At 31.9% G+C, this 72,089-nt stretch overlaps 3 protein-coding genes across 4 annotated transcripts; 2 read left to right on the top strand and 1 right to left on the bottom strand.

Annotated features, from left to right (window-relative positions):
• Positions 1-578: 578 nt before the first annotated feature.
• On the bottom strand, positions 579-3,993 carry LOC108454097 (receptor-like protein kinase 7). Its single transcript, XM_017752420.2, has 2 exons — positions 1,307-3,993; positions 579-1,230 (listed from the first exon to the last, which is right to left on the bottom strand). The coding sequence occupies exons 1-2, from the start codon at positions 3,888-3,890 to the stop codon at positions 857-859; spliced, it is 2,958 nt and encodes a 985-aa protein (XP_017607909.1). The 5' UTR covers positions 3,891-3,993; the 3' UTR covers positions 579-856.
• Positions 3,994-40,840: 36,847 nt separating this feature from the next.
• On the top strand, positions 40,841-47,249 carry LOC108454187 (sucrose transport protein SUC4-like). 2 transcript variants are annotated; one of them, XM_017752561.2, is made up of 6 exons: positions 40,841-41,856; positions 42,458-43,200; positions 43,722-43,785; positions 43,861-43,904; positions 45,851-46,013; positions 46,720-47,249. In XM_017752561.2, exons 1-5 carry the CDS (start codon positions 41,346-41,348, stop codon positions 46,010-46,012), a joined length of 1,524 nt encoding a protein of 507 aa, XP_017608050.1. In that variant the 5' UTR covers positions 40,841-41,345; the 3' UTR covers position 46,013; positions 46,720-47,249. The 2 variants fall into 2 exon arrangements, with proteins under 2 accessions (XP_017608050.1, XP_017608051.1); XM_017752562.2 differs by lacking the exon at positions 46,720-47,249 and having other exon boundaries at positions 40,848-41,856; positions 45,851-46,165.
• A 3,486-nt stretch (positions 47,250-50,735) lies between these two features.
• Positions 50,736-52,743, top strand: LOC108455888 (protein DETOXIFICATION 48-like). The gene is made up of 2 exons (XM_017754460.2): positions 50,736-50,968; positions 51,064-52,743. Exons 1-2 carry the CDS (start codon positions 50,876-50,878, stop codon positions 52,579-52,581), a joined length of 1,611 nt encoding a protein of 536 aa, XP_017609949.1. The 5' UTR covers positions 50,736-50,875; the 3' UTR covers positions 52,582-52,743.
• The last annotated feature ends 19,346 nt before the right edge of the window (positions 52,744-72,089 follow it).

The following is a 72,089-nucleotide window of genomic DNA, read 5'->3' as shown; positions in this document are numbered from 1 at the left end:
ATAACCCTTTTTTCGATGCATAAATGGGAGAATAATGTGCTTTAGTTGACTCGAACCCACATCCTCCAAAGATTGACAACAATACTTAATATCAATCGAGTTAAAACTCAATCAATTAGAATTTCGATTGTTTATAATTATATAAATTTTAACAAGATTTTAAAACTTTATCATAGTAAGATTCCTAGTTATGAACCTTAAACATAGATCATAAAATAGAGACATCATAAAATAGAGACAGAAAAATTACTTAAAATAGATTAAATTCTATATATGGTTATATATATATATATATATGTCTTTTGTTTTTTACTTTTTCTAATTAAAAATAATAAAGGAGCCGCCGGTAAGACAATGCTTTTAAGTAAACGTTTTAGCCGTTTTTGTCTATAAGTTCATGCACCTATTCTATTACTAATGTGACATTAATCAATTCACACCAATAATTTCACAATATTACAAAAATAGTACTCTTTTATTTTCACAATTTCCAATCATTATTATGAATAATTAGATAGACCCGTTATTCTAATTTTATCATAAGCTTAAAAATTAGATTAGATCAATCAAAACTTAAATTTGTCTTAGGTCTCAACTTGATTTGATCATGAAAATTAATAATTTAAATTTATCTAATCTAAAGTTAAATCTGAAATATTAAAACATGTAATGACTAGACACAAAAACTTGAACTACCTTAACTCAAAATTAACTGAATCGAAAAAAGAAAAACCCGAAACTTTTTGAACCGCCCATCTAAAACTAGGCCAATATACCACACAACCAATGACATGCTGATGAAATTACCTAATATGTTACAAAAAAAAGTTACTCCATATGTTACTATATGAATCCATCAATTGTTTTCCTTTTCCTTCAGGTTACTGTCCTTACCGATAACAATCCCGACCAATCGGTAGGGTCCAGCTTCTTTGAGCATTTGAACCACTCTTCTCATGGTGGGTCTTAGGGCAGGCAGTGTAGTGGTGCACAAAATGGCAATCTTCAACACCTTCATTGCATCCTCTTTGAATGCATGTGGTATATTTGGGTCCACTATGCTTAAAACACTCTCTTTGCCCTTTAAATTGCTGCCAACCCAACTCACAATGTCCTTATTTTCTCCATATTCCTGCTCTATTGGCTTTTTTCCGGTCACTAACTCCAGTAATACCACACCGAAACTATATACATCGCTCTTCTCGTCGACTTTGCAGGTGTAGCCGTATTCTATGAAAAAAATAGTGTTGCTTTAGTAATTTAGTTAATATTGAACTTTGAAAGTGAAGCATTGAAATTGACTTACCGGGCGCTATGTAACCATGGGTTCCTGCAATGACATGGGTGGAGTCATTACCAATGCTACTTTTGGCTTGAACAATCTTGGCAAGTCCGAAATCCGAAATCTTTGGCTTCAAATATTCATCTAACAGTATGTTACTTGATTTTACATCTCGGTGAAGCACCGGCTTTTCGCATCCATGATGAAGGTATTCAAGTCCTTTAGCTGCTCCGATTGCAATCTCGTACCTTGTATCCCAATCAAGCTCCATTTTCTTACTCGTATGTAACCGATCCCATAAGCTGCCGTTTGGCAAGTATTCATACACCAACAAGCTTGAATCCTCACTAGTAATGCTGCAATAAAGCTTAACCACATTGACATGTCTTATTGAGCTCAATGTCCGGACCTCGGCTTCAAATTCTTTTGCCTTACCGTCATGTTTGGTTAACATCGGGGCACTACTCCGGGTCTTTCTCCGGCTGTTAGACTTCGTGTTCCATATGTGTTTCACAGCGAGTTCCGCTCTGTTAGATAGCATTACCTTGTATACATTCCCGGACCCGCCTTTTCCAATCAAATTCTCTTGCTTGATCGAATCAAGGATTTCATCTTCAGTGAAAGTTAAAACATGGAAAGACTTAACATCCCATGATTCTTCCTTCAATGAATGACCATCACCATTTTTATCTTTTTCAGTCCTCTTCAAATACAAGAAGCATCCTATCGAAACAAGCAAGACCGTCACGCCGATCACGAAACAAACTATAATCGTATGAACATCTTTTGACATGCCGGAACCCAATTGACATCGCTTGAAAGATCGGTTGGTCGAACTACAAAGGCCCGGGTTTCCAACCAAGCTACCATTATAAGCTTCAATGGATAAAGACTCTGGTATAGGACCAGCTAAACGATTATAAGACAGATCAAAAAGGTTCAACTTTAGTGACGATAAACTTTCTGGAATTTTTCCGGAAAGTTCATTTAGTGACAAATTCAAAGAATTCAACGTCGCTAAAGATCCTAAACATGATGGGATTTTACCGGAAAGTGAATTGACAGCCATGTTTATGTCACTAAGTGAAACACAAGAACACAATGACTCAGGTATGGAACCAGACAACATGTTGTTGTGGAATTTAAGGATGTTTAATCTTTTCAATTCCCCAATTCCATGTGGAATTTTCCCGGAAAATTTATTATCATTAACCTCAATTTTAACCAAGGATATGGCTTTCGAAATCTCTTGCGGTAACTCACCTGATAATCTGTTAAATCCTACTGAAAGTATACTCATCACCTTTGCATTCTTTATATCAGATGTAATCGGCCCATCAAATCGATTATAAGCAATGTCGATTATATCCACCATCGGCAACCCCCATATTCCCGTCGGAACTACGCCGGAAAGTGAGTTGTTGTTGACTCTAAACCGCTTCAAAGTTTTACAATTCCCGTAACTCGCCGGAATTTCGCCGGTGAACCTGTTCTGAACCAAAAGGAGGCCTCTCATGGTACCTTGTTTACACATGTAAGGAGGGATTGGACCAGTCAAGGAATTTTCCGACACATCGATGTAATCGAAATTAGCCCAAGAACCAAGATTTTCCGGCAAAGGGCCGGTTAACATGTTTTCATACAGAGACAAATTAACCAGTTTTCTGAATTGACCAAACTCCGGTGGGATTTCGCCGGTGAATTTGTTCTGATAAAGATGAAGGCTTACCAAGTTGTTCAAATACCCCATTTCTGATATGTTTCCTTCAAGCTTGTTGGCCGAAGCATCGAAAAATTCAAGCTTTGTAAGGTTTCTTAATCCGACAGGGAGTTTTCCGGTGAGATTATTGTAGTAAAGCTCAAGCTGCCATAAATTATGAAGCTTTGAAATCTCTATTGGGATTTCACCAGATAAAAAATTGTATTCAAGCTCTAAGTTTATAAGCTCAATAAGGTCACCAATGGCGGATGGAATCTTCCCTTCAATACTACAATTCGCCATATAAAGCCAATTCAATTTCTTTAACTTGAAAATCTGATCTGGGAATTGAAAACGATCAAAAGGGTTATCACCAATGCTTAAAACAGCAAGATCGGTAAAATTTTCCAGCGATTTCCATGGAAATTTTCCGGAAAATCCACTCTTGTTCAAATGAAGGAACTTTAATTGAATAAGAGAAGATATATCCGGGAAGAAACCAGTGAAAAAATTGTTCCCAAGGTCTAAATATTGAAGCTTTACACAATTATTTAACTCTCCGGTGATCGGACCGTGTAATGAATTGTAACCAAAAGAGAGTTTTTCTAAAGATGGAAGCTTGCATAGCGACTCAAATGGAAGAATACCGGTTAGGTTCTGAGTTGAAAGGTCGAGTTCTGTAATGAAACCTTCATGGTTACAAGTGATTCCATTGAAGGTACAAATGGAATTTGGGGTTTGCCATGAATTGAAAGCAGTGGTTGTGGATTTGTTGAGAGCGGATTTTAGATTCAATAAGATTTGGAGTTCATTGGATTTGACTGAAAATGGTGAGAAAAAACAGAAGACGAGAGTGAGATACCAATAGAGACAGGTTTTTTGGTGGTGGTAAGAACATGTGTTTGACATAGCTTGATGGATTGGAAAAAAAAAAAAAACCAGACAAAAATGTGGTGGACTTGAAGAAGAAGAAGAAGAAAAGTGTACTTAAAGTGGTGATTGAATCAAATTTGAGGTTAAGAACGTGTCATTGTTTTGTAGTAAAATCCAAAAAGTCATTGCTATTCGGAACCGTCTAATTTCAGTTTTAGTCCTTCAAATTTGAGATTTAATTTTTATTTTAATTTTGATATAAGTTGATTTTTCTTTTTACTTTTTGGAATGTTATTTAGAGGAAGAAAAATAAAATTAAAATTAAAATTGATCTAAATCTATGTGTTTAAAAGATTTATTAAATACAAGTTAAAAAATAGTAATTATCTAAATCGAATCCTATTTTTATTCAGTTTATAATTAATTTTAATTTTATATAATGAAAAATAAATAATTTATATTTAAAACCGTGAAAATAACTTAAATTTTCTATATAAAATATGAAATTTTACTAATTAATATCTATAAGCCATAAAATCGTACTCATTTTATCAAAATAAATTCAAAATCTAGAACAAAAAGTTAATATGAAAAATCTAATATTTGAATCGAAACTAAAATTTAATAGATGGTTTGAAAATTTTCAAATATTTAACTGAACCAAACCGATCTCACCCATAATATTATAAGTGGTTTTAACATGCATTTCATAAATTGCTATTCTAGTCAATTTTAATTTTTTAGTTTTTCTTACTTAACCCTAATTATTAATAGCTCCAATAAAATATTGTTGATTGTTATATAGTAAGTGAAGATGTGATTTAATTATATAAAAGCGAACTTAAACATCCGAATAACATTTGGTATATTGTTGGTAGAGTTTTTAGACTATAAAAATAGGGTTAAGGGTTGACAAGTATTTTATAGGAATATAGTAAAATATTAAAAAAACACATGATAATTTTCTAAACTTGCTTGCGGCGGCAAAACTAGGAGGGTTGGTGGGAGCCCGACTCCTTAAAATGGAAAATTTTTCATATGGTCACTTTAAAAAATTTAAAATTTAAAATTAGTAAAAGTAAAATTACAATTTAGCCCCTTAAAAATATAAAATTTTGCTTTAATAATTTAAAAATATAAAAATATAGTCTATTAAAATGGTGGAATTTTATTTTTTTCTATTGTAAAAATTATAATTTAATTTAGCCCCGATTGCTTGTGAAATAAAAAAAAAGTACACTCCATGTACCAAATATTAACCCTTTGACATTTTGTTGACTCATATATTTATTATTTGGACATGATTAATTATTTTCACTTCTCAATTTGGATTTATTAGTAATACTATAAAAATAGAAGGTGAATTTATGTCAAATTAAAATAAAAAGTAAATTTAATGCATGATAGAGGGACTAACAGCATAATTAGACTGTTTGGAAGAGAAAAAGAGAAGTTCAAATGTGGACATCATTTTTAACGTCATCTTATCTCAAAAGCTGTGGACAAAATTGGAATTTGGTACGCTCTACGTGTCAATGTATGTCCCTAAGAACTAAAGTAGCCGCCATAGGGTTGTAGCCTTGTAGGAGCAGAAATAATTTATTATTGTCGCAATTTAATTTAAAATATATTTACAGTTTTATAATAAAATCTATTCACCAGCACTAAAATAAAATTAAGGTTAAATTATATTTCTAAAAGATTACCTCAATCATTACATAATTATTAAAAATTGTTTAAATTTAAAAATATTTATTATATTATTATTTAAATTCTTGACTGAATTAATATCACGTTCAGCAGTTCATCAATTTGAATATAAAAATTACAGACATGCCCTTTTAATTAAAATAAGTTATAATTTATTTATTTTTAAAAACCAATAAAATGTGTATATAGTTATAACTGAACTTAAATTATCGATTACATTAGTAAAACTTTTAATCTATCACTCGCTTAAAATTTTACCTTAATAGTTTTATACATTTTAATTTTATTATATACATTTTATTACTTCCATCATTTGTATATTTATACTGTTATTTAAACCTCTAATCGAATTGGTGTCACAAGTCAACTAAGCACTAACTTGACTAAGGAATTTATAGAGATGTCATTCCGTAATTAAAATAAGTTATATTATTTTGAGAGTATTATTTGGTGGGATTTAAACTCGCACCAATTGAATTAGTGAAATTTTAAAGATACAACTCAACCAAATCTTCATTTTGATATATTTTGTACGATTTTATTTTAATATGTACAATATATTAGCTCCGTTACTTGTATATATTAATAATGTTGTTAAATAAATTGGTGTCACAAATCAATTCTAAGACTAACTCACAAATGATGGCAACACATTTATAAACATTTATAATCCTTTTAATATTATTAATATAATGTGTTTTTATGTTTAAATTTTGTTTTACTCACTTTTAATCTATTTTTATTTTATTATCATATATATTTCATATGTTATTATAATTAATTAATTTTAAATATATATTTTATTATTTAATATATGTTATTTTAAAATATATTTATATTTTAAATTTAATATTTTACATGCATATATGTAAGATAAGAATTCTGGGTCGTATATCACCCAAGCCGCACCCCTATTATAAATACACTTTTTATGTTAATTTATTATTATTAAATTTAAAATTTTATTTCAAAATTTTTTATAAGCGGGTAAAGTTGACGACGTTGACTTCTCTTCTTTCTTTAAAGATGATTAATAATTTAAAAATAACGGTGTAGAAAAAAAGCACGTGGGTGAATTCAAGTTAGGGGCAGTGTGTTAGTGCGCGTGAGGCGCACGTCGCCTTCAATAATTTGTGGACGAAAGTGTAACGAAATGAAGAGTGTCCATATTTGGAGAAAAGAAAGATCTCAAAATACATTGAATCTATTTAGTCTTTTGGATGATTCATTGACTCATGTTCTAGAATCACTTTTTAGTTCCCACTTGCCATTTTTATATATCCATAACTATTTAATACCCTGACCCACATAATACTTAAAATATGAGTTAAATTTTGATATTAGTCCTTATATTTTACATAAATTGTGATTTTAGGTTATATACTGTTTGAATTAATAAGTTGATATAATATTATACATATATAATAAGATTTTTTTTTTGAAGAATCTCATTATAGATTCTGATCATATCTACTCATTTTGACACAATGCTTAGAACTACCCATAACCCCTCCCTAACCTATAAATAGGAGGATAATGTGCTTCAGTGCATTCAAACTCATGTCCTCCTACATTGACAATAATGCTCAAGCCAATCGAGCTAAGACTCAATTAGCATATGTAATAAGGTTTTAAAAATTAAGGTTTTAAGGAGTTTGATGATGTGGGCTTAAGTCTCATCGCTTGAGCTCCCATGTCAGAATCTTCACTTTGTGCTTTTTCTTTATCCTTTTTAAAATTCATAATATTTCTTCTTGTAGGTAGTTGTCGAAAAGATTTTTATAATATTTCTTCTTGTAGGTAATTGTCGATAAGATTAAAAGTTTATTAATACTATCTTCAAAAAGACTATTGCAGAATGATGACTTAAATCAATAAATAGTAACTCGTGACGTGCAAAACCTATTTGAGGCTATTAAGCTCACTGAAGACAGTAATGATAACTCACACCATAGGAGGAGCATCTTTAGCTAGGCGAATTGTGTCTCGAGTACTTCTCTTAGTTTTTCTTCACCTTAATACTCAACTATTTTTTGTGTACTAAAAAAGAAAAACAGATTCAAAACTTCAAAATTTACTTAAAACAACATCAAATTTCTTATAATTCAATCTAATAAATGTTTATATTTGATTTACACCTAAATATATTTTAGAGTAAGTTTATACTAAATGTCATTAAACTATTAGTAAGTTTATATTTTGATTACTTCACTTCAAAAGTTACAAAATGATTACTAAACTATTTGAAATATTTTATTTAAGTTTTTTTTTAAAAAAAAAAGTCATGCTAACAAGCTCCAAGCAATTATTTGATGATCAATACAGTAAACTAGTACACATCTACAAGTAGAAGAATATACTTTAGATCTAAGTTGATTTAATGGCTAGTGTCGGAGATTAGAGAAGAAAGATTTTTGAATTTTGGTTTACAAATTTGTGACATTTAAAATCATTTCATAAAAAAAAACTGAAATATAAAAGAGAAGGAAAATAAGAGTTTTAGATTGGTGCAAGCGGTGTGAACAAAAAAAGCCATACAACAACGACTTTTATAAAATATTTTGAATAATTCAGTGACAATTTTTGTAACTTTCTAAAATTGAATAATCAAAATGTAAACTTATTAATAATTGAATGAGATTAGGTATAATTTACTCATAAATTTTAATTTGTCAGTAATACAAACAAATCCATAAATCAAAATGACACCATCATTGTTGTCAAGATCATGGGCGGCTTGGCCTTCGGCTTTACCATGAATTAACAAAATTTAGATATCAACTAATTTAATAATATAAAGATATAATGACTTTTTTTATTTTTTAACTTTATAAAAAAATTATTTTAATTTTCATCTATTTTAACATTTGAATTTGAATTTTTGTCAAGTCATACCAAAATAAATGAAAAAGTAAACGAATATTAATTTTATTGATGTGCCATACATGTAGATTGTCACGTAGATGACACGTCATCATTTAATTAATTTTTAAATTTTAAAACATTAAAATTATTTTTATATAAATTTTTAATAATTTTAATAATTTTATTTTTATTTTGAATTTTTAAATTTTAATATAATATTTTAATATTTTATATTTTTTAAGATGATTTTAATTTCTTATAATTATTGTTAAGATTTAAAAAAATAAAAAAATATTTTAACTATAGTTCAAGGATCAAATTAGTAATTAATCATTTCAATTTACGTTACACTTCATTATTTAATATAGACAATTTAGCGGATGAGTTAATTTGCACATTTCAAAATGTATAAAGATTAATTTGCTCATATTTTCAATAAAGAGGCCGATATCCAATCCACTCCCGATTACAAGGTCTTCCTTGGTACTTACTTGATTTTTTATACTAATAAATAGATCTCAATGAGATTTATTAGATTTTCTTCAAACGTGAAAGGTGTAAGTGGGAATGCTTTAAATAATAGGGAGTTATCATCCATATCCGTTTTGTAATTCATGAATATTAATAATTTTGGTGTTCATAGCTTCCCTTCCAATGATATATTATATGAGGAGGGATTGGCTTATATTTTTAAATTAAAATTGATTTTATTTAATATATAAATATTATATGGAGAATGATCCACTTAAATCGGAGTTAGTTTTACATCTTTTCATTAGTTTTTCTATAATCGACATTTTAATAATTTAATTGTCATATTTATTAGTATAATTGTATATCTCATGCATGTAAAATTTTAAATCAATCCAATATATTTATCATATCAATATAATTATATTGGTCATGTCATGAAAATATTCATAACTTTCAAGTAAAAGTACTATCGAGGCCTTTCTATTAGGATTCGGATTACATTTTACCCCCTCTGTTAAAAAAAAGGGTAATTAGTCATTGTACATTAGATTAAAGAGTATATTGGTCATTCTATTAAAAATTTTATCCATTTTTATTGTTTAAAATTAGACCTCAGAAATCATTATGACATACACATGGTGTTGCTTGATTGTTCAATCGGGCACACTAATTTTTACCTTTAAAAATAGAGGAAACTTTTAACAAAAAGAACCATTCGACTTTTTAATTTAATATATAAAGGATGAATTATCCATTTCTTCTAGTAGAAAAGATTAAATATAATATCACACTTAATACAAAAAGCTCAAATAGTAATTTTACCGAACTTTCAAAATTTGTAAGCGTAACTTTCGAAAATGTTAAAGAGTGATAGTAAAATGTAGGGAGTTGTCTCAAGCAATATTTTCCACGTGATGGGGGTCCAGGATCATTGATAGTTACCCTACTTTGATTTGGATAGGAGTCAATTATTCTTCAATTTATTTCCTTCAATTTCTTTGACCATATTGATCATCACTTGAAAATTCCTATTTATTTTTTTAACTAATGTACATTAGTAGTGACTTAACTATAATTTTTTTCTTGTTTGATCACCGAACTATGAAAAGTTATAAAATGATAATTTCACTATTTAATTTTGTCTTTTTTAGTGAACCAACTATGAAAAGTTATCAAATGTTGAGTCAACCATTCAATTCTATCTTTTTTTTTTCACGAATTTTTGGGTGTTTCAAGACAAAATTGAATAGTTGGTGCTCATTCTAATGTTGGAGTTGTTATGGTACTCGAGTTTCATAACATGCTATATTCAAGGTTGACAATCTTTTGAATTAAGGTTCCGTTTGTTTCACTAAAAATAGCTTTCGGAAAATAATTTCTGAAAAAATTAATATTTTTTGGTGTTTGGATGAATCTGTTTAAAATATTTTCTTGTGTTTGGCAGGTTCCTTAAAAATATTTTATAAAAGTCGTTTTCAATTAAACAAACATACATTTGATTTTTTTTTTATCTTTTCATTGTTTAATTGAGTTTATTTTATATCTATAATTTTATATTTTACATTGTTTTGATATGTATTAAAAATATTTCGTTAAATTTAGGTTCATTGCAATGTTACTTTTTAGTTATATGACTATCAAGTGAGTATTTTTTATTTAAAGATGTGACATTAACAAAATTGACAAAGAAAAAATAATGTCAACAATTGGACTTGATTTTCAAATTTGAAAAGTAGAGGGACTAAATTCTGGAAAATAAAAGTATACAGGTTAAATTGCAAATTTGTGAAAAGTACATAGACTTATGACATATTTTAACCTTTATACTACAAAATATTTATTATTAATATATTTATAATTGTAATAAATATTTATTATTTGTAACACCCTTACCCGTATTCGTCGCCGGAATAGGGTAGGAGGCATTACCGGAGTTTACCGAATTAATTTTCCATTAATACGAGTTAAATACTATTCATTTACTAAAACATGTCATGGCGTCCTTTAAATGGGCCTCCAAAGCCCAAAACATACTTCGAGACCAAACCAGAATTAAATCGAAACCATAGGGAATTTTTCACAAAATCCCAAAGTTTTTTTTTTTTGCTCAATATAACCCTTTATAAATATCTAACCTTCCCTGCAAATTTTAAAACCGAGACCAATCCAACCAACCAATTCATTTCAATCAATTTGATACCAAATTATACTACTATTATAATTATACTATTTAACATATTCATCATTCTTTACTTTAATGTATATTTCTTAAACAAGTCTTAGTATTTATATAATCATCAAACCTTATACATGCCATATAAATCAAAAAGAAATTTAAAAAAGCTACAGGAGATAATTTGGATAGTGTGATCCTCTGTGTTGATCCGATCCTCCGTATACTTCCACGTCAATCTACAAGAGACATTGATTACACTCATGTAAGCTTAATAAGTTCATAGGGATAAAACATAAATCTTACCAAATATTTATACATTTATACAATATACACAATTATTAAGTTCACCTGTCAACCACAGCCATTGGTGAGTTCCCTTGTATAAACTTACTACTACTTATCAATTTCCTTTAATTCTTTTGGGCCCATTTGTCACATATCATTCTTTAACCAAATTAGGGAATGGTTACGAAAAATTGAGTACTTCACTTTCACTTTGCCATAGTATAACTATGGTCTTGCGTATGATCACTTATCACCTTTTGAAGTCATAGTCCTGCCACGGTCTTGCACTGATCACATTTATCACTTGTTACTGATCAGATAAGTGTAGCTAAAACTACCACTTATCACTTATCACTTGTCATTGATCAGATAAGTGTAGCTAAAGCACTTATCACTTGTCGCTTGTCGCTTATCGCTGATCAGATAAGTGTAGCTGAGGCTACCACTTATCACTTGTCACTGATCAGAAGTACTCAAATCCGACATTCCGCTCAATTTAATCATTTATTCGATTTTCGTGTTGTTATTTTATTCTCTATTTATCAATAAATATATTTCATCATACATATTACATTATATAATTCATAAAATTAGCATATAATCATTAAACTTCAACCATATGAACTTACCTGGGTCGATTTGTAAAATTTGTGAAAGTTCTGGGACTAATCAGCTACTTTTTCTTTTCCTTGACTTGCTTCGGGTTCTCGATCTATCATTGTAAAATCATTCACTTATCAGTATTGACTTCATCTTCAACCCGCTTATAAGTAATATTATCTATAATTTCATTATTTACTTATGTATATTCCAATGCTGCCCATCAGTGCCATAGTCACTAAATTATTTTTATCTTTAGCTACAGAACTCCACATTAGGATCCGCTAATTTTCCCTGAAACTAGACTCATATATCTTCTTATCATAAGATTTTTAGAATTTTTGGTTTAGCCAATAAGTACAGTTTATTCTTTAAATTCACCCTTGTTCTGCTGTCTGACAATTCCAACCCTTCTTCACTAAAAATTAATTATATCTTCATACAGAATTCGGATGATGTCCATGTTTGTTTCTATTGAAAATAGACTAATTAAAGATTTTAAAAATATAAATTTAAGCCCCTAATTATTTTTCTCAAATTTTTGATGATTTTCCAAAGTCAGAACAGGGGAACCCGAAATCATTCTGACATTTTCTCACAAAATCTATTATATCTCATGATCTAGAATTTCCTTGCTTACATCATTTCTTCTATGAGAAACTAGACTCAATAAGCTTTAATTTCATGTTTTGTTCATCTTCTAATTCGATTTCTACAATTTATGGTGATTTTTCAAAGTTAGACTACTGCTGCTATCCAAAACTGTTTTAGTGCAAATGTTGATTTCGATTTTTGCCCCAAATTTCGCAGTTCATACAATTCAGTCCTTGCTCAATTAATCCCTCAATGAAGCTAATTTTTCCCAATTAATGCTTTACCTAGACATTATAAGTTATTTCACAATTATTTAAATTCATAATTTCCACATAAAACCCTAACTTCAAACTCTTTCAACATTAGGTCCCAAACATTCACTTTCTATTCAATTCTTTCAATAAAATCAGCATATAAACAATTTAAAACTCTAATTCCATGCTAAATCATCATATACTTCCAACACATATTCATAACAACTTCCAATTTCTTTCATAGAATCAAAAACTAATGAATTCAACAAGTGGACCTAGTTGTAAAAGTCATAAAAACACAAAAATTTCAAGAAATAATCAAGAATTGAACTTACTTGCAGTAAAAATATAAAAAAACAGCTTAAGAAAACCCTTCTATGGTGTTTTTGCTGAAGAGAATGCAGAAAAATAATGAGAATTGTAGATAATTCCACTTTAGTCCTAGTTTATTAAGTAAATTTTGCAATATTCCAATTTTGCCCTTAATTCATCAATTTTCCTGCTGATTTCATGCACCTTGCCGTCCAGCCCAAATAGACCTTGGGTCTATTTTCCTTTTAAACCCTCTTTCTTTTATCATTTAAGCTATTTAATCATTTCCCATAATTTTACATTAGTTACAATTTAATCCTTTTTATTCAATTAACTATCGAAACTTTAAAATTTTTTAACGGAACTTTAATACTAACTTATTAACACTCCATAAAAAATATTTATGGCTCGTTTTTAAATTTTTAAACTCTCGATATCTCATTTCCGATTCTAATTTTTAAAATTTTTATTTCTAGTACACTATTCGCTATTTCAAAAATTTTCCTAACTTCACACTTAACTTATATTCACTAAATTATTAATATTTTCTACTCATTTGTTGGATTTAGTGATCTCGAATCACTGTTCCGACACCACTGAAAATTTAGGCTATTACAATTCTCCCCCTCTTAAGAAATTTCATCCTCAAAATTTGTTACCTGAAAATAGGTTCGGATATTGTGATCTCATTTGATTCCTCTGTTTCCCAGGTTGCCTCCTCCACACCATGTCGATGCCACAACACTTTTACTAACGGTACCCGTTTGTTCCTTAACTCTTTAATTTCCTAAGCTAGAATTTTCACCGGTTCTTCTGAATAAGTAATGTCGGGTTGGAGCTCTATTTCTGTATGAGGGATTACATGTGATGGATCTGATCTGTACCGTCTCAACATAGACACATGAAACACGTTATGAATCTTTTCAAGCTCCGGGGGCAAAGCCAATCTATAAGCTACCGGACCGATTCTTTCAATGATTTCATACGGCTCGATAAATCGTGGGCTGAGTTTTCCCTTTCTACCGAACCGCAAAACTTTCTTCCACGGTGACACTTTCAAGAATACACGATCACCCACATTAAACTCTATTCTTCTCTTTAAATTTGCATATGATTTTTGCCGATCGGAGGTAGCTTTTAAACAATCTCGAATAATACGAACTTTTTCTTCGGTTTCCCGAATCAAGTCCACTCCCATTAGTTTCCGTTCACTTAATTCAGACCAATATAATGGAGTTCTACACTTTCTTCGATATAGAGCTTCAAATGGTGCCATTTTAATACTAGTTTGATAATTATTATTATAAGCAAATTCGACTAAAGGTAAATACCTTTCCCAGCTGCCGCCAAACTCAAGTACACAACACCTTAACATATCTTCTAAAATTTGAATCACTCGCTCTGACTGCCCGTCTGTCTGAGGATGAAAAACTCTGCTGAAATTTAATTTAGTGCCCAAAGCCTCCTGTAATTTATTCCCAAATCTCGAAGTAAATCTCGGATTTCGATCCGAAATAATAGATATTGGAACTCTATGTAATCTCACAATCTCAGAAATATACAATTCCGCTAACTTCTCCAATGAAAAATTTGATCTGATTGGAATAAAATGTGCCGACTTCGTCAATCTATCAACGATAACCCAGATTGAATCTTTCTTTTTCGAAGTCACAGGCAATCCTGATACAAAATCCATCGTAATGTGTTCCTACTTCCATTCAGGAATCATAATAGGTTGTAATAAACCCGTTAGTACTTGATGCTCTGCTTTCACCTACTGACAGATTAAACATTTTGCAACAAATTCACAAATCTCTCGCTTCATACCAGGCCACCAGTACATTCTTTTTAAATCGTAATACATTTTTGTACTACCCGGATGAATAGAATACTTACTATTATGAGCTTCAGCAAGAATATCATTTTTCAATTCTGGATTATTCGGAACACAAATTCTATTATGATAACGCAACATACCACCATCATCAACGCTATGTTCTGAACTCAAATTATCCTGAACCGTTTGTCGTTTCAGCACTAGTTTCAGATCATCACTCTGTAATTCACGGATCCGTTGAAGGAATGTAGATTTTGCTTTTAATTCTGCTAATACTGAGCCATCTTTATTAACAGACAAATGAACATTCATTGCTCGAAGTGCAAACAATGATGATTTTCGACTAAGTACATCAGCGACTACATTAGCTTTCCCCGGGTGATAATCAATAACAAGATCATAATCTTTTAATAGTTCGAGCCACCGTCTCTGTCTCAAGTTCAGCTCTTTCTGTGTCATCAAATATTTCAGACTTTTGTGATCGGTATACACATAACATTTTTCCCCATATAAATAATGTTTCCAGATTTTTAAAGCAAACATAATTGCGGCCAACTCCAGATCATGGGTAGGGTAATTTTTCTCGTGCGGTTTTAATTGTCGAGAAGTATATGCCACTACTTTCCCTGATTGCATTAAAACACAACCCAAACCATTTAAAGTTGCATCATTATACACAACATATGGTATACCTGATTCTGGCTGAGTTAACACTGGAGCTTCTGTCAACATCTTCTTCAACTTGTCAAAACTTTATTGGCACTCTTCAGACCATACAAATTCAACATTCTTCTGAAGTAGTCGAGTCATCGGCAAGGCAATCATTGAAAAATTTTTAACAAATCGGCGGTAGTATCTCGCTAATCCCAGGAAACTTCGCACTTCTGTTACGTTCTTTGGAGTTTTCCAATTTACCACTGCTGACACTTTACTTGGATCTACTCGAATTCCTTCAGCTGAAACAATATGACCTAGAAATCCAACCTCATGTAGCGAAAATTCACACTTGCTGAACTTTGCATACAACTGCTTCTCTCTCAAAGTCTGTAACACACTTCTCAAGTGTTGTGCATGATCAGGCTCGGTCTTCGAATAGATCAGTATATCATCAATAAATACAACCACAAATCTATCCAAATAAGGTTGAAAAATCCAATTCATCAAGTCCATAAATGTAGCAGGGGCATTAGTTAAACCAAATGGCATTACCAGAAACTTATAATGACCATACCGAGTTCTGAAGGCAGTTTTTGGTACGTCACATCTTTAACTTTCAGCTGATAATACCCAGATCGAAGATCTATTTTTGAAAACACAGCAGCACCTTTCAATTGATCGAACAAATCATCAATGCGGGGCAAAGGATCTTGGCTCTTCATTTTAACCTTATTTAATTGTCTGTAATCTATAAACAATCTCAACGAACCATCTTTCTTTTTCACAAACAAAACAGGTGCACCCCAAGGAGATGTACTTGGTCTAATAAACCTCTTATCTAACAATTCTTGCAACTGAGTCTTTAAATCTTTTAATTCAGTCGGTGCCATTCTATATGGTGTTACATATATTGGAGCTATTCCTGGGATCATCACAAACTCAACTTCGCGATCTGGTGGTAAACCCGGCAATTCCTCAGGAAACACATCAGCAAATTCATTAACAACTGGCAACTGTTTCAATTTTGATTCAGAATTTCGAGTATCAAGAATATAAGCTAAATATGCTTCATTACCCTTCCGCATTAGCTTCTGAGCTAAAAAGGCTGAAATAATTCGGACATTATCTTTCATATTTCCAAACTCAGCCGAAATCATTTCTCCTGTCTGATTTTTCAAATCAATCGCCTCTCTCGACAGATTCACTACGTCATGTTTTGTTAACCAATCCATCCCGAATAATATCAAATTCCGAAAGGGTAATGACATCAAATCAGCGAGGAATTCACGACCTTTCACTTTCAGTGGACAATTACGACATATTAAATTAACCATCACACTTTGACCTAATGGATTAGTGACTTGTATATCATAATTAGTGGACTCAACAGATAATTTCTTTTCAGATGCTAGCATATTGAAAATATATGAATGAGTAGACCCAGGGTCTATTAATGCATAAACAGTAACATCATAAAGATAAAAAATACTAGCAATTAAATCAGGAGCCGTAGCCTCTTCCCTTGCTCGAATGGCATAGGTACGTGCTGATGCTCTATTCTCTGATTGACTAACTGGTTCTCTCATACCCGAACGGGTAGCCCCTGTAGCACTGCTCTGGCCCGAACGTCTACTTATTTGGGGAGTGGTTCTCTGTATCTTTTTCTGATCCACTTCATCTTTTTGCAGCTGGGGACAATCTCGAATAAGATGATCAGTAGCCCCACATTTATAACAAGCCCCCACCTTAGTCCTGCATTCACCGAAATGATGTCTTCCATAATATTGACACTTAGGCCGGGGAGTATTTTGAACACTGCTTACACTTGCTGCAGGTCTATCAAATACCCTGAAATCAGATTGTCTTGATCTACCTCTACCCAATCTTCCCGGCACGGATGTAGTTTGACTAATTTCTTCTCTAGATTTCTTCACCGGTAAATCTGAAAATGACTTAGAAGCACCTCTTTTAAATGACTCTTTATTTTTCCGATCTCGTTGCATTTTTCTGTTATATACTTCTTCGAGCTTTTGAGCACGGTCTGACAGAACAACGAACTCCCGTATTTCATTACCCCCAATCATCATTCTAATCTCATCATTTAACCCTTCTTCAAATCTGATACATATTTCTTCTTCAGTAGGTACAATGTCTCGAGCATATTTGCTGAGGTAGACAAATTATCTTTCGTATTCAGCCACTGACTTATTTCCCTACCGTAGATCAAGAAATTCTCTCTTTTTCTTGTCTAGATATCTTTTCTCCACATATTTATTTTTAAACTCGTTCTGGAAAAATTCCCAAGTAAGTTTCTCTGCAGGTACTACAGCTTTCACAGTTTCCCATCAGTTATATGCTTCTTCCTTTAACAATGAGACAGCACATCGTAGATAATCCTCCGGAGAACAAGCTAACTGTTTAAAAATTCTTACCAAATTCTATAGCCAATACTCAGCTTTTACAGGGTCATCATCTGATCTCCCTCGAAATTCCTCAGCTCCAAACTTCCTAAGCTTTTCAATCGGAGAACGTTTACTAGTTTCAATTATTGAAGGAGGTGGAGGAGCAACCGGAGGTACCACAGGTGGTGCAGTAGGGGGAAGAAGTGGTTGAGCCTAACTTCTTTCTTGTATCATTTCCTTATACCACTGATTCATAACTCCATAAATCATATTTTTAAGTTCTCGCTCTCGCATCATAGAAATTGAAATATCACTACTTGCTCCTTATTCAGAAGTCTGCACTCTATTGTTAACTTCCTCCTATTCAGTACGTTCAGGTCTATCTGACATCTTTATAATTGAAGAATATCTATAAAAATGACAAAGATTAGATCGAATCATACACATCACACAATCACAGATTTATATAGCATGTATTTCTAAACACTTTACACGTAACACATGTTTCGAGAACCGGATAAATCTGGCTCTGATACCACTAAATGTAACACCCCTTACCCGTATTCGTCGTCGAAATAGGGCAGGAGGCATTACCGGAGCTTACCGAATTAATTTTCCATTAATACGAGTTAAATACTATTCATTTACTAAAACATGTCATGGCGTCCTTTAGATGGGCCTCCAAAGCCCAAAACATAATTCGAGACCAAACCAGAATTAAATCGAAACCATAAGGAATTTTTCGCAAAATCCCAAAGTTCTTTTTTTTTGTTCAATATAACCCCTTTATAAATATCTAACATTTCCTGCAAATTTTAAAACCGAGACCAATCCAACCAACCAATTCATTTCAATCAATTTGATACCAAATTATACTACTATTATAATTATACTATTTAACATATTCATCATTCTTTACTTTAATGTATATATCTTAAACAAGTCTTAGTATTTATATAATCATCAAACCTTATACATGCCATATAAATCAAAAAGAAATTTGCAAAAGCTACCGGAGATAATCTGGATAGTGTGATCCTCTGTGTTGATCTGATCCTCCGTATACTTCGACGTCAATCTACAAGAGACATTAATTACACTCATGTAAGCTTATAGAAGCTTAATAAGTTCATAGGCATAAAACATAAATCTTACCAAATATTTATACACTTATACAATATACACAATTATTAAGTTCACCTGTCAACTACAGCCATTGGTGAGTTCCCTTGTATAAACTTACTACTACTTATCCATTTCCTTTAATTCTTTTGGGCCCATTTGTCACATATCATTCTTTAACCAAATTAGGGAATGGTTACGGAAAATTGAGTACTTCACTTTCACTTTGCCATAGTATAACTATGGTCTTGCATATGATCACTTATCACCTTTTGAAGTCATAGTCCTGCCACGGTCTTGCACTGATCACATTTATCACTTGTCACTGATCAGATAAGTGTAGCTAAAACTACCACTTATCACTTATCACTTGTCATTGATCAGATAAGTGCAGCTAAAGCTACCACTTATCACTTGTCGCTTGTCGCTTGTCGCTTGTCGCTTATCACTGATCAGATAAGTGTAGCTGAGGCTACCACTTATCACTTGTCACTGATCAGAAGTACTCAAATCCGACATTCCGCTCAATTTAATCATTTATTTGATTTTTGTGTTGTTATTTTATTCTCTATTTATCAATAAATATATTTCATCATACATATTACATTATATAATTCATAAAATTAACATATAATCATTAAACTTCAACCATATGAACTTACAGGTCAATTTGCAAAATTTGTGAAAGTTCGGGGACTAATCACTACTTTTTCTTTTCCTCGACTTGCTTGGGTTCTCGATCTATCATTGTAAAATCATTCACTTATCAGTATTGACTTCATCTTTAACCCGCTTATAAGTAATATTATCTATAATTTCATTATTTACTTATGTATATTCCAATGCTGCCCATCAGTGCCATAGTCACTAAATTATTTTTATCTTTAGCTACAGAACTCAAAATTAGGATCCGCTAATTTTCCCTGAGACTCATATATCTTCTTATCATAAAATTTTTAGAATTTTTGGTTTAGCCAATAAGTACAGTTTATTCTTTAAAGTCACCCCTGTTCTGTTGTCTGACAATTCCGACCCTTATTCACTAAAAATTAATTATCTCTTTGTACAGAATTCGGATGATGTCCATGTTTGTTTCTATTGAAAATAGACTCATTAAGGATTTTAAAAATATAAATTTAAGCCCATAATTATTTTTATCAAATTTTTTATGATTTTCCAAAATCAGAACAGGGGAACCCGAAATCATTCTGACATTGTCTCACAAAATCTATTATATCTTATGATCTACAATTCCGTTGCTTACACCATTTCTTCTATGAGAAACCAGACTCAATAAGATTTAATTTCATGTTTTTTTCATCTTCTAATTCGATTTCTACAATTTATGGTGATTTTTCAAAGTTAGACTACTGCTGCTATCCAAAACTGTTTTAGTGCAAATGTTGATTTCGATTTTTGCCCCAAATTTCACAGTTCATACAATTCAGTCCTTGCTCAATTAATCCCTCAATGAAGCTAATTTTTCCCAATTAATGCTTTACCTAGACATTATAAGTTATTTCACAATTATTTAAATTCATAATTTCCACATAAAACCATAACTTCAAACTCTTTCAACATTAGGTCCCAAACATTCACTTTCTATTCAATTCTTTCAATAAAATCAGCATATAAACAATTTAAAACTCTAATTCCATGCTAAATCATCATATACTTCCAACACATATTCATAACAACTTCCAATTTCTTTTATAGAATCAAAAACTAATGAATTCAACAACTTGACCTAGTTGTAAAAGTCATAAAAACACAAAAATTTCAAGAAATAATCAAGAATTGAACTTACTTGCAATAAAAATATAAAAAAAACAGCTTAAGAAAACCCTTCTATGGTGTTTTTATTGATGAGAATGCAGAAAAATAATGAGAATTGTAGATAATTCCACTTTAGTCCTAGTTTATTAAGTAAATTTTGCAATATTTTAATTTTGCCCCTAATTCATCAATTTTCCTGCTGATTTCATGCACCTTGCCGTCCAGCCCAAATAGACCTTGGGTCTATTTGCCTTTTAAACCATCTTTCTTTTATCATTTAAGCTATTTAATCATTTCCCATAATTTTACATTTGTTACAATTTAATCTTTTTTATTCAATTAACTATCGAAACTTTAAAATTTTATTAACGAAACTTTAATACTAACTTATTAACACTCCATAAATATTTATAAAAATATTTATGGCTCATTTTTAAATTTTCAAACTCTCGATATCTCATTTCCGATTCTAATTTTTAAAATTTTTATTTCTAGTACACTATTCGCTATTTCAAAAATTTTCCTAACTTCACACTTAACTTATATTCACTAAATTATTAATATTTTCTACTCATTTGTCGGATTTAGTGATCTCGAATCACTATTCCGATATCATTGAAAATTTAGGCTATTACATTATTAACATATTAATATTGATATTTTCAATAATATGTGAATAATATTATTAAAAATATTATTTTTAAAATTTATTATTAAAATAAAATTGAAATATTAAATTATTTATTATATTAACTATATTAATAATTTATTATATGACTAAATATAAATAATTAAATATGTATGTTTAATAATATTAAAAATATAATATTTGTTATATTAATATTTTAATAATTTTAAATATTTTTAAAAATAAAAATAAAAATTATTATCAATATAATAATATTAAACTTGATTTAAGTTAATTTTTATATAAAAATTAAATTATCTATGGAGAAGCTCTTTTTCGAAAAATGGCTTACGCTTTTCAAGAGGGTAAATCATTTTATAAATAAAAAAGGATTTATTTTACATGTACGTCATTTTCCGTTGACCAAACTGTTTTCTGTGAAATAAACACAGAAAAATACAAAAAAATATTTTTCATAAAACCTTTTACATATAAACAAACGGACTTTAAAATAGTTGAGTCGTAACTTAGTTGATTTTATGGATGCGTGTTAATCCATATACGAAGATTAGTCTAAAAAAAAAAATCATTGAAGATTGAATTGATGTAAATCATGCAAATCGTATCCCTGATTGACTTGTTCTGTGGAGATTGACACGAATACCTTGAATAATATTTTGAATATCTCTTATTCATCCTAGACTTCAATATGATATTTGCAGTCCTATTTTAAAGGCTACGTTGGTGGACTAGTGGGAGCCCAATGGGTTTATCAATGAATTGCTTCATCCTACCTTCAATAGAAAAAAGAAGTGTTAGGGTTTTGGATTTTGGAGCATTGGGCCCTAAAAATTTGTTATTTACAAAAGTTAAGAGATCTAATTATAGTTTTAAAGTCTCTTTAGGATGATGAAGTTTGGGGCTTAAATTTTATATTTTAATTTGATATAATCTAGTATTTTATTTTTTAATGTTATTAATAGATTAAAATTGACAACATTAATCACGTATAAATCCAACCAAACATGTTAAATCAATAATAAATTTTCATTTTAATCGAATGCTTAAAATTAAAAAAACATAACAACATTATAAAAAGTAAAAACACCATAAGCAAATTAAAGTAAAAGGATCAAATCTCAAATTTCAACATAATAGAGAAAATAAAATCATAATTATACCCAAGAGTTAAATGATGAAAATTTAGGTTTTTTTTTTCTCTTTTCATGTAAATATATAAACATTTGAGCCGATTGAATCTTGACTTGATTGACATTGAAATTATTATCAATGTAGGAGGACGTGAATTTAAATGCACTGAAATGTTTTTTATGTCATCAAAATCCATAATAAGATTATTATTATATATATATATATATATATATATAGTTGAAGGAAAGTAGGAGTATAAATAAACGTAAGCGTTAATCAAGGTTTTAATTAACGAAAAAGGGTGTTTTCATAAAGTTGTAGTTGATGTTTAATGTCATGTCTTTCAATTGGTATTAAAAGGATAATTTTCCTTTTTTTTTTCTTTGTATCCATTAATGATAATGATTATTATTTGTCTATTGTTGAAAACCCCACTAAGGAATCTATTTGCGGCTTAAGCAAGCAAATAGTTGTCATCTTTTATTGCTTTAATTTGATGGAAAAATATATATTATATATACTCTATTATTAAATCCAATTTAACACCCAAACTGACATTCTCTCACTCAAATTCTAATTTATCAATCTTTAATACAAATTTATAAGTTAGGGTTTAATTTTTAATTTTAAAAAATAATCGAGTCCTCAAGTATTAATATTGATATTGTATTAATCATGTCATTCTATCAAATTTGCTTCTAATTTGAACTTACTTGAAGCATGCATAAACATATGGATTAAATTGTAAAACACACACTACTTTTTTTAATAACATAATAGATCTAAACCGTCCATTAATAGATATGTAAGTGTATATATAATTTTAAATATTCTCGATTATATTAATGATTAAGTTAATTGAAGAACTTAAGTGATACAATACTAATATTTTAAGGAGTGAATTAAATTATTATTAAAATTAAAATGTGAAATTAACCCATATGATTAAAAAAATTAATTTACATGCAACGAGTTAATTAAATTAGAATTATCTTGAGGGGTTCAAAAGTGAAAAAGAAAGACAATAACCCAAGGTAGGGTCCTTCTAATGGGCGGCAGGTAAGATTATACTAAAAGGAAAAAGGGCGCAAAAGTAGAGGCGGGCGAAAATCATGTCGCCAACCGATCAAGCCCCCACTTAATTTCTTGTCATATAAAACGTGTTGCGAAACAATGATCCGATCGAGTCAGGTCGGATCGGATCCAACTATGGTTGTTCATTTTATTTTTAATTATATTTTATTTATTAAATTAAATCTTCTTAGTATTTATGTTTTCGAAAATCACCCGTCAATTAAAAATATTAAAATCTATTTTTCATAAGAAATGAATTATATTAGTATAAGGGTATTATTATCTTTTTAACCTTTTTAAAGTTTACCGTTTATGAAATTGAATTGGTATGGATTAATTGAATTAAAAATTTTATTGAATTGGATTATTTTATGTTTTTCAATAAATTGTTAAATAATTGATTTAATTAAATTATACGAATCGATTAAATTGAGAATTGATTATCTACTCAATTCGACCATTATAAAAACATGAATTATAATAATGTAATTGCTATAATCTAATATTTTTATTTAAATAGATATTTAATATTTTAATTCCTAAGTGTAAAGTTTAAAACTTTACTCTTATTACATCAAATAATTATTTTCAAAATTTTATTATAATAATATTTTATCCGATCAATATAACAAACGACAAACCAAAATGACAAACAAAGTTGAAGAATTCCTTTCCTTTAACAAACTTTCTATACCCAATTACTACAGTTTTGCATTTTTGAAGGGACACTTTCGTCATTTAGTGAAAAAATATTATAAAATTAAAAATAATTCTAAAATGAATTGTGCCTTTTAACCTTTTTAAGCTCTTTTTTATTTGAATGTGGAAAAAAGTTAATTGTTATCCCTTAGACTTGATTATGGGTTAGGTTGTCCAAAATATGAGAGGGTTTAAATAAAAATATAAGTTTGAAAAATGGGTTTGGATAAAAAAATAAGGTCTATTTAGAAAATGGATCGTGATTCAGGTAAGCTTTTTTTGACCCGATCCAACTCGAATTTGCAAAAAAAAAAACTACTACTGTTTTGCTGTCATTTCACTACTGTGTTACTACTATTTTGTTGTTATTATTAGGATATTGTATAACTCTTATTTTATTATTAATTGTAACACCCCTAACCCGTATCTGTCACCAAAACGGGGTTATAGAGCATTACCGAAGTTTACAGATAAATTACAATTAATTCATATATTTTACTATTCATATTCGAAGCATTTCATGATTCAATCATGTTGTCCCTTATATGGACTCTTGAGATCCAATTTATATATTAGAAACAAGTCGGGACTAAATCAAAAACTCAGAAAATTTTTCGCAAAATTTGAAAAAATTTCCTAGATGTAGGGCACACACAACCAAGTGACACGCCCGTGTTTCAGGCCATGTGGGCATTCAATGTGAGGCACGCTGCTATGTCCCAGCCCGTGTCCATACCTGTGTAATTCTCTGACTTGAGTCACACGGCCAGCCACACGCACGTGTGTTAGGCCGTGTGGACAATTTAATTTTCAAAAATTAGGTGCAGGATTTACACGGTCAAGACACACGTCCGTGTGCTAGACCTTGTGTCACACACGACAGAGACACACGCCCGTATCTCTGCCTATATAATCTTTGAGCATTCTGTTTCTTAATTTTTAAGATGCAGGGGACACCCGTGTGTCACACATGGCCAAACCACACGCTCGTGTGCATGACCGTGTGTCACACATGGTTGAGACACACGCCCATGTGGACAAAAATAGGTCATTTTCAATGCCATTTTTCTCACCCAAATTGTCATCCACCTACATGAACATATAAGCATATATACCAACCAATTCAAGACATTAAAACCAAGCCAACATTAACATTATACATGATATGTCATCACCTATATTCAAACTTACCTTTTTAAAAGACATATAGGTTTACCATCATTCAATCTAACCATGCCAAACACACATATATTAATTCACTAAATATATCGTCACTAGCCATTCCAATGGCTAGATTACAAACAACCATTTACATGCAAACATTGGCTAAGTTAGTCTATACATGCCATTATACCAAAATAAGTTTGCTATTTATACCAAAACGAGCTGAAGGATAGGGTGATGATGTTCTGATTGATTCCAACCTTTACGAGCTTCTGAACACTATAAAACATATAAAAGAAAATCGAGTAAGCATTTCAAATGCTTAGTAAATTCGTATAACAGGAATTTAACTTACCATATATTTTTATTTAAGATAACCAAACAAAAATGCATCCAAGCAATTTGGTTAATAGCGTAAAACACACAACTTCACCAATCATGTTAGTCAAGTAATTCACATAATACCAAGAACATAGATGAGCTCATCATTTAATGATTTTCATATACATATGCTTTACATATCATTTTTCCATATTACATGTGCATTTTCATGACAAATCATTTCAAGTTCAATTTAGCCATGTCAGAACTTTACTCGTTAAATTTATTTAAAATATCGATGGATACGCTCATGTAGTACACTTAAAGTGTACAAAACTGAAATCCATCAATTCATATCCAAGGATACCTAATTAGGGCTTATAATCAGAAAACACTCTCTCGAGCCATATAACAAGATGCTCATGTGAGCCATGTAACAAGAAGCATATCCGGGCTATAACAGGAAACTCATAAGAGTTTTAAAACAGGAAGCTCATTGAGCTTAACAGGTAACTCCGAAGAGTTATTATCAGGGAGCTCTGGATAGCTATATAATAGGATGTTCAAGCAAGCCATGTTAGGAAGCTCAGAAAGAGCCTATATTAGGATTCTCATAAAGAGCTGCATTTGTGTCCACAATAGATGCAGGATCACAATTGATCATATAACAGGACGCTCATAAAGAGCTGCGATAATCCGCAACACATGCAAGATCACTATCGATCAAGATGTTCGCAGGAACCATATAACAGGAAGCTCGAGAGGGCTTATAACAGGATGCTCGTAAGAGCTATGGTGTGTCTGCAACATATGCTAGATTACAACCAATCGGGAAACTTGTATCCAACGAACTTCATTTATTCCAACGGGACTTATCATTTATCGGGCATTATCAGATATGTATTCAATTTTCATATGCATGACAACTACATAATTATCATACACCACATTCAATTCAAACATATAAATGTACAAAATTAGTTACACAAACTTACCTCTTCACTTGTTCGTATATGGAAATTTACTAATTCGACACTCTTTTCTTTTCTTCGATCTAACTTTGTATTTGAGTTATCCGGATCTATATAAATAAATTTAACGTCAATTTAATACATTTCATATTCAATTTAATTCAATTCGCATCCTAGGAAAAATTACCATCTTGCCCTTATACTTTTTGTAAATGACAATTTTGTCCCTAGGCTCGAAAAATGGAATTTATGCAATTTAATTCTTATTCCAAGCCTAACCAATTTTTACATATAACATTTACAGCACATATATTTCATAAAAATAAAAAATTTTCCATGAATTTTACATCTTTACAATTTAGTCCCTAAGTCACAATTTCATGAAAAATCACTTTACAAAAGTTGTTTATCTATCAATAACCTTTCATTTTATACCATAAATTTCAAATTTTTAGCATATTCATCAATGGAAAAATTTCAATAATTTAATATCTTTTCAAATTGATCCCCAAAATAGATAGATTAGGTTATTCCAATCTCAAAATATAAAAATTACTAAAAATGGGACAAGATTACTTACCCAATTAAGCTTGCTTGATTTTGTTTCTCTTTCCTAGGGTCTCCATACAATTAGGAGAAGAAGATGATATAAAATGATGATATTAGTTATTTATTTAATTTATCATCTTTTATTTATTTCAATTTCTAATTTAGTCATTTTCTTTTTCTAATTTTCCATGGATGAATCATTAAAAATATCTACTAACTTTCCTTAATGGTCTGATTACCATATAAGGACCTCAAATTTTGAATTTCATAGCTATTTAATCCTTCTAGCTACTAGAATTCAACTTTTGCACTATATGCAAGTTGGTCCTTTCTTTCTAATTAAACACAAAATCAGTAAAATTTTCTTATTGAAATTTTCATACGTCTTTCCTATCATGATGCAGATGATGCAATAAAAATAAAATAATTTTTTTGACTCGAATTTGTGGTCCCGAAACCACTGTTCCGATTTCACTGAAAACGAGCTATTACATTAATTTTGCTACTATTTTAAAGGCATTTGTTTGTGAAGTTGCATCTATCTTAGTGTTATTTAAGTATAAATACTTTTTTTAATTTAATTTCAATTTGTTGGGAAATATTTATTTTAATATTTTTAGTGTATTTGATATATTGTATTTTTTAAAAAATTTATATAAAAAATAATAATATTTTTTAATACAAGTGGGTCGGGCTTGGGAAAAATTTCGATTAACTTTAACATGTTTTCACTAAGTTGAGGTTCAATCGTAAGATACCTTTATTTATGCAATTGATTTCCAAGATGATCAAAATCTAGAATATTTAAAAAATGTGGGGAAATTGTTGGAACATTTTCAATATATATAATGTTTCAATAGTTGCGAATGAAAAGCTATAAGCAACTAAAAATTATGTCGATTGATTATTAACAAATAGTTATAATTATTCAAGTTGTGTTTATTGCTAAAGATAGGGCTATCATTTAGATAGTTATGTCTCTATGAACAGATATGAGACATCTTATAAATAGGAGTGAATTTCATTTGTATGATACACCCAAAAACATAGAAACAAAGTTTTTTTTTTTTTTATTTCTCCTACTATCTTTTATATTCCTAGATTGTTCTATAAAGAATTATTGTAAAAATTCTTTATAGAAATTGATATCCTTGCTATGCTCTGCTCAATGTTCAGTGGACTGTTTCCGTCAGTGCAAAACATAGATAGTCATTGGACTTTATTGTATCATTGAGGTTCAATTGCTAGTAACTCTTTTTCACATCACAATATAGATGAGGCAAATAGAATCTTAAAGAAAGTGACGTTGATATACAACTTGAAGCATTTATTAATTTCTCATAACTTTATTTTATCCACATACACCAACACCACTTTGATGGAAAATCTTTCTGAGAGACATCACAAGACCTTGCACATTGGTTTAGCATTCGAGTACTCCTTATCAAAAGAAAAGGCTTGGTTATATATATCACATAGTTTATTCTATTAAATTAGAAATTATTTTTTCATTTGACATTCTCATATTTTTAAACATCGATGTTACTATTTGAAGTTTCAATTATTTCATAAAAACAGTGCCATAATGTGATGTTTTGGGATTGGTTCAAGCCTCATGAGAAAAAAACCTCACTCTTGGAGATGCACTTAAGTACCCGAAGATCTTTATATGTTCGTCTTTAGTAGTTCTTGCATAAAAAACAAAATGAATAAACAAATATATACTCCTTGATAACCTAATATTTAACTAATATCAAGTTGTATTATAGGCACAAATAAATTTTCGAGCCACTTTCTCAATTTCATCATAGTTTCCTTTTAGAATAGACTACTTATAAGAATATTGCTTTTGCCAAAGTAACACCTCTTGCAAATGAAACCTTCTTAGCTTCTAACTATTCAAGCTTTTCCTGACCTTTTCAAGGATAAATTTGACAATATATCTAAACGCTAAAAACTTTACTCAAATACATAGTTTTATTAATGGTAAAATCCAATTAAAATATATTTCGATTTAAAGATTCAATTGAAATATTTTAATATTTAAAATAAATTTTAAATTTAACTAATAAATTAATATGTGTAATCTGTAAAAAATATTTCTGATCAAATCATACATAGCAATATACTAGATCCTTTAATTCTTCTAGAAGTTTATCTAAAAGATTGACGATATAACTAGGAAGACATTTTATATACCATACATAAGCTATTAGACATGTTAGCTTTATGTATCCTATTTAATATCTATGTATTCAAGAATCAAAAATTCAACATTACATTGTTCACAAAATTTAGGGCCTCCTTTTCATTTCCATTTACTCTATAATTTCTATAAGTGCAAATTTATAACAGTCTGTTTTTTGGTCAAATCGAAACATGGTTTTGGGACCATAAATCTAAATTCAAAATAATTATTTTATTATTATTTTAATGTCTACAGCATGATAGTATGTTTGTGTTAAATTTTCGTTACGAAATTTTATCATTTGAATGGTTAATTTGGTAAAAAGGACTAAATCGCGTAAAGTGTAAAATTTGAGTTCTATTAGCTAAAGGTGCCTAATAGGTATGAAATTTTAAATTAGAGGTCCTTATGTGGTAATTAACCCATTATTTTTATGAGTGGACAAGTATGGCCATTAATTAGGTGATTTAATAGTTTATTATTAAGGTTAATTTGGTAATTAGATAATTAAGTGATAAATTAATAAAACAAAAGGCATTTGATGCATTCATCTTCTCCTAGCAGAATATTAGGGTGGAAAAAGCCATTAAAATAGCTTGAAGCTTTCGGTCATTTGCTAGCTCAATTGTAAGTTCGTTTTTGTCCCGTTTTTAATGATTTCTATGTTTTTTGAGATCGTTGCAGCTTAATCTAGCTAGCCCAGGGACTAATTTGCAAAATTTTTAAAGGTTTAGGGTTTTTCCATTGATGAATATAGATATATTTTGATGTTTGATGATAAAAAATGTATGTTTGTTGTTAGATAAACAACATTTGTTAAGTGATTTTTGGTAAAATATTCAATTAGGGATTAAATTGTGAAATGTTGATATTTTGTGGTTAAATTGTGAAATAAATGAAAAATATGGATTGTTAGGGATCTAGTTGAAATTTGGATAGCATAGGTTTTGGTTGAATTGCATGAATTTATGATTTTATGAAATAAGGACTAAATTGTAAAAATGTTGAACTGTTAGGGGCAAAAATATAAAAGGTCTAAATGTGTGTTTTTTGATTAAATTGAATAGAGATATTATTAAATAATTTAATTTTGATTATATTTAGATCAAGAAAGGTGAAATACGAATTTAGATCGGGGAAAGAATAAGGTTTTAGATTAATCGACTTAATTCACCGTTTTTACATTCGAGGTAAATTCGTATGTGTTAAAAATTATTATACTTGTGTTTTAATGCTTTGATATTATATAAATTGTAAATACGACACTGCGAACATATTCAATGATGATTCGACAAGTGAGAAAGTCTCGATTGAATCTTAAGAATAGATTAGGATACGAATGACATGCCATTAGGGGTTATGTGATTTGGGTGCTGGTCTGTACGTTCTACTAGTGGCTGAGTTATTCAACATGTTTTGCGGATACTCGTCAGCTTGTGTGAGCAGCACCGTGTAGTTTTGTCATGACCGTCAACTTGTGTGAGCAGACCTGTTGATAGCTCTAGTGTGAGCATTATATTTGATACGAGATTGAGATAGCTTCAACTATGTATGTGGCACTTAAGGTGCGAGATTCCCATGTATCTGATAGTATTCTGAATGGTTCAACGGGCATGTCAAAGTTGTAGATATGTATGAGTTTGATACGGGATGTTATAGGTATGTACATAAACCGAGCAATACATTGAAATAAGGAAAATTATGAAAGTTACATTTAACTTTGTGAATACAAATGTGGTAGGTTGGTCATTTATTGTAAGCTATGTTATGCTATGTTTAATGTGTTTAATTTAAGCATATATGATGAGTTGATTTAAATGCTATATGAACTTACTAAGTTTTATAGCTTACTTTGTTTATTTTTCGTGTTTTATAGTGAAATCAAAGCTAACTCGGATTCGGGATTGTCGGAGACTTCATCACACTATACTACTATCACTTTGGTACTTTTGAACTTAAGTATTTTGAGTATATGGCATGTATAGGAGTTATGGCCATTTTGATATATAGTTTGAAAATGAATTTGGTCATTTGAAATGGCTTGTAAATGTTAATGTTTTGGTTTTGTTTATATAGCCATGAGAGTTGGCTTAATTTGGTTGGATTGGTTGTGTTTTCATATGTACATATTGTTTTGGTTATGTGTTAATGATGGGTATGTAATGCTTGATGATATTTGGTAATTAGGGGTACCAAATGGTTGTGAATTGAATTTGGTATGTTTGTGAGATTAGGATAAATGATGCATGGTGGAAAGTGATTGTATTGTTTATTTGAGATTATGAGATTTGGTATAAATTGAATAGCATACTGTGGTATTGATATGTTTGATATTGGTTGATATTGAAATAGTATAATTGATGCTTAAATGAGGTTGGTTGAATGCCTTTTTATGCCATGTTTTGATGTCTAATGGATTGTTTTAGGTATGTGTAAAGTTAGGTGGAAAATTGGCTTGGTAAATAGCCTATTTTTGTCCACAGGGGTAGAGACACGGGTGTGTGTCTCAACCGTGTGTGACACACGGTCAGATTGCATGGTCGTGTGTCCCCTGGTGTTGAAATTGAGATCAAGTTAGTATGTTCCACACGACCCAGATACGGGCATGTGTCTTGGCTGTGTGGCATAAGTTAGTATACCCTATAGGTTTGGCACGGCCTAGCAAACGACCTGGCACATAGACGTGTGTGGCCATTTTTAGGGCACACGGGCTAGCCACACAGGCGTGTGTGTTGACCGTATGACCCAAGTCAGAGAGTTACACAGGGTCAGACACGAGTTGGGACACAGCCATGTGCTCTCAATTCTAATGTCCACAAGGCCTGTGACACGGGCGTGTCTCACACGGTCGGGCCACACGGGCATGTGTCCCCTGTATTTTGGAAAAAAATTTCTAAGTCTCGTAAAAATTTCTTGAGCTATCGGTTTAGTCCCGAACCACTTATAAAGCATGTTTAGGGTCTCCTAGGCTCGTATTAAGGACAATGTGATTGAGTTTGAATGATGACTACATGAATTTTGAAAATGTATGTGAAATGTGTTGAAACCATTTTTTATTTTTGGAAAAAAAATGGGGATCGACTTTTAAAACCAAATGTGGAGTCGCCACCAATCTTTTTGTTTAGGTGTGATTGGATCACCTAATAAAATATTTTGTTTCACTTAAAACAATTTTGGTCTATGTAAATTTAAAAATGGGTTTGGGAGCCGGTTACGTATGAGAAAGGTTTAGCACCTTCACTACGCCCAAAAACTGGTACCAGATTGATTAATTGCTGTCCTTATGTCTAGGGTTTTTAAAAAAATTTGAAATGTGGTTCCTTTTTGCAACGTTTGGGTAGTCTAAGCCGGTCGTCAAAGCTTTCTCATTTCAAAGGTATAAAACATCACATCCAACACGATAGGACATGATCCTTTATACTTTTAAGAACATGTTTGAGTTTTGGCTTCCAAAAGCTCTTAGGTCAAAAATTACAAAAGGATGTCCAAATATTTAGTTCAACGAAAAAAATCGAAACCCAACACAGTAGGGCATGATTTCTCGAATCACTAAATACTGAACATTGCCTTATTTTAAGATTTTTAAAAAGATATGTAAACTAGCTCAAAACATATTAATTTTACTTGAAATAGAATGAAATAATTGATTTTTAAGAGTTGGAAATTACCAAGCAACGTTTGTAAACAAAAAGTGAAATAATAAGTATGGGATAACATGCACAAATAAAGTACAACACTTGCGAATGAAGATAATATAATCTTATTTAACCTACTAACAAAACAAACAATTAAATATAATTAATCCAAGAAAAATGATATTAAATTTTCAAGCATGGATGGAGAACAATTAAAATTACAATGAAAAAATAAATACAACAATAATGTATATGGCATAATATAAAATAATCAATGCAAAATGTATAAAATAGAAATTAGATGCCAATGTGATATAAGACAATTTTAAAATAATGATGAATTGATGAGCGATAATATACATAATATATGGATTGTTGAATTAATGAATTTGAAATAACTTGTAAATAAAAACTAGGGATATATAATTATTAAAAAATATTATAGAGTGAAAATATTTGAATCAAATAATATGCAAAATGTTAAAAATATTTATTTAAAATTGACAACGTACATACAAATAAGGAAAACTTTATTAATACATAAAAATTTGAAATGATAATAAAAAAAATATATATATATATACTAAAATGTAATCTTATGAAATAAATTATATGCATAATAGGTTTTAAAAACATATATATATATATATATATATGCATAAATATATTTAGAAGAAGCTATATGTAAAAATAACATGAATTTAATAATATATATAGAGTAAAATTAATTTTAATATAAATATTATATGTATATTAATATACGAGTAATTTAAATCAAATATTATACAAAATTTTAAAACAATATGATATATAAAAGGTGACTTTAAAATAATAATTTAAAAATAAAACAAAGCAAACTATTAAAGTAATTTAAAATGTATTAAAAAATAAGAGTTGAATACTAAATGAATATGAAAAAAATAATGAATTATACAAATTGAAATGAACAAAAAACTTAATTGAAATAAAATTAAACTAACAGGGATAATTAATAAATAAAATAAATCATTGAAACAGAACCAAGGACCAAAGCTCAATGCGCACAAATACGCGAGGATTGAAAAGGTAAATATTCCAAATATCAAAATGTAACGTTTAAGCGCGGATCCAGTTGAATTGTCGCACAAATTCTGGGGAAAATTAAAAAAAAAAAGGAAATCTGAAGTAAGTCTGATCGCATGCTAATGCGAAAGGAAAGGACCAATCATGCAAATTGACCATTTACAACAAAAGGGCGCGGATCCGACCTGCTGATCGGATATATGCGCGGATCCCTTTCTCTATGAAACAACGCTGTTTCGCTTGCCATTAAAAACTAAAAAAACGATTGAATGGCACTTTGCCATTTTTTGCTGAAACTAATCCTTAACCCCCCTTTTCTCCTATTTTTCACATTGGCCGACCTTAACCTTTCCCCTGAACGCCGATCCATCTCCATAACGACGACAAGCCTTTCGATTGCTTAGCCTTAGGTTCCCTCTACGCCTTGACTTCGGCAAAGCAAAAGGAAACCATGGCATCTGGTAAGGAACCTCTTTAATTTTTTTTACTTTCTAAGGCTTTAAAACTATAATGAAAAAAAATAAAGGAAATAGAATCCAAAAGGAAGCATAAAATCCAGAAAAGTTGAATCTAAAATCACCTTTTAAGAACTGATTTTGGATTACTCTTTATTTTTCTACAATATACGTATGTATTTCTTTTTTTAAAAGAGATCCCTTTTACATTCGATTTCACTGGCTTTTATAGCTGAAAAAAATAATAATTAAAAATACAAAAATGTTCCCTTAGATCTATTTGTTGTCAATCTGCTGTGAGTTGTTTTCTATTATTTTCTTCTCGCAGGTTCGATTGTACGGAGGAGAACGCTCGTGGGGATGACGTGGAGGAGGCTCGGAGGCTCTGCGGAACCGCTCGTGGGAGCCCGACTCCTGGCTGCTCGCATGTTCCGAAGCTTAGGTCTTGGCGTAAACTTGTTGGCTTAGGGTTTCTTGAGTGTTTTTCCATTTTGGGCTGGGATTTGGGTTAGGGGTTTATTTTATTTTGGGCTAAATAATTGGGCTTGTAACAGAGACATTGGTCCTAATTATTTTAGTTTTATTATTTTAGTTTTATTTTGGTTTTGGTTCTGGTGCAAGCCCGGGCAGATTTGGGCCTATATAAAATGAATGTTTAATTGTTTTATAAATTTGGTAATGCTTTGTAACCCTAGTCTGGCGTTGAATATGGGTGAGGGGTGTCACAAAATTCCACTTTTTATAAGTCTGAAAATTCTTTCACAAAATAATGCATCCTTTTCCGATTTATTGGTTTTGTAATGTAAAGTATAGAGTTTTGTCAACTCTCCATCATTTTTTCCATTAGGCAAGATTTTCTTACCTAAACACTTATTTGTTGGGAAGCAGACCTGTAACAACCCGTATTCAGTGAAATCAGAACAGTGGTTTCGGAACCACAAATCCAAGTCAGGAAGAAAAAATATTTTAATATTATTGCATAGTCTGCATAATGATAGAAATATCGTATGGAAATTTCGTTAAGAAAATTTTATCGATTTCATGTTTAATTTGATGAAAAGGACCAAATTTCATAAAGTGCAAAAGTTGGATTGATAAACATGTCAAATTGCATATTTTTTATGCTTAATTTGGTTTATTGATGAACTGAATCCTGCTAATTAAGTGTTTTTATGATTTAATTCTTGTTAGGGATGCAATTGATCAAAAACAAGCTGAAAAGGGGCCAAATTAGAAGAAAATTATTGGAATGGGCCAAAACGAAAAGGTGGAGCAAGCCAAGGACTAGTCATAAATTTGACTTTGTAAAAAGCCAAAAATAGGAAATTCTATTTTAAGTTTATTTTATTTTTTTAATTATTATTATTTTAGATTTTATATTAATTTTCTTAAGCTATTTTTAGTAAACCCTATCTATATAAATAGGGGGTTTTAGTTCTTAGGAAATCATCCATTAATCAATTGTCTTTACATTCCTATTTCATTTTGGAATTCCATTATCCACTTTGTTTTCTTTTTCTTAATTCAATTGAGCATTAGATTATTTTGTCTTCTTTTTACAAAATTTGTCTAATTCTCTTTGCAAATACCTTTCCTTTCCAATTTCCATCACCTTTTACATAAATCCATCATCATCACTTTCAAGCATGATTAAATTCATGCCACACTAAAACCCATTTTAGCTTTAAGCCGGTGTTAACCCCGTCAAAAACCCGTGAGTTACGAACCCGAGCCGTTTAACTCCCAATTTTTGATATTTATTATTTCTCCGGATCAAGAGTATGACTCCGTCAACTCACAAAGTCGAGACAACACTAAGTCAAAAAAGACGTCGTTTGAGTTAGTGTGCCTAGACGTACAGTTGGAATTCCGAAAGGATCGATTGTCTAATTGGTTTTCCGTTAACACATTGGCGTGCCAAGTGGGGATTGCTGTTTGGTTCCGTCAAGGGAAGTAGTAACCGGATTTAAATGTCCCAACGTTTAAGGGCATTGGTTCGAGCTAGGCTCTTCTAGAACGCAAAGCTGTCGGAGTTCTAAATCACGAATGTTTCGTAGGTTGTTCGATCGGTAAGGGTTAGTTATAGGACGTTCCATAACTAATTTACACAAGGAAGAGTTGGTGTCCAAGGCGTCCTTGGTAGCTATAACTAGCTTATCGGAAAAGAGCAGTTCACCTAATTTCGAGGAACGGGTCAAAGACGGGAAAACCCGTGCTTAAGGCTGAGCTAAGTTTTATTGATTTTCCTTTAAATTATTTTGTGATTTATTTTTATTTCATCTTTTTATTTTCATTTTATCTTTTACTTTTTACTTTTTACGTTTTCTTGTATTTATTTCAGGTTTCATACTTTATTTCCCCCCTAAACGTCGCAGGCACGACAACTGCCCAGACACTAATCTGGTCAAGAAACAAACAATTTTAAGTAATTCCAGTCTCTGTGGGATCGACCCTACTCCCTATACTGCTTTAATTTGCAAACTAGGTGTAGGTTTATATTGGTGGAATCGACAGCCATCATGGATTCTAATAGCTAAAGGGATCAAATAGCTATGAAATTCAAAACTAGAGGTCCTTATATGAAAAATAAACCATTTAGAAGAGTTAGTAGATAAGTATGTTTAGTCATTTATAGAAAATAAATAAAATGACTAGATTGGAAAGAGAAAAGATATAAGATGATAAATAATAAAAGAATTGAAAATATCATCATTCTATCATCTTTCCTAAAATTAAAGACATGAAAACCCTAGTTATGGGTGAAGAGTTCCAGCAAACTATTTTGGCTTGATTAGATATGAATTCTTGTCCCGTTTTTAGTAATTTTCATATTTATAGATTGTAATATCTTAATTTTGTTATCTCAGGGATTAATTTGTAAAGTTATCAAAGTACTAGAGTTTTTCCATGGATGATTATGCATGAACTATGAAGTTTTGTGGTAGAAATTGAAAGGTTGTTGATAGATAAACAACTTTTGTAAAAGGGAATTTTGATGAAATTGTGATTTAGGGATTAAATTGAAAAGATGTAAAATTTATGGAAAAAATTCTAAATTTTGTGAGATACATGAATTTCATGGAATAAATATTAAATTGCATAAATTTCATTTTTCGAGCCTAGGGACGAAATTAGAATTAATTAAAAGTATAGGGGCAAAATGATAATTTTGCCTAAGATGTGAATTGGATTAAATTGAATATGAATTGTACTAAATTGATGTTAAATTTATTCTTATAGATCAGGATAGACCAAATACAGAGTTAGAACGAGGAAAAGAAAAAGCATAAGATTAGTAGATTACAAATCCATGAAACACTTGTCGAGGTAAGTTCGTGTAACTAAATTGTATGTTTATATTTTTGAATTGAATGTTGTGTATGTGAATTGTGTAAATTTCCTTGTATGAAAATTAATCACATATCAAACAATGTTCGACAAGTATAAAGTCTCGAGTGTACAAATAAAAATTCAATGGATACAGGATTCCCTAATTGGTTGTGGTCCTGCATGTGTTGCAGACACACCATAACTCGAAAGAGCGTCCCGTTATTAGCTCTTATGAGCATTTCGATATTTGGCTTTTACGAGCTTCCCGTTACATGGTTCAGTGAGCTTCCCATTAATAGCTCTTCGGAGCATCCCGATTAGTTGTGATCTTGCATATGTTGTGGACACACCGCAGCTCTTATGAGCGTCCCGATATATTGCTCTTTGGAGCTTTCCGTTTAAAGGCTTTTCATGAGCATCTCGATTAATGACTTTCCGGAGCTTCCCGATATTGCTCGCTTGAACTTCCCGTTACATGGCTCACATGAGTTTCCTATAATATGGCTCGAAAGAGCTTTCTGTTTACATGTTTGCATGAGCATTCATGTACATGAATTGATGGATTACAGTTTTGTACACATTGTGTGTACTACCCGTGTATCCATCGATATTTTCAATAATTCAACGGACAAAATCTTGACATGAGAAAATATGAGTTCAAAATGAATTATTACCCGTATATATACCTAAAATACATGAAAGTGATGATATTTGACAAATTGAAATATGGGATGAAAGATACATGTGTATGAAATTTGCTCGATGACTATTTACATTTATGAATATGAATTGTTACATGAATTTCATGACTAACATGCTTGATAAGGATATGTGCTAGGGTTTTTGGTCAATTTGCTTAAGTATGCCTCGTATGTTTACTTTAATTGTAATTAAATGGTAAGTTAATTTCCCGTTATACGAACTTACTAAGCATTAAATGCTTACTTTGTTTTATTTTCTCTATCTTATAGTACTCTGAAGCTCGTAAAGGTTGAAAGCTGGTCAGAGCTACATCACACTATCTATCGGCCCATTTCAATATATATATATATATATATATATAGATAATTAATTTTGGTTATAATGGCATGTATAGATTAATTAACCAAATGTTGGCATGTAATGTTTTGGTTGTAACTAGCCATTGGAATGGCTTGTGATAGGCATGGTTTTGATGTGTATATAAGAGGTTATATCATGTTTGATGTTAGTGTTTGGTATAGTTGATTGATAGCATTTTTATAGATAAGTTGGTTGCTTGGATTTATGAAGTGATATTACATGCATAAGACATGGTTTTAGCTTGATTTGAATGTTTTGTATTGGCTGGTGAATGTGTAAAAATGTTGATGTATGTTGAAAGAAAAAATGGGTGAGAAATGGGGCTTGGAAAATGACCTATTTTCGTCCACACGGACAGAGACACGGGCATGTGTCTCAGCTGTCTGTGACACACAGGCTAGCACATAGGCGTGTGATCTGGCTGTATGTTCCTTGCATCTTAAAATTAAGAAACAAAATGCTCAAAATTATCCACATGGGCGTGTGGTTTGGCCTTGTGACTCCTGTACCTTATTAATGCAAGTCAGTATGCTCACACGGCCTAGCGCACGGGCATGTGGCTTGGCCGTGTGACCCAAGTCAGAGAGTTACATGGGTATGAACATTGGTTGGGACATGACCGTGTGTCCATATTTCGAATACCCACACGGCCTGAGACACAGGTGTGTCTCTTGACCATGTGTGACACACGACCTAGCCACACAAGCGTGTGTGCCCTGCACCTAGAAAAATTTTGCGAAAAATTCTCTGAGTACCCAGATTAGTCCCGACTTATTTCTATTGCGTATTTTGGGCCCTGAAGGCTATATAAGGGACAATATGATTGATTATGATTGATTATGATTGATTTCTGATATGAATGAAAAATGATATAAAATGTTTGTACTTGATCTGTAAACTTCGGTAATGCTCCGTAACCCTGTTTTGGCGACAAATATGGGTTAAGGGTGTTACAAGGCCTGATCATGGGTCAGGTCAAGTCGATGTAAAATTTTAGTCTCGAACCCAGCCCCAAAAATAGGCCTAAAATTTTGTCAAAGCTTGGTCCAGATTAAAAATGCTAAACTCGAGCCCTATTCGTATTAACTTTTTTATATTATTTTTATATAAAAATAAATTTAAAAATATAATACATCAAATACACTAAAACATTAAAATAAATGTTTTCCAACAAATTGAAAATACATTACAAAAAAAGTCTTTATACTTAAATAATACGAAGATAGTTATTGTAACTTAGCAAGCAAATACCTCTAAAATAGTAGCAAAATTAACAATAAAACAAAAGTTATATAATATCCAAACAATAACAACAAAATAGTAACAACATAATAGCAAAATGATGGTAAAATAATAGTAGAAAAAAAATTTAAGCTGATTCGGGCCAGACCCAAGCAAAAAATTCTACCCGAGACTAGACCTGTTTAGAAAATGAGTCTTATTTTTTATCCAAATCTATTTTTCAAACTTATATTTTTTCTCAAACCCTCTCACTTTTGATACCTGAATAGGTCGTCTGGTCTATGATTAGGTTTATTAGAGAGAAACTAATTCAATTCAAAGTTTTCTTAATATTATATAGTTAGAGGGTTAATACTTACACATACAATAAAAATGTAACCACACTATATCCAGTTGGATGCATTTTCTCTCTCTCCAAAATTAACCAATTTAGCTAATTTATGCCTAATTTAGCTATATCCAACAACAACAAAAATGATCCAAATAAAAACTTTTCACTTGCACTCGGGGAGTTGGTATTATTACATTATTAATGTACGACATTACGAATGCGATGCTGTCAGAAAGCTGGAAAAGAAAAATCTGATACGAAAATAGCCCTTTAAATACACACAAAAATTTCCAATTTGGTCAATCTTCTAATTTCTAGCTCTTCATTATCCTAATGGCTTTGTTTGTAATTTCCTTCAATTTTAAGGCTCCTTTTATTTATGTATTGATTCTCACGTCAGTCGTCACCCTCTAACCTGTCTACCACCTTTTTCCACTATCTCTCAACGGCAACTCAAAATTTTCAACGACCGGAAACAAACCCGGAAAATCCGGTTCAGTTAAGAAACCGAATCGGTTTTCTCGTGAGAGAGAAGAAACTTTTTTGAAATTCAAAGGAAAACGGATGCCGATCCCGGATTCAGACCGCCAAAGAGCGGCTAGAGGGAAAAATCCGATGTCTTCTTCTGTTCGACCGGCGGGTCGAGCTAGAGTTCCACTCCGGCAGCTATTTCGAGTCGCTTCCGTGGCTTGTGGGATACAATTCGGTTGGGCTTTACAGCTTTCTCTCTTGACACCTTACGTTCAAGAGTTAGGTATACCTCACCAGTGGGCTAGTATCATATGGCTTTGTGGACCGCTTTCTGGTCTACTGGTGCAGCCTTTGGTAGGTCATATGAGTGATCGATGCACCAGTAAGTTCGGTCGTCGTCGGCCGTTTATTGTTGCTGGTGCAATTTTGATTGTCGTCGCCGTTTTGATCATCGGTCACTCTGCCGATATCGGATGGTTGTTCGGCGATAATAAAAGTTCTCGTCCGGGAGCTGTCCTGGCTTTTGTTTTCGGGTTTTGGATTCTTGATGTTGCAAATAACACCACTCAAGGTCCTTGTAGAGCTCTTCTTGCTGATCTTACTGGTTAGTTCTTCTTCTTCTTCTTCTTCTTCTTCTTCTTCTTCTTCTTTTCGATTTTTTTTTGTTGGAATTAAATAAATTTAGAGCTTAATTAGCATTTATTTAATATGAAAATTATGATAATTTTGTTTTCTATGACATCTTTTTAAAGAGTAAAGCAAAGTAGTCATTACTCATCATGGAATATAAAATTATTTTTACGTTTGATTATTGGTATTACTTTATTTTTCAATGATTGTGCCTCTAGTGCTTGTCTTTTTTCAGTTTACCCCTTCAGAGTTTAGATACAGTACAACATTACTTCTAATAATTACAATTAATGTTTTTTGTCAAAATTTTGGTTCTGTACAGTGCTTGGGCTAGTTGATTGCTTCAATGCAGTGAGCTAATTAAGTATTGAAGTTAATAAGTGATTACCAATTTAGGGTCTTATTAAATGGAACTTGATCTTATCATTTTAACTATTATATATATAATCTGTTTCATTTCCTTCAAGATTGAATAACCTTCTCAGATTGTTCAGCATTTTATATGGTATATTTGCTTATAATACGATTTCCACCCCACATATTTGATTGCTATTGTTGCCGGTTTGCCATTTTAGCAAAGGACCATCGAAGAACTCGAGTGGCAAATGCTTACTTCTCTCTGTTCATGGCTGTTGGCAATGTTCTTGGTTTCGCGACAGGATCATACAGTGGTTGGTATAAGATTCTTCCATTTACCATGACAGATGCCTGCGATGTTGATTGCGCGAATCTCAAGTCTGCTTTCTTTCTAGACATTATCTTTATTGCAATTACTACATATCTCAGTGTTTTAGCTGCTAAGGAAGTACCTCTAGGTTCTCGTGATAGATCTACACCCTTTCTAGAAGAGGGGCTTGAAGGTGGCCAAGCTGAAGAAGCTTTTCTATGGGAACTATTTGGAACATTTAGATATTTCTCAGCGCCTATATGGATAGTCCTGTCTGTTACTGCACTGAATTGGATAGGATGGTTCCCTTTTCTTCTCTTTGATACTGACTGGATGGGTCGAGAGATCTATGGTGGTCAACCAAATGAGGGGGATAACTATAATGCTGGGGTCAGAATGGGCGCATTCGGATTGATGTTGAATTCTGTTGTTCTAGGAATTACTTCAGTGCTTATGGAGAAGCTTTGTAGCAAATGGGGAGCTGGTTTTATCTGGGGAGTTTCAAACATTCTTATGGCTCTATGCTTTCTTGCAATGCTGGTTCTCTCATATGTGGCCAATCATTTGGATTATATTGGTCATGGTCTACCTCCAATTGGCATTGTCATTGGTGCACTAGTGATTTTTTCCTTCCTCGGTATTCCATTGGCTGTAAGCTGCTCCTTTTATCCTACACAAAGTCATGTGGCTTTTAATTGAATCTGTCTAATGGTCATAGAGATGGCAATTTCTTTCTCCGGACTAAAACATCATTAGTCTTGCTCATGAAAGTACTAAAACATTGCTCCTTATTAAAGTGGTGTTCTTTCACTTTGGTTAAATCCTAGTTTGGCCGTTGCCTTAATTCAAGTTGGGTTTCTCTTCCTATTGCCAATTGGTTATAGGATGGATGCTCAAGATGGGATCAAAACCCAACTTTTGTTCTGTTGTTATCATGTGTCACTCTTGCTTATTACCCCTTACGAGTTTGTCACATGGTACCTCCTAAGGTCTAATAACATGGGGTTCTCTCTCATTGGTCATATTGGGTATAATTTTGATGTTCAATATTACTTATTGCCTGAGGTTAGCTTGGTTCTGCTAGTGTCCCAATTAATCTCTTTTTTTTGAAAGAAAAAATTAGGAGCATTCAGTTATGGCATTCAACTAATGCAGTTTGTATTTTATTTCAGATTACTTATAGTGTTCCATATGCCTTGATATCCTCACGTATTGAATCTTTGGGACTCGGCCAAGGTAAATTTTTACTCTGTTCCTTTTTATTTATGGAGAAGCAGTTAAGGCACTGATTCTCTTGGTTGTTTTTTACAGGATTATCAATGGGTGTCCTAAATCTTGCTATTGTTATTCCACAGGTATTGCTTTGCACCTGACTCGTTTTTAATGTGATCTATCTTCTTGTTTCTTTCTTTTTGTTGATGTTGGCAAAGGAGAAGGGGGCTAAAATGAACTTGATTGATATTTATTAATTCTCCCCATCCCTGCTCTTGTGGATTCATGATATGGACAGGAGCCCTGAATTGATTATGATTCCTTTTCTTTAAGCTAACTAAAAAGTAACATTCACATGCTCAATTGTCACCTCTTATCTTAATTAAGAATTGGCATCAATCAAAAGAACTGTCGTTCCTTGAAAAACAGTAAATTAGTCATAATATTCTTTGTTGGGGCAGGGAGTTTTTATGTTGTTCATTATAAAAAGGCAGAATGCATAAATTGTGAACGTTATTATGAACTAATTGTTTGAATTGTGATCAAAATAGCATGTTGTTACGATTTTTTTGTATAGTTGGTCTTATCATGAAGGAAAAACATGCTATCGCATGGAATGTTAAAGTCATGCATTGGAATCACATGCTTTGAAGCTGCTATCTACTTTTACCTACTTATTCACAAAGTCATCTATTTGATAGCACCATTTGTTCTTGACATGATACAATCACCTCTTGGATGGCTCTCATCACATCCTAACAGTTGGACCACTGATAGCTGCGGTTAGCCTTTTGGTTTTTGATGGTTTATCTACTTGGAAATAAAAAAAAAGTGATAGCCTGTTGAGCAGGGACAGCACCGAGGGGGGCAGGCAGGGGCCTTCCCCCACTTCCATCCCAATCGTAAAATTCCATTTTAGTCCCTTTAAAAATCCTGAGATTTTTGTCTTCGTCCCTGCTGTCAAGCATAGGAGCACTCTATTTGAAGTGATCATCTCATTTGAATACATGTTTAAGGAATTGAAGTGGACTGGACAGAGCCTTTCTAATAAATTTCTTAAAACAGGAGGATGTAAACAATTTATTTGTCTTGACGTCATTCAAAAGATTTAATAAGTTGGAGCCATGTAAACTTGTGTTTGTATTAAATAGTGATTAGGCTTCGGATGAGTTGTGACTTAATGTTCAACTTGCCATGGAATTTTATAGGAATGAGAACTCTCTCTCTCTCCCGGAGACACAGACACACACATCCACGCAGATAATGCATGCATTCTAGCATCAACTTTTAGATACTAGGGAACATCCACTCCGGCTATTTGTGGAAGATGATTAATGTATGTATCACTTCTAGTTTTGTTTTCTTCTTTTATATATTTTCATTTCTGGAAATCGTTAGTAATTAATATAACTTGGATTCTGAAATTCTGTTGTCTTATGAACATATTTTAATAAATTTTAGTGACATGCATTTGACTTGAATAATCTTATTCAAGTGCATTTAACATTAATTCTTGGAAGCATATTTTAATTCTCTGCTTATAAAGATGAAATTTTGGAAACTTTGGGTGAACAACCATTGAAAATTTGGTAAAAGAGGCTTGCTTATGCTTCCGTGGAAGTTTAACAGAAAAATAAAGGTCATTACAAGGCTACTATAGAATTGTCGCATATATGTGGGCAACTAATTTGCAGCATCTTGTCATAATTTCATAAGAACAGTCTGAACCCTCTTTAGTGTGAAGAGAAAATTCTCCTTTCTAAAATCTGTTCTCTCTTGCAAGGAAGCTCTTTTACAATGAAGCTTTCAAACTGATCAAGGTCTTTCCCTTTCTATTATAGTTTTATCAATTTTCATGATAAGTTGCAATTAATAGCCCTTTTGTTATGAACAAGCAAACAGGGTTGAGTCATAGAGCGACTGACAGGGAATTCATAATCAAGTCTTCCCTTTTTCCCTTTATGGCTTAGCATCAACCACTATGTTACTTGATGCCTTCCGTAATGTTGCTATTTTGATTGTTACGGAAGTTCTTCTATGATCCTTTTTCAAGCAATTTAGGTAGTGAAACTTTGGCTTTTACCAACAGGTTGTGGTGTCTCTGGGAAGTGGACCATGGGATCAACTATTTGGTGGTGGAAACTCACCAGCTTTCGCAGTAGCAGGTGTTGCAGCCCTCACCGGTGGACTGGTAGCAATCTTGGCTATCCCTCGAAGTAGTTCACAGAAGCCCAGGGTCGTCCTCCCATGAGGTATTTTGTTGTACCTTTTTTTTTTTTTTTTTTGTATGCAATCAACATGAATATTATATTTGTTCACACAGCAACAATTTGTGTATAGCTATTGCTGCTCTATTGATTAATAAAATCGTTGTGATTTGAGGTTGTTGGTTGGCATTTGAAAACACTGAATTATGTTGCAAATAGTGATTACCGGACTACATTCAAATGTTGAAGCTTTTAGGTCTGTTAGAACTTTATACTTTTCTGCAGCTACTTTTAATGAAATCTGAAACCTAAAACAAGATTGTTTCTCGCACAGTAAGCTTCCAGAATGACTAATTCTATGCCTCCCTTCAAAATGGAAGTATTTTGCATATTGGTCATGTGGTAGCTTTCAATGAAGTTTTTCCAAAAGAAAAATTTAGGGATTAGGTAACATTTAGTCCCTGAACTTGGCCACTTTTTCCAATTTAGTCCCTGAAGTTGGTAAATTTCCGAGTTTTGGTTCATGTGATGATGTGGCACTTGAGATTCTACTATGCCATCACGTAAAAATTTTCTCCAAAAAATTTTAGGTGATGACGTGGCACAATCTTAGAATGCCATATCATCACATGGATCAAAACTGGGAAAATTTGCCAAGGGACTAACATGGATAAAAAAAAGTTCAGGGACTAAGTTGAGAAAGTTCAAGTTTAAGAACTAAATGTTGCTCTATCCCAAATGTATTTTGTAGATTTATTGAATTCTGGATGGGACAACTTATCTGAAAATAAGTGGAGAAATTTTTTATTTTTGGGATGAAAAACTAGTCCACCCGCTGGAAAATCTTGGTGAAAGCCTTGATTCGAGAATTAATCCCAGGACTGCTTCCCTTAGCACCACAAGATAAGTAGCTGCTGATTTGGTATCTATTCTTTATCAAAACTTCAACTTTTTCTTATTTTTATTTTATTGAAAGGAAATGCTTGCAATTTGCATATTTGTGGTCTAATCATTATATATTGGAATATCATGCATTTTATGCCCCAGTTTGTAGTATTAAGGTGGTGAAATTGTGCTGATTGCAACCTTGGGGGAGACATGTTTTATATGCTTTTATTTTATTTTATTTTTTATATGAAAAAAGCTTCATTTATTTGTGCTGTTCATGATTGCTCTGTTCTTTTGTAATATTTTACATAATTCCCCCCCCTGTTTTTGTTGCGTTGCTTGATATCTGAACATTGGAATAAATTCTTGCGTTTTATTGCATTCTTATCAAAATTGGTCAAAATTTGCCACCAGTCCTCATACTTTAATAAAATTTAAAGTTTAATCCCTCTACTTAAAAAAGGTACTATGAAGGCCCTTGTATAATGAGCGAGATTACATTTTGCTTCTTGTATTAAAAAAATGGATAAGTTAGTCCTTATATGCTAGATTAAAGAGCAAACGAGTTCTTTTTATTAAAAACTTATTCAATTTCTACTGTTAAAAATTGGTCCCTATACCTCAACATGAGGGACATGTGGTATGCTTAGTGTAATTGTCTGATTGTTTTGTCAGCGACATTAGATTTTAATAGTAAAAATGAATAAAATTTTTAACAAAAAAATATTAATTTATTCTTTAATTTAATATACAAAAATTAATTTATCTATTCTTTAAATAGAAGCAAAATATAATTTGACTCACAATAGAAATACATTTATCGAATGCATGGACGTGTGATGAATTGATGACAAAATTTCAACAAATTTGGATTTTTTTAATGTAGAAATTAAATTTCAAACTTTATCGTCATCTTGTTGACATACATGCAATGAGGCAAAACGAGAAAACCCATGATTGAAGAATTTTCTATGAATGCATATTATGGCTGAGAGTGATGATGCATTGATTTTGGTGCCATTTTTGCATATTATCATATATCATCACACAGATACAGACACAGCTGTTGCCTGTGGCATTTTTGATGGGACATTGGAAACAGGGAAACTCTAGTAGGTGCTGTAATGGAATATTGAGACTAAGCAAAGCAATGCATCGACCTTTCTTTTTTATATTTTGGGGATAAGAAATGGAATCTATGAATTTGTTCGAGTTCCTAGACAAGAATCAATATATTATGATATAATAATATATATAATATGAGTTAATTGCCAACACTAGAAGCGAATAGCATGAATCATCCCTCTTCTGATCCTACAAATTATTTCAGTTCCTCTGGTGAACCCCATTTCCCATCAGAAATATTGAGAATAAACGTTATCCAGTGATTAATATTCTTTTTAAGCTTTGGGTTCAAGTTCCGTAGATGAAGAAAATAATGCTAAAAGATGATGTCTAATGTGATTAGGAAATAGAAAATTTGGTAAGGGTTTGAATTTTATGAATGAAGAAAATAATGATTAGAGAGTTTTGTGGTTTCTGTATTAAGTGATAGATTATGGGTAAATTAATCCTTAAATTGGTCATTTTTTAATAAAAATTTTATTGATTTTTACTATTAAAAATTGACATAATTGATAGAATAACCAAACAACGAGAATTGGGGTGTCGCATATATTTTATGTTAACATATATAAATTAATTTTTAATAATAAAAATAGAATTTTTTTAATAAAATAGCTAATTTACTGTTTAATCTATCATGTAGGGATTTAATTGGATATATGTGTATATATATATATATATGGAGTTGCATGACACATCATAGGTGTCGTATACATGAAACACACATGGAATCTGACGACATTGGAAGAGGGGAGGAGGTATGGGTTTCAAAGAAGAAAAGCAGTAAATATCTTATCTCTAAAACCAAAACTCCAACATGCCCATTGCCGCACACTTCCAAGTTGTTTTTTGGGGTTTAAATGGTAGGGTTGCCGCCAGTCTCAGAAATAACCCAAAAAAGGGTTTTCTCTCAGTGTTCCCCTTTCTTCCATCTTCTGGTCTACTATGTCATCTCCATTAACACACACTTTTGCTGGTCCCATTTCAAAATAAGATAACCCTTTAACCAACAATCAAATTAAACCCTTTTTTGGGCAAGGAAGGAAAAGAAAATTCCTATAGATTATACGACAGTTTGGTCACTTGAACCCCTAAATGCCCACGTTCTTTACTTTCATTTCCTTAACCTCTTAAGCTTTCCCCATTTGGACCCCCATTTTATCTCACATCTTACAATCTTTGAACCTTTTACGAATTGGCATTCTCTGAAATACTATTGCAACTAATTAGAGGATTAGGAAACTGAAGCACAACACTAGACACTGCCAACCTTCACTGTCAGCATTTCTATTGCAATTTATTATTATTAGGGCTATCTTTATAATTATATTTACTTAGAGTGTACTAGATTAAAATTTTATCATGTGTACTTAGATAATATTGAACAATTAAAAATAAATCAAAATATAGAACCCATTCATTAAATCTTGCATGTAGAGTTAAAGTAGTATTGGTGGTTAAAATATGTTATTAGTCCCCGTACTTTAACAAAGTATGAGATTTAATCCTTGTGTTTTAAAACTTAAAAATCTAAGTTAAAAATTGCAAGTATTTTTCTTTAAAATTTATCAATTTGACGTGTTGATTAAGCTACTTTCATATAATGTGACATATAATTGACGAGACGTAAACATGTTACATTGTCAATTTGAATTGGGATTCATAAAGGAAAAAAAAGTAAAGATGATTGAATTTTTAACTTTTAAAGTAAAGGGATAAAATCACAAATTTTGTCAAAGTACAGGGACTAGCAACAAATTTTAACCATTACTGCTTCAATGTGCCAGGCCAGTCTCTGCTGCTTCACTCTCTTAAACTCATTGCCCCTCAAAAGGAATGAAGCAGTAAAAGGGAGAAACCCACAAACAGATGGGACCTGAAACAAATATATGAATAAAACATTGTCAACTCTCCATATTGGTGATCCTTTTTTTAGTGGTTGCAGAAAAAAGCAACAAATAAAAATGGTGCTTGAAATTGGGTTTCCTTCATCACATGGGCTGTGCAAAAATAGAACATGCATGGCTGCCTTAGTTCTTGCAAACAGATAGATATATATGTGTATATATATAGCAATATGCTCAACCATTGTCAAAAGATTATATATATGTACTGATATGCTCTTGTCATTTCACTAAAGAGATGATCCAAGTTTATTTGCTTGTCAATCAAGGGTTTCCCACTTGACAAATTGAAGATAAACTAGTTTATTTCTCTCTTTTAATTAGTAATACAAATATGCTAAATATAATAAAAGAAAATAGGATACAAAGTTAATCCTTTCTATTAAAATTTTCATATATTTTGTATAAAAAGAATAAAATATTATTATACTTTTATCTATAATAAACTTATGGCTTTCAAGATCATCCACTTAATAAAAAAAAATGATTTATTTTAACTCTTTTAAAAGAGTATTAAACTCAATATTAACCAACACAAAATGCCAAAAAAAGAAATGGGGTTGGTCATATTATCCCTGTAAATGATATTTAATTACATAAAGGCACTTATTTGAGTTCCTTTCCACACTCAAAAACTTGGGTTTTCTTTATATTACTCCAACCTTAGGTGTTCAACAAAAGGAATACAAATCCTAAGTGACTAACTAACCTTCAAATTTAGACTAAAAGAGATAAGGAAAGACACACAAAAAAGCTATAAAAAAAAATTATGGGTGCTTACAAAAAGTGTTCTAGTATTGGCTTTAGGGGGTTCTATATAAATATTGACACGTTCAAGAACCTTAAGAGTACGGGCCCCAATTCGCTCCTATATAAATATTAGCACCCATAAGCACAAATAAGCCATAAGCGTGTTCCTATTTTCCCCCCTTTGTAATCAAATCTCTTTTTCTCCTTTCCCATAACTTCTTTTATCCATTTCATATAGCTATGTATAACCCGAAGTCACCTTCTAGCAAAGACCCTTTGAACAAAACTATGGATGATGAAGAACAGCTAAATAGGTTGCCAACAATCTCTGAGGTAATAAAAACTTGTTTAGGAAAAAGGGTAGTTTTTTGTTTAGCACTATAAGCTATCAAATGTCTGATTTTCACGGTTTGTTTTTGTGCATTCAGGCTATGGAAGAAATTAAAGCTATAGGGAAGATTTCAGGTCCTACAGCTATTAGTAGTTTACTTTTATATTCAAGAGCTATGATCTCTATGTTGTTTCTTGGTTACCTTGGTGAACTTGAGCTTGCCGGTGGGTCACTTGCCATTGGTGTTGCAAACATTACTGGTTACTCTGTTATCTCTGGTTTAGCCATGGGAATGGAACCTATTTGTGGACAAGCTTATGGTGCAAAACAATGGAAACTTCTTGGGTTAACATTACAAAGAACAGTGCTTCTTCTTTTATCAGCTTCTATCCCTATCTCTTTCATGTGGGCCAATATGAAAGCTATTCTTCTTTGGTGTGGTCAAGACCAAGAAATATCATTAGTGGCTCATGTATTTATTGTTTTTTCAATCCCTGACCTTTTTTTCCTTTCACTTTTACATCCACTTAGAGTCTATCTTAGGACTCAAAGCATTACATTACCAGTAACTTATTGTTCAGCCATCTCAGTGTTACTTCATGTTCCATTGAATTTCCTTCTTGTTGTTTATCTTAAACTTGGTGTAGCAGGGGTAGCAATAGCTATGGTGTGGACTAATCTCAATGTCTTCCTTTTGATTTCTTTATTTGTATACTTTTCTGGTGTATATAAAGATTCTTGGGTAACTCCAAGTACTGATTGTCTTAGGGGATGGTCATCGTTGCTCGCTCTAGCCTTGCCGACTTGTGCGTCTGTTTGCCTCGAATGGTGGTGGTATGAACTCATGATATTGCTTTGTGGCTTACTTGTTAACCCCAAAGCTACTATTGCTTCAATGGGGATCCTTATTCAAACAACAGCTCTAGTCTATTGTTTCCCTTCAGCTTTAAGCGTTGGAGTATCCACAAGAGTTGGGAACGAACTCGGTGCAAACCGACCTGGAAAAGCTCGTATTTCCATGATCGTTTCGGTCTTTTGCGCCGTAGCTATCGGTCTCTCAGCGATGCTATTCACCACCTTGATGAGACATCAATGGGGTAAGTTCTTCACCAGCGACGCAGAAATCCTCGAGCTTACATCAGTTGCATTACCAATCGTGGGGCTTTGCGAGCTCGGGAATTGCCCTCAAACAACCGGTTGTGGGGTCTTAAGAGGCACCGCCAGACCAACCATCGGAGCCAACATAAACTTGGGTTCATTTTACCTAGTGGGGATGCCGGTAGCTATCCTAATGGGGTTCGTGATCGAACTGGGGTTCGCCGGGCTTTGGCTCGGCTTACTTGCTGCTCAAGCAACCTGTGCATTACTCATGCTATTAGTCCTTTATAGAACAGATTGGATGGTTCAAGTAGAAAGAGCCAAAGTCCTCACACAAACCACCACTAATAGCAACAAACACCAATCCCCATTGCCCATTTCAAGTAAACAACATGATCAATATGCCAAGGCTGATCTTGAAGGGATAATGTCCATAAATGATGATATTGTGAAGTCTGCTTCAAATGAAAAAGACCCTTTCTTATCTAACTCACTCAGTACAGATACTGAGCATTAATTTCAGTTCCATTTTTTGGCCCCTCCCCCACCATCATAGAAAAACACTGATAAAAAACACATTTCCCACTCTAATTCTCTATTGTACCTTGTTTAACTAAATTTTCATTTGTAATTTTCTTTATTTTTCTTTATATTCCTCCATATTATATGAAATAACAAATGTAGAAGTGAATAGTCACCAAGTTTACTTCTTTCTCTTTATGTGTATGTATATATTGAAGGATTGAGAAAGCTATGAAATTTTAAAAGAAAAAAAAAAGGACTGGTGGAACATGATTCTACTTGACTTTCTTCTTCTTCCTTTCCTTTTAAGGCAAACAATAACCTTACACCTAGAGCATATCTATAACCCAAAATTAGTATAATTTGCTTTACCTACTTTTAATCCCTTAATTAATCACACCCTTTTTGTATGGAATTGGTAAGCTTTTCCTCTCCTTTAAAATTTTACCAATAGTCAAGAATTTTCCCTTTTTCTTATGACTATATTCTTTTAAATTATTTAGAGTATCGTGTTGATAACCTAAAAATAATATTTTTTAAGTGGATAATAGATTTAAAATTTTTCTTTATTAGGTTATTTTTTTATTCAAAGTTTTTCGACTCTAAAGAAAAATTCAATCACTCTCCTTTTATTAAAGTATTGTGCTGATAAAATAAATATATCATTTTTTTTATCTTTCTAACTCAAAATTTTATCTTTTAACTTTAAGAAAAAAATCGAGTGACTCTACTTTTATCAAAGTATTGGGCTGATGATGCAAAAATAACATCTTTCTTTAATACAATGAATAGCAAATTCTCAGAAATTTGTCCAACTTTTGAAAAAGATCCGAAAAGCTTCGGGCATTGAATTAATGGAAGGGTTGAAAACAAACAGTGATTGGCATTTGTTTATGATGGGATTGAAATCAATAATCTGAAGCAAAATATTTAGAAAATTGGGAGGGGAGGGGGAGAGTGGAGCCTGTTTCAATTGAAGAAACAAAATCCACCTATTATTACCTCTGTCTACTTCTCACATGACAAAAGTTTTGGTGCAGTGGCTCTGCCAAATTTGGCAGTTTCCTAGGCTCCACCTCCACCTTCGTTGCCTTTGGCTTCTACAATTCCAACACTGATGACTGAACCCACAAATAATTTTTTTTAAATGGAAAAAAAAAATCAATAATTAAGAAGCTTAATTAATGGAAGAAAAAAGAAGAGAAGGGCTTTATTTTTGGCAGTGGGAAACCCTGAAATGGGTCAGTGTTGGTGGGGACATTGCATCGGTACTGATGATGATTTTATGTAATGTTCCTATGAGTTTTTTGGATAGAAGATGCAGCAGGAAACAAAGCTGGTCCCCCTTTCCCAACAGGATATTCAATGTAACCCCAAATTTTACTTTGGATTTCTCTATAAAATTTGAGTGGTTTTTTTTCTTTTATATTATTAATATTTTAATAATTTAATCTTTAAATTTTGTCAAGATATTTATATTTTTATGCATGTAATTTTTGAATCAATCTTATATAAAATATTGTTTATATTAATATATATTTAATGATGAAAAGATTTTTCTTTTTGCATAAAACGAATAGTTAGAACTTTTTAATTTGTGTCAAACTTAACATACATAATTTATATGAATTGGGTATGAAATATGACAGTTGGATAGTTAAAATACAATCTACATTGATATAAGTGGATCCTTCCTATATCTCTTTGATATAAACGAAGCATTTTAAAATATATAAATTAAATTGTAAAGACTTGTGTGCTTATTGTGGATGATATAGATTTATCGTGTTAAAAATAAACAATGTTATTAAAATTTCAAAGGGTTATTATATTTTTTAATATATTAAATGCAAATTATTTATACAAAGAGTGCATACATATTTATAATTTGACTCGTATGTTTAAATATCCCTTTGAGTTGATATTTAACACCAAAGATAATGGTGATGTTGATGGAAGAACTTGATTGTTATAATTATGATATTTTGATGACTCAATCATAATGTTTTGAAATTTGAAACTAATTTAAAGTAATTTTTATTTTAATATTGTACAAAATTTATTCATTAAAAATATGTACTTTTTAGAGTCATCTTTCTAGTCGACACTTGCGGGTGTCAAGGTACGTGGGCTATAAATTCCCCACGAAATCCATACCCTCTTGATTGTTAGAAGTATTAATGAAATACAATTCAATGATCTAAGTATTTATAAATGTCGAGGTCAGTGTATATTTTAACAGAACTTTCACACTTATATATCATTTTACCTTAAAAAATAAACCCTAAGCACTCAACATTTTCCTTCTAATCTTAGAATTAAACTTTTTAAACTTTAAACCTTGACTTATTTCTCTAAACACTTAACTCTAGATTAAAAAATAGGATAAGCTCTTGTCACAAATATTTTCCTCCCACCTTTTTGTTTTAGCTATAATGCCTTGTTAGGTTAAGGGTTTCAACCCAACTGTAACTTCAATGAAGGAAGCTCTAACTCTCTGTATTCGGATGTCTTTCCTAACCGTGGACTTCCACAAGCGGGGAAGCATTATTCGATTATGGAAAAATCTTCTAGCCTAACCATAAATAGGGTTTATTGTAACCATTAATTCCTTTTTAAGGTTAGGTTAGAGGATGTCTTCATACCCTATTTAATGCTTTTAACACCTGTGAAAGTTTATTCTCACAAAAGACATCTAAATTAGGAAAGTCGGGGTTGCCTTTGGTTATAGAATTTGATAATAAAAAATCCTTGACCTGATAAAGGATTGAAGCTATAATATAGTAAAAAAAAAATATTTTGATGGGTGTTTATCAAATGTTTCAATTTAGAATTAAGTGTTTAAATAAGGGTTATTGTTTATGATTTAAGAAAATGAGTTAAGGTTTTCGGTACTTTAAGAAAGAAGCAGAGTTAAGAAAAAAAATACCTGAAGATCAATGCCTTATTCAATGTATGTCTCGTTACTCAACGCATAAACCTAGAGATTTAGGATTTAAAAAAAATAAGTGAAACCTAGAAAATTTTGGAGAGTTTGTTCAATTGTAGGGGCAACAAAAGTCATTGGATATTCAAATGATAGAGATTAAGAAAGCGGGTTTAAAGTTCTTAATTTGAGATAGTAGCAATGTTAGAAGAGGTCTCCTTGTTAAAATCCACAATGCTGTTATATTGTCCATTGATTAAAATTTGACAAGAGATTATTGTTATACATTGGGAAATTAATTGCAACCAATGATTATTGGATTTTCCTTGTAACAATTAACAGAAAATCTTAAACCTTGCATATGTAGAACTTCATTGCTGCTAAAGTGTCTTTGCCCCGACATTTTATACGAATAGTATGAATGAAAGCGTTTGAAAAGATAAGATTACAATATTCATTATTGAGACTTGAGTCAGTTATTAAAAACTTTCAAACAAATTTTATAAATAACATTGCAAAAACTAATAGATCGGAAATCGATTTGTACATATGGGGATAACATTATTTTAAAGGGTAATCTATAAAAATAGTCACTTTTTGTTTACCTCATGTTACATTTTAGTTACTTATGTTATTATTTTGTTACGTAGTGATCACCTTACCGTTAAGTTTCATTATCTCCCCAACGGTAATCCTATGTGACAGTCTAACTTGATTTTAAGTGCTAACTTGAATTTCCAAATGGGGATGAAAATAGATATTTAATTAAATAAATTTAATTAATTAAAATTTTAAACATTAAACCTTAACAAAAAACTGTTCATTTACTCTCTCTTTTAATTAAAATTTAAGTGCCAACTTGAATTTTCAAATAGGATGAAAATAGAATTTTAATTAAATAAATTTAATTAATTAAAATTTTAAACATTAAACCTTAACATTAAACATTAAACCTTAAAAAAACTGTTCAAAACAAATCGGTACAAGAAGGAAAAGTAAAGAACTAATTTTGGAGAAATGAATACCAAAGTTAGCCAGATGAAATATGTATAAATCCAAAACAAATCATAAGCCCAAAACAAATGACGAAAAAGAAGAAAATTGAAACGCGAACTTGAGTTTCAAAGATCGGCAGAAGAAGGAAAAGTAAAAGATGGTCTGAGTGAACTGTAAATATTTTGGGGGAAATGAACTGTTAAAGATTTGGGGGAGAGATGAACAGTCATCTCTCCAAATCTATCCAAATCTTTCAAATAAAATAAAAAAAAATTAAAAATAGAGAGACTGAAGAAAAATTAAAAAGAGAGAGGAGATGAACAGTTTTTTAGTTAAGGTTTAATATTTAAAATTTTTAATTAGTTAAATTTATTTAATTAAAAATCTATTTTTATCCCATTTAGAAATCTAAGTTGGCACTTAAAATCTAGTTGGACTGCCACATAGGATTACCGTTAGGGAGATAACGAAACTTAACGGTAGGGTGATCACTTCGTAATAAAATAATAACATAAGTGACTAAAACGTAACATTTCACACATAAATGACTAAAATGAAACATGAGACAAACAAAAGTGACTATTATTATAGATTACTCTATTTTAAAATTATTATGAACTTTACTAAAATAGAGAGTATATATTTTTGGAGGTATGGGGAAGACATTATGGCCTTATATAGGATAACTATGAGACCATTATTTTCCACCACATTAAAATAGAATTTTTGTTTTTGGGTCGATGTTAAAATAGAATATTTTAAGTCACGTGTTATTGAAAAACACATTTTTTCATTTTTTTAGTGGAAAAGTGGCATTACAAAACGCCACGTGTCTCTCGTCTTATCCTTATTTTGCTTGAATTTAGTAATCCACCCCAATTGCAGCATTACGTGGCCCCAACAATCATATTTTACCAATCCAAAAAAAAAAAAAGAACCCCAAACATTTATGTTTTTTTCTTTTTTTAATGTTGAAATCTGCTCAGGTCCCTATATTTTTATAAATATAGATTTAGTCTCTATACTTTTATTTTTAAGAATTTAGTCTCTTTATTTTTAAATTTCAAAATTCAAGTATTTGTTAATACTGTTAATTTATTTGTTATGTTGATTGATGTGACATTTTAAATTTATAAAAAAATCCACTTATTAGCAGTGTAGCTAAAAACCAACATTATTATAAACTTAAATTTAATAAAATAATTTTAACAATGTTAATAATTAGACCTAAATTTTAAAATTTAAAAAGTACATAGACTAAATTCTTAAATTAAAAAGAATACATAGATTTATGATATATTTGAACCTATATATATATTTTTAAAATGTTTGATTAATATAAAAATATAATTTTAAGTATAAAACAAATATAAATTGCAAATACAAATATAAATACATGTTCGACCAACTAAAATATAGAATCAACCAATTTAATGTACAAGAAACAAATGATCAACAAAAATTGAACTAATTCAGACAAAACTCCCACAAGACATATATATATATATATATATATATAGTAAAAGATAATAAGAGGAAGACACACATCATGATTGTAAATAGTGGGTGTTTGCCAATAATACCAAAGTCACATTGCTACAATTATGTCTTTTTTCTTTATATTATGTCATGCAATAAATTTTATAAAAAATCAATTATCTTTTTCAAATTAAACTAATTATTTATTGTAAATTAACTGTAATAATTAATTGATTAATGATTGAATTAATAAAGCTTCCACTTTCAGTTTTGTTGCTCATTTTTCCTTGATTTGAGGAGGTTTACTTAACTCATTTTGGTTGACCTGCCCTTTTACACCTTGTTTTCTTGCTTTCTTTAGGTCTTTAGGAGTTGTTGGCTTTGGTTGTTTGATCTATGATGCATCGTGGTAGGTTTTTAATGATTTGAATTTGAATTCTTGAGGGTTTTTTTATATATTTTTTATGTCTGTTTTACGGTTTATATTCGGAGTTTGTGACTGTCCTCTTTAAAATTTGAATTTAAATTCCTTCGCAATGTGCCTTACCATTACATCCAACCACTTATTGGTTGGATTGTTGAGACTTTGGGTAATAAAGAAGGTTGTTTTCTCGTTTATGTAAAGCTTTGCATTTTTAGTAACTGTTTGGTTATTATGTTTGTATAATGATAAATTTAGTTCTTAACGGTCTTTTCACATTTTGATTGGATATGAAGTTGGAGAGAGCAGGTAGAAACTTTAGTCTCCCAAAATGAATAATTGTCCCTTTAGAAATTGCAAAGTTTTAATTAATTTAATGGTAACATTGTATTTCAGCCTCTCTTAAAATTTAAAATTCAATTATGGTCTCTCAAAAAAAGTTTCACAGTTTATCCCTTGAAACATTGTAAAATTTAATGTTAATACAATGAAGAAATTAAAATTTTAATTCTCTCAAAATTTTATAATTCAAAATCGACCCCTTTAAAAAAAAATCTAGTTTTGTTCCTAACTTTGACTCTAATTCTTTTTCTTTATGAAGTTGCTTTTACTTTTAGATGAAAAAGTTGTTTAGACATTTGAAATTTTAACGGCATTGACGTGATCATTTATATGATAGTCCACATTTACTTCAAAAAAATAAATATTAGCAAAAATTTTAAAAAAAATTCTAACTTTTTAAAAAAATAATTATTCACTTCAGTAATAAAAACAAATGTAAATTGCCACGTTAGTTACACTTCAACAACACTACAATACACAACAGACACATACCTAAACATCCAAATCAAAAGAATACATTTTAGTTCTTCATTTTCTTGATTCGCTTGTACATAGTCTTTCAAATCTTTCATTGTTTTATCTTTGTGTAAGTTTTTTGAGAGTCAAATCTTGTAAACACCTACCTTTGAGAGGTTTATTTGTTTATTTTCCCAATCGTAAGTTGGGAAGATTACTAGCTAGTCACAAAAACTAGAAATGTTCTAATTTAACCTTGAAAAACTTCGGAAGGAATGTTTTATCTTAGTTTTAGCAAAAAGATACAAAGTTGTAAAGGTTATATATTATCCTTAAAATGTATCGATTCAAGTTAGTGAATTCTTGACAAGTGAGGCTAAGATAAAGAAGGTAGGTTATTAGGGCCGAACCACTATTGTCGAAACCATTCTTTTGAAAACGGGGATCGACTTTGTTTGAAAGTGAAAATTAAAACGGGAGTCGCCACCAATCTTTTATCAGGTGTGATCAGATCACCTTTGTTTTAATAAATATTTTAGTTTACTAAAACAAGGCCTTTGGTCTACGAAACTTGAGAGAATGAGTTCGGGAGTCGGTTACGTGCGAGGAAGGATTAGCACCCTTGACACGCCCAAAAAATTGGTATCGAATTGATTAGTTAGTGTCTTAATGTCGAAAATTAAAAATCGGGAAGGGACTTGAAATACGATCTTTTCTATTAATACTGATTTTAAAATTCTTAAATTAGCTTAAATCGATTTGTTTAAAGATTTCCTTATCTCGAGATATCTAAGTATCACATCTCGTAAGTTAGGACACAATACCATGAATTCCCGAGCACAAGGTCGTCTTTTAATTTAAATTGGAAATCTGTGCATTTCTAAACTCAAAAGGATATTTAGCTATTTAGAACCAACAAGAAAACCAAAACCCCGTAAGTTAGGGCACAATTCTTCGATGTTCCAAAATGCGAAACATTGCCTTATTTATTGAAATTAGTAAAAACATGAATAAAAATCTTTAAAGTAATGAACAATGAAATGATATAAAATAGGCGGAGACAAAAATAAACGAGTTGGAAATACATTGAAACAAATAATAAATATGACAACAATATTAAAACAATAACAATGCATGCGATATATTAAACGTAATAATAGTATCCAATGTGAAATAAAAACAACGAATATATACATAATAAAGATATTAAGAGTATGTACGTAAAATATATATATATATATATATATATATATATTTATTTATAAATAGTAATAGTGTTAGAAATATACTATATATAGTGTTTGAAGTATATACATAAAATAGTGAAAATATAACTAGTAATGTTAAGATATATATAATATATACATATGTATAAAATAGATATAAAAAAATATGTACATAATATAGTGTAAAAATACATACATAATATAATTAAAATATATACATAAGATAACATGTAGAAAACAAAATATATAAATAATATAGTATTAAAGATATATACATAAAATAGTATAATATATATATATATATATATACGTAATATAGAATTTAGAATATACCTAATATTAAAAGAATATATACATAATACAATATTAAGAAATATAATAATAACAAAAAAAAGAGGGAGAGAGTGGGTGATTTCCGGCCACAGGGCCGGCCACCGTCGGTGCCACCCTACACGGCAGTCGGACCTCAAAAAAACTTTTTCGATAAAAATGGAAAAGCTTCCTCCTTTTATTTTTACTTTCGTATAAAAGAAACAAAATAAAACTGAAAGGAAAACAATAAACAAACAAAGAACTTGAAACGAGAATAGACCAAGAAACCTCTTTTGCTTTGATATTTGATTAATCTCCAAAAAAAAAACTAGCCTCTCCAAAAACTAGCCTTTACAATAACTCTTCTCCTTGATTACTCTAAAAAAACCTCTCAAAAATCCTTTATAATAACTTTCTCCCCCAAAACTTCTTCCTCCCTTAAATACAAAATATGAGAAGGCTTATATAGCCATTTACAAAATATTTTTTATTGTTTATGTCTTCATTTGTAGGTACAAGTGGTGGTGGAGCAAGTGTGGCTAGTGGAGTTGGTGGTGGCAAAGGCTAGGATTTAGTTGAGAAAAGTTTAGGTTGTGGGCTAGGATTTTTTTATTTTGATTTGGGCTTAAAGTTTGGGCCATTGGGGTTTTGATGTAAATTGGGCTTTGGGTAGTTAAGATTTTGGGTTTTGGGTTTAATTTTGGTGGGTTAGGTAATGTTAAATTGGGTTTTGATGTAAATGGGTTAAAATTGGCCTACAACAGCTGCCCCTCTTTGCTTATTATTGTGTAATGGGAATAAAGCAAAGACACAAAGAAAGGCCAATTTTGCCCGGTCTTACTAAGTATGGACTTCTTTGGTGCTCTTCTTATCCAGGTAGTCTCTTTCCAAACCACTGTATCTTGTTGTCTTGATCAAATCCACTGCATCTTCTGATATATGCCTTGTAGCTTCGATTTACTCCAAGGTGACTTCAAAAAGATAAGATCTACAACTTCAATCTGCTCTTCCAACGAGACATTAAAAACAGAAATTGAAAATAGCTCAGCACGTGAGCCAAGACTCAACTCACCTCTCGCAATATGAGTTGATTTTTTTTTAAAACACAGAAATTAAAAAACAGAAACTAAAAACAGAATTTGAAAAGACCTCGGTGTAGCGACGTAAAAATTTCTGCTTTCGGTCGCTAATTAAGGCGATTATTTGAAAATTTAAACCGACTTTTAATTTTATTAAAAAAGGGAGTCGCCACCGATCTTTTTTCTAGGTGTGACCGGACACCTAATAAATCATCCTTTTTTAGAAAAGAAAACTTATTCTTGCACAAAAATGAAGGCCGAATTTAGGTCTACGTCAAAAGCCAGAGTAACGTTGGGTTCGGGTCTTGATTCTGCGAGGAAGGTATTAGCACCCTCGCGATGCCCAAAATTGGTATCTTATTAAACACGCGTTGTCTTTAATTCCAAAGAACGAATTCAATTTAATATTTAATCATGATCCAATTGAAAAATGAGAATTTTTAAAACACGAAAATTTTGAAAACACGAAAATTTTTGAAACACGAATTTTTTTTAGAAAAACACGAAAAATTTTGGAAACACGAAAAGTTTACAACACTAGAATTTTGACAAATTACCTATCCTCATCTGCATTTTAAAATAAAATTTGATCACTTACCAATAATCACAAAAATAAATATCCTATTTCAAAACACGAAATTTTTAAAATTTTCGATTTTTTTAAAAGGACATCCCATTTTTAACACGAGCCAATGATATTCACCCAACATAGCGATGAAATCAACGACCTTATGTTAAATCGATACGTTGCCTTATTTATTGAAATTAATTAGAACATGAGAAAAAAATATTCCTAAAGTGAGAAATTAAAAATAGATAAAGGACGAAAAAAATGATATCATTAATGAAAAATATTAACATGGAATACTAGAATATTAGAATAACAATAATAATGATATTTACAAAAATAAAAATAAAAACAAATCATGTACTAATAATAAAATAGGAAAAATGATATATTTGGTAATAATAATATAAAATAATAATATGTACAAAAATATACATATATATATAGGCATATAATAAAAGTATGTAATAATAATAATATCTATAATAAAAGAAAATATTAGGAAACATACATAAAAATATATACATAATATAAATATAATATATACAATACACACATATGATAAAAAAACTATTAATATGTACATGTATATCTATATACACATTAAGTAAAAGTACTAATGCTAACAATATTAATAATAAATATAATAATAGATATATATGCATATAATAGTAAGAAACGAAACATAAAGAATATATATATAGCTAAATATAATATAATAATAACAATATATAAAAATAATAGTGATAACAATATTACATATATAACATGATTAATATTTAAAGCTGAATTAAATAGCAAAATAATATGAAATCCAAGGTAAATACGAAAAATAAATGAAAAAGGACCAAAATTGGATTAAAATCAAAACTTTGGGGCTAATTTTTTTAAAAAATATAAAGGAGAAAGGACCTATTAGAACGCGCATAAAACTGTGGGGGACCAAAAACACAATTAATCCTCCCCTCAAAACATAACATAGCAAGAGGGACTAAATCGCAAAGCGCTACATACTATAAGGCCAATTTTTGACAAAAAAATCATTTTGAAGAGAGAAAGAAAAAAAAAGAAAAAAAAAGAAGGGAAAAAAGAAGAGAGAAGGGAGGGGGGAAAGGAAATCCGGCCAAGGAGGGCCGGTCACCGGCCGATCGTCGTGCCTGCGTCGTCATGCCACCATCAAACCATCGCCACGGTGGCGGAAAAGGTAAATTTTTTTTTTAACAATATATGTATATATAAAGAAAGAAAAAAAACAACACAAAAAAAGAAAGAAAAAAGATTCGAAAGAAGAGGAAAAAAAGAAAAAATACAACCTTTTTATTGATGTTTCTTTTGTGTTCAAAATTTGAAGGGATTTTTGTATTTGTCTCATTTTTCAATCTTTGTAAAATCCCCCCCTTTACATGATTTTTGAATGGCTTTTTATAGCCATCTTTTACATGATTTTCTATTATTTCTTTTTCTATTTTGTAGGTGATGGTGGTAGACAATGGATATCAAAAATGGGAGGAAAAATAGGGCAAGTGGGAAAGTGGCTAGGTGGCTAGGGTTTCTTGGTTTTTTTTTTTGGGGGTTAGGTTTTTTTTTGGGGGGGGCTTAATAGGCTTTTGAATTGGGTTTAATATTTGGGTTTTGTAATGGGTTTGGGTAGATGTAAATGGGTCATGGGTTAAGGGTTTTAGTGGGTTTAGAGGTTTGGTTGGGTTTTGATGTAATCGGGCCCAGACAATTTGGGCTTCTACAGCTGCCCCTCTTTGCTCATTGTCGTCCAACGGGAATAGAGCAAAGACTTTCAAGGAAGACCAAATTTGCTCGGTCTTGCTAGGTCTTGACTTGCTTTGGAACTCTTCTTGTTTAGTTAGTCCCTTTTTAGTCCACTGCATCTTGTAGCTTTGGTTCACTCCACTGCATCTTATGATATATGCCTTGTAGCTTCAATCTATTCCAATGTAACTTCAAGGATATGAAATTTATGGCTTCGATCTACTTCGCTGTTACTTCAGAAAGGTGAGATCTACAACTTCAATCTGCTCTTCTATTGCTTCAGTGAGATAAGGTTTGTGGTCTTTTCTTCTGTGACTTCAGAAAGGCAAGATCTGATGCCCTCGATCAACTCCACTGCAACTAAAAGGAGACAGAATTTGACGTCTTCAATCAGCTTCAATCTTTATTCTCTACTCGGCATGTGATCCTGAGCTCAACTCATTTTTCGCAATATGAATTGACTCTCTAAAAATGACATTAAAAACAAAAATTGAAAATTGCTCAACAGTGTCGACCAAGGCTCAACTCACCTCTCGCAATATGAGTTGATTTTTGAAACTTATCTTGAAAAGCAGATTTTGAAAATACCTCGACATGTGACTCGAGGCTCAACTCACCTCTCGCAGAAATTAAAAAGCTCAACTCACCTTTCGCAATATAAATTGAAAAAATACCACAGTGTGTGATCTGAAGCTCAACTCACCTCTCGCAATATGAGTTGATTTTTTTGAAAGACAGAAATTGAAAATACCTCAGCATGTGAACCGAGGCTCAACTCACCTTTCGCAATATAAGTTGATTTTTTTGAAAACAGAAATTGAAAATACCTCAACGTGTCTTGAGGCTCAACTCATTTCTCGCAATATGAGTTGAATTTTGAAGACAGAAATTGAAATTACCTCAATGTGTCTCGAGGCTCAACTCTCCTCTCGCAATATGAGTTGATTTTTGAAAACAGAAATTGAAATTACCTCAGCGTGTCCCGAGGCTCAAGTCACCTCTCGCAATATGAGTTGAATTTTGAAAACAGAAATTGAAATTACCTCAGCGTGTCCCGAGGCTCAACTCACCTCTCGCAATATGAGTTGATTTTTGAAAACAGAAATTAAAATTACCTCAGCGTGTCCCGAGGCTCAACTCACCTCTCGCAATATGAGTTGATTTTTTTTTTGAAAAACAAAAATTGAAAATACCTCAGCATGTCTTGAGGCTCAACTCATTTCTCGCAATATGAGTTGAATTTTGAAAACAGAAATTGAAATTACCTCAGCGTGTCCTGAGGCTCAACTCATTTCTCGCAATATGAGTTGATTTTTTTAACAATGAAATTGAAAATTACCTCAACAGTGTCACGAGGCTCAACTCACCTCTCGCAATATGAGTTGAATTTTTTGAAAAATATAAATTGAAAAGCAGAAATTGAAATTACCTCAATGTGCCTTGAGGCTCAACTCACCTCTCGCAATATGAGTTGATTTTTAACAAACAGAAATTGAAATTACCTCAACAGTGTCACGAGGCTCAACTCATTTCTCGTAATATGAGTTGATTTTTTGAAAAATAGATTGAAACACAAAAATTGACAATACCTCAGCGTGCCCCGAGGCTCAACTCACCTCTCGCAATATGAGTTGATTTTTGAAAATAGAAATTGAAATTACCTCAGCGTGTCCCGAGGCTCAACTCACCTCTCGCAATATGAGTTGATTTTTTTTTTTGAAAAACAAAAATTGAAAATACCTCAGCATGTCTTGAGGCTCAACTCATTTCTCGCAATATGAGTTGAATTTTGAAAATAGAAATTGAAATTACCTCAGCTTGTCCTGAGGCTCAACTCATTTCTCGCAATATGAGTTGATTTTTTTTTTAACAACAGAAATTGAAAATTACCTCAGCGTGTCCTGAGGCTCAACTCACCTCTCGCAATGTGAGCAGAAATTGAAAATACCTCAACGTGTCTTGAGGCTTAACTCACCTCTCGCAATATGAGTTGATTTTTGAAAAATAAATTGAAAATACCTCAGCGTGCCCTGAGGCTCAACTCACCTCTCGCAATATGAGTTGATTTTTGACAAACATAAATTGAAATTACCTCAGCGTGTGACCTGAGGCTCAACTCACCTCTCGCAATATGAGTTGATTTTTTTTTTTTGAAAGACAGAAATTGAAAATACCTCAACGTGTCTTGAGGCTCAACTCACCTCTCGTAATATGAGTTGATTTTTTGAAACATAAATTAAAACACAAAAATTGACAATACCTCAGCGTACCCCGAGGCTCAACTCACCTCTCGCAATATGAATTGATTTTTGAAAAACATAAATTGAAAAATGGAAATCGTAAATACCTCGTCATGAGACCTGAGGTTCAACTCACCTCTCGCAATATGAGTTGATTTTTTTTTATGAACAGAAATAAAAACATCAAAATACCAAAAGATGTCAACTGGTGGAACTCAGATGTCTTTTCCTTTGATTCAGTACAGCTATCATCACATCCTCTTGCTCTACTGGAATACCTGTATATGTCATGCATGATGTTATCATGATATGCACATTTTGGTCTTAAATGCCTTTATGCTTACATGATTATACTATGCGCCTTGGGCTTGTTTGTCATATGTCCTCTTTCGTCATGATTTTTGATGATCTGTGTTCATTGCTTTGACTCTTGACTTTCTATTTAGGCCTTGTACCCATCCTCAAGCTTCATGAGTAATCTACATTTCTCAGATATCACTCTTTTGCCCCTGGTTGAACTTTGTCCTTGCGTTGAGGCTCTTGTACTTATCAAGTTCTTATCCAGGTAATGCTTAACATTTCTTTTGTTTAGAGTATGTCATTTCACTATTTATCATGAAAATAAACGACATAATGTGATGCATGAAAATGGTCAGGTAGGGACAAAGGGATACCTCACATTTATTTATTTCAAACGTGGCAAACAAAGAAAATTAACCAATGATAATGAGAAAGTGTCATAAAGAGAAAACGGATAGCATTCAATGGATACAGATGCTCTAGATATTCAACACACGAACTCTTCCACGTTTCTTATCAAGAATCTTTTCTAGCATGGCTTCTTGCGTAGAAGATTTTGAGCTACTGAAAAATGCTTCAAATGCTGTAGTTTCGCTGTTTAACCCACTGTTCAACCGCCTTGCTCTTTAAGCCCGGGTTTGCTTCATTAGAATGCCCTTTCGGGTTTTCATGTTAATCTTTCGTATTAATCAAGATGCCCTTTTTGGGTTTTCACCTTGATCCCCCCCCTTTTTTTTAGGTATAATATTTCTTCAAAGCATCTGAATTCACTGGATTAGGTAACTCCTTCCCATCCATCTCGGTGAGAATCAAAGCTCCGCCCGAGAATGCCTTTTTTACAACGTATGGACCTTCCCAATTTGGCGCCCATTTTCCTCGGAAGTCTTTTGGTATTGGGAGAATCTTTCTTAGCACGAGTTCTCCTTCGTGGAATTCTATTGGCCGTACCTTCTTGTCATGGGCCGCGATGTAACACCCCGTACCCGAGTCCGTTACCGGAATCGAACACAAGGTGCACACAGACTTAACTATTTTCACAGTCCATTTAGAAATTTCCAGATAAGTTGGTTACTGCATCACTGTCGCCTTAAAAATCATACCTTGAGTTTCAGAGCTCGAAAATTTGTTTTGTAATTTTTCCCTGAAACTAGACTCATATGTCCATCTACAGATTTTTTTCTAGAATTTTTGGTCGAGCCAATTGGTACAGTTTATTAGTTAAAGTCTCCCCTGTTGCAGGGATTGACTACACTGACCTTCGTGCGTTACGAAATGGATATCTCCCTGTACAGGGCTTCAATACTGATGCCGTTTGTTTCTATAGAAACTAGACTCAGAGATAAATCTATACATATATGGCATGACTCCTAATTATCTCTGGTTAATTTACAATAAATTTCTAAAGTCGGAACAGGGGATCCAGAAACCGTTCTGGCCCTGTTTCACAAGAACTTTAATATCTCTTAACATGTAACTCCTATGACTGTTTCGTTTCTTCCATATGAAAGTAGACTAATCAAGGTTCATTTACATAATTTATTCACTATTTAATACCATTCCTACTATTTTTAGTGATCTTTCACATCCACATCACTGCTGCAGTCAGCATCTGCCTTTAAGGTAGGCTTTACCTATTTCATGATTTCCATGATTCAATTGGCCCTTTTTGCATATATAGCACAAAGTGTGATCATGATTAACCATTCCAATGGCTAATTGTTTCAAAACAATTCCATACCTCATAATGATCAACATACAAACGATTATAGTATTATACTAAAAACGTATATAAGCCATTTTCGCATGGCTATCCAAGTTTACACAAAACCGAAAGGTACATGACCTTCAACAAAAGGGTAGTCCTATACATGCCATTTCAAAGTTCAACCAAAATTATACCAAAATGGAGGCTTTGATAGTGTGGATGACTTCGACTTCAATGATCCCGAATCCGATAGCTAACGAGCAAAATCTATAAAACAGAGAAACAGAGAAAGCGGAGTAAGCAATTTATGCTTAGTAAGGTTGAGCAAGAAATTCCAGCACAACAAAAGCATAGCATTCATAAAGCTAACGGATAATTTCATATGCACAAATTCTCAATATCATACTCATTTCACATTCCAACCCCTATGTTCATACATAAGGGATCACCTTAGTCAAATCATCGAAACTCATTACTCGATCGAGCGAATATTATTCAAGGAATCAACTAATTCAAGCTCATATGAACATACCTCATTGCTGGAATTTTTTCAAGCGTATTAACTGAAATTTTACAGCAAGATCGCTTATTCTAGAATCACGTACCTTGAATTTAACCGGATATAACGACTCGCTCAAATGCCTTCGGGACGAAGCCCGGTTATAGTGACTTCACGAATGCCTTCGGACTTAACCCGGGTTTAGTAACTTGCACAAATGCCTTTGGGCTTAGCCCGGATATTAACTCGCATCGAATGCCTTCGGATCCTAGTCCGGATATAGTCACTTAGCACAAAGCCTTCGGACTTAGCCGGACATCATTCAATAACCGAGCACAATTATCAATAAATTATGACATATTCAGTATTTCATTTTCAATAGCAAAACTCAAACACAAGGCACTTTTCACACTTGCAATTTCGGCTCAATAGCCACACACAAAGAGCATGATTTTAATTTGCTTTAAACATGATCTAATCAATTCAGAATTTAAGCTCTATTACTCAAGAACTTACCTCGGACGTGGTCGAACGATTTCGACGGCTATTCGACGACATTTTCCTTTCCCTTATCGGATTTAGCTCCCTTTTGCTCTTGAGCTTAATTTAACAAATAAATTGGTTTTATCATTTGAGCATCGAAAGAGGAATTCAAGATACTTAGCCAATATATATACTCATTAGGCATCAAAGTTGCATATGTACGAAATCATGAATCGAACTCAACACATTAGTTAATATTCCTCTTAGCCAATTTTCTAAGCCAAGAATAGGCATCATTATGCTTGCCTCTAACCGAATGCATGCACACCAATTTCCCTCATGTGGCCGAATATACATGTCCATGTTGAGGCCAATTATACACTTAATACCACACAAAACAGCATACATTTTACTACTAACGCATTACATATCGTAGCTCAATACACATCTCTCATTTACTTCATAATCGAGACATCATCACAAGCAAATATACACCTTGAAATAGCATATATGTCATACCAATACATCGTGTGCAAACATATATACATATATATATGCTAGAGCCGAATCTCAAGTTGATTGTAACTAAACATGAACAAAATTTCAATACACAAATCTTACTTTCCATGCAATGAGCATAAATCACACTTATGGATGTACCATGGCGAATACATCACAACACCATAATTTTGGTCATGATTAAACAAAGAACTTAGTATCTCATTCAAAAATGCTAAAAGAAAATCTAAGAGTCCTCAATCCCCATCACATGTATCATTATCAAGCTTGATATTTAGCATGCAATGGCATTAACACCACATTTACTTTGGCGAATTTCATTCCCATGACATAGCAAAGATTTGAACCATGGGCTACCAAGAACATCAAGCTAGCAACTAAAACATGCATGAATCTCATGGCACAACCTCAAACATACCTTAATCTTGATGCAAGTATAGCCAACCTCTTCCTAATCCTCTTCCAAAACAAACATGAAGCAAAATTCCTTCCTTCCTCTAGTATTTTCGGTCAAGAGAGAATGAAAAAATGGATGAACAATTTTTTTTCTTTTCTCTTCCACAATGCACGGCAATGGGAGGGGGGGTTTCACTCACACACACACATTTTTTTTTCTTTCTTTATTACCCATAGTTATTTGTTTATTGTTTCTCCCTAATGCACCAACAAAACATGTTTCATGACATGTTTAGCCCATGATTCCTTGTCATGGCGGCCACTACAACTTGGGGGAATTTGACATGCAAGTCCACCCTTTGACTACATGCACTATTAGGTCCTTATAGATTAGCCTTTCACTTTTCAAAAGTGTCACACAAGTCCTACTAACTGAATTCACATGCAATCGGCTAAATCGAACTTGAAATTTTCACACATTCATAATTACATATTCTAGACAATAAATATTACATTCAAACATTTCGGTGACTTCGGTTTAGCGGTCCCGAAACCACTTCCGACTAGGGTCAATTTTGGTGTCACAACTCTCCCCACTTAAGAAATTTTCGTCCCCAAAATTTTACCGTAAATAGGTTTGGGTAACGCTCTTTCATAGAGCTCTCGGGTTCCCAAGTAGCTTCTTCCATCCGTGTTTGAGCCATAACACTTTTACTAACGGAACCCTTTTGTTTCGCAACTCCTTCACTTCACGAGCTAGGATACGAATCGGTTCTTCTTCATAACTCATATCGGATTGAATTTCAACCTCTGATGGACTAATTACGTGCGACGGATCAGATCTATAGCGCCGAAGCATCAAAACATGAAAGACGTCGTGAATCTTTTCAAGTTCAGGGGGCAAAATCAAACGATACGAAACTGGACCGACTAGTTCGGATATCTCATATGGCCCGATGAACCTCGGGCTCAATTTGCCTTTACGGCCAAATCTGAGTATCTTTTTCCAAGGCGAAACTTTAAGAAACACTTTATCTCCCACTTGATACTCAATGTCTTTTCGTTTCAGATCCGCATACGACTTCTAACGATCGGAGGCTATCTTCAGATTTTCACGGATTACTTTTACTTTCTGTTCAGCATCTTTAATCAAATCCACTCCAAAAATTTTGTTCTCACCGAGCTCGGTCCAAAACAATGGTGTACGGCATTTACGCCCGTACAAGGCCTCGTAAGGCGCCATCTTAATACTTGATTGAAAACTATTGTTGTAAGCGAATTCAATCAAAGGTAAGTACCGTTCCCATGAACCACTGAACTCGAGGATGCAACATCTCAACATATCCTCAAGTATCCGAATTATCCACTCGGATTGACCATCGGTTTGGGGTGAAAGGCGGTCTTGAAATGCAACTTGGTACCCAAAGCTTCTTGCAATTTCTTCTAAAATCGCGAAGTGAATCTCGGATCTCTATCCGACACAACAGAAATCGGTACCCCGTGTAATCTCACAATCTGAGAAACGTATAATTCAGCTAGTTTATCCAATGAAAAATCCGTGCGCGACAGGATAAAGTGAGCCGACTTAGTCGACCTATCAACAACAACCCAAATCACATCCTTCTTACTTGTCGACAATGGCGGTCCGGACACAAAGTCCATTGTGACTCGATCCTATTTCCACTCGGGTATCGTAATCGGTGAAGTAATCCAAGGCACTTGATGTTCCGCTTTCACTTGTTGACATATTAAACATCTCAAACAAAGTCGGAGATGTCTCGTTTCATACCAT

Source organism: Gossypium arboreum, chromosome 6 (assembly GCF_025698485.1).
Source record: "Gossypium arboreum isolate Shixiya-1 chromosome 6, ASM2569848v2, whole genome shotgun sequence".
NCBI classification, from domain to species: domain Eukaryota; kingdom Viridiplantae; phylum Streptophyta; class Magnoliopsida; order Malvales; family Malvaceae; genus Gossypium; species Gossypium arboreum.
The sequence above is the reverse complement of the archived record's forward strand: the minus strand, read 5'-3'. Positions and strand labels throughout refer to the sequence as shown.

What these genes read in the sequence shown, in the direction of transcription:
- LOC108454097 (XM_017752420.2), bottom strand. Translation starts at nt 3,890, where the DNA reads ATGTCAAACACATGTTCTTACCACCACCAAAAAACCTGTCTCTATTGG. An exon ending in CCATGGTTACATAGCGCCCG is followed by an intron (nt 1,231 to 1,306) that starts GTAAGTCAATTT and finishes TTTTTTTCATAG; the next exon opens with AATACGGCTACACCTGCAAA.
- LOC108454187 (XM_017752561.2), top strand. Translation starts at nt 41,346, where the DNA reads ATGCCGATCCCGGATTCAGACCGCCAAAGAGCGGCTAGAGGGAAAAAT. An exon ending in TCTTCTTGCTGATCTTACTG is followed by an intron (nt 41,857 to 42,457) that starts GTTAGTTCTTCT and finishes TTGCCATTTTAG; the next exon opens with CAAAGGACCATCGAAGAACT. An exon ending in TCCTCGGTATTCCATTGGCT is followed by an intron (nt 43,201 to 43,721) that starts GTAAGCTGCTCC and finishes ATTTTATTTCAG; the next exon opens with ATTACTTATAGTGTTCCATA.
- LOC108455888 (XM_017754460.2), top strand. Translation starts at nt 50,876, where the DNA reads ATGTATAACCCGAAGTCACCTTCTAGCAAAGACCCTTTGAACAAAACT. An exon ending in GGTTGCCAACAATCTCTGAG is followed by an intron (nt 50,969 to 51,063) that starts GTAATAAAAACT and finishes TTGTGCATTCAG; the next exon opens with GCTATGGAAGAAATTAAAGC.